This window comes from Pollicipes pollicipes, unplaced genomic scaffold, assembly GCF_011947565.3.
Source record: "Pollicipes pollicipes isolate AB1234 unplaced genomic scaffold, Ppol_2.1 Scaffold_7261;HRSCAF=8764_pilon_pilon_pilon, whole genome shotgun sequence".
Classification (NCBI taxonomy): Eukaryota; Metazoa; Arthropoda; class Thecostraca; order Pollicipedomorpha; family Pollicipedidae; genus Pollicipes; species Pollicipes pollicipes.
This window is the reverse complement of record NW_023597054.1, coordinates 20,309,632-20,381,720: the sequence shown is the minus strand read 5'-3', so window position 1 is coordinate 20,381,720 and position 72,089 is coordinate 20,309,632. Positions and strand designations below refer to the sequence as shown.

Genomic DNA, 72,089 nt, shown 5'->3' with positions numbered 1-72,089 from the left:
AATGGCAAATGGTTTGACATGCTAGCAACTTTACAATTCATAGTAAAAAGAGCGGTGGTGTTGGCTGTAGGGCAGCCAGGTCATCCAATATTTATGCTCTTGATTACGCCGTCGTATTTCGAATGAATCATGCACACGAAGTTTTACCGCACACCGCTGCATGACGTGAACGGTCGAGAGCATACATAACCCGCTTTTTAGTGGTAAGGATAACCGCGATGACGCGCGACAACGCGTGGCGCTATGTGAGCTCAGTCCCAGGTTGAACGCTGCAAACACAGCTGTCTGCATTAGATCACAGCGTACTGCTTAGCAACTTAAGCTTGAATTCGCGACATTTAGCAAACCGGTCAAAAGTTTCAAGCCACGAATTAAACGACAAATATCCAAATGTAAGTGAGTGAACTGGCGACACGTCATAAAGGATAAGAATCAAATCGATGCAAAGGAAAAGGAAAGAATTCAAAAATGGCCAGAACATCTCTCAAAATGTCCAAGGGATAAAACCCAAACACAAGAACAGAATGAGCAAAACATTGAAAGCTTAAGAGACCAAATAGTTGGAACTAAAACAGCGAGAAGTCAAGTGTGCGGAACTTCAAAAGAAATGCATTCCTAAACGATCGGCGTGGAATAATAAAATCCTAACATGCAAAGATTCAATAGAAATAAAATACGGAGCAAAAAATAAAATAAATGCAGAATCTGAAGTGTTACGGAAATGACCGGGTTAGAGATGGCGCATTCCAAATGGGTCAATGTAGCCAACCAGTTTAAGGGTAGGGTTGCATTTGAAAGCAAAATAAAAGTGTTAATGCTGAAATCATGAGTAGGTGTTCCAATGAGCGCTGAAGAAACTTGACAAGCTTGAGAGAGTTTGGGCTTTGTTTTGCTGCGCATGCACCAATGTTAGCAGCAATTGGTCACGGGATCGTGGTAATGGGAAGGGAGTAAAGTCCAATATGTACGGGGATGTGTAAAATGCCGCCGGGCTTCCAGGCCATGCATCTTGCGGGTGTAGCTTAAAATGTTTCGAACTGGGTTCGTGGATCGGGTTAACAGCCTGGTAACAAGCATGCCCTCATAAAATTGGCAGATGAATCAATCAGACAATTTCAAGACTAGTCCAGCCACTGTCACGTTGCCAAAGGCTGGCAACATGCAAGCGAGCTGATGGCATATGAGAATGGAGAGCGGGACAAAAGCCCCGTCTCATCGACCAAACTGTCCGGAAGTCGTGTGCCCTTGGCGTCATCGCAGCCACGCTGTGTTGCACGGGCACGCGTATGGCAACAACACCTGCGACGGGCGCTGTCGCTCCCGACGTAACGACGCATTGTCATCATGCAACGTTTGCTTCGTCACGGCTGCTGCACTAGCGGCTCACGCATTTTGACAAGTGAAAAGTCGGCACTTAGCTCCGTCTCCTTGTGCCGGATAATGGTCGGTGCTTCCGTCCGTTGTTGACGGCACTCCGCCGCAGCGTTAGCTTGCAACAGAGCAAACATAATCGAATTTCGATAGCGAGCACTCTAGTGATGCACGCTTTCAGACCTCTATCCCATTGTAGCTGGGGCTGGCTAGGCTTGCCGCTGTGACCCTGGCAGCCCTCGGCGAAATCTGCAGTTCCCCGTTGTTCGTCCCTTGCGAAGCTGTTCAGTAAGACGGCCGTGCTCGGTAGAGACGCTCCATTCGGTTCGAGCACGCCTGCTGGCTTCGTTGTGACGTGCTCACTTCTGTTCTGCCGGCTGTGTTGTGACGTGCTCACTTCATGAGCATACGTCCACACGTTGGCGCGCAGAATCCCGGGCACTTGTGACGTCATGGAGAGATCACTGCCGTTCCTGCTGGTGCTGTTACTGCTGCTGCTGATCCTGCCGGAGGTCGCCACGGCCGTCGAGTCCGAACAGGAATGCATAGCCGAATACGCCGCGCACCAGCGATGGAGATCAGCGCACCTTATCGGCACGGTACCCACAGCAGGTGATATGCAAACGTGCTGAAGGCATATGAGAAATGCGTTGATCGCATGGTGTAAGATCGTATGCGAAGGACACCGTTCGTATTCGCACGGTGACACACTGCACGGCTAGGGGTGTTGGCAAGTGGACGCAGGTAGGCGCAGAATTATGCCTTGGCGTGTCGAAGCCGAGCTCGGTAATGTGGCCCAGAACTCAGAACAGAAGTTCCATGGTGCCCTCCCAGGGTGGAATGGCTGCGCAACCAAGCTAGAGACAGGTTTAGATATGGACTTTTGTTTTGGGGGAGACAAATCATTCCTGCCGAATGTCATTTTAAAACACCTGGTAGCTTTTACACCCCCACCCAGACATGCTCTTATATATAAATATATATATATATATATATATATATATATATATATATATATATATATATATATATATATATACAAAACGCGACCCCGGGGTGGTCGCGCGTGGTATGGTTGTGTGCAGGGAGCACAACAATCCGTGATCGGTATGCTGGGTATGATGAAGTTAACGGGCCACTGGGTGACCCAGCTAACAGAATAACGAGTCAAGTAGCTTCTTGAAATGTCACTATGGTGACGGGTTAAGCATCCACCGGCAATGAACTACTCACGTTACACACCGTCCGTCGCAAGCCACTGGTATGTGTTGACTGTTGACATACTTGACTATCTAAACAGTAGCAAAACGGAAAACCTGTTTTCCTGTTTGAAAACCTGTTTCCAGTAATTCTTGAAAGTATGGCGTAGCATGCACACAGAAGCGTGCGTTTCGCCGATTTTTGGGGGGGAGGGAGGGGCAAATCATGCTTTCATGTCCTGTGGGTGGCACATGGCCCCTTCAGCCCCTCCCCCCCCCCCCCGGGAACCGCCCTTGGCTGAGATCAGGCAGCTGTACAGAGGCCTGTGTAATGACCAGTGCGTCATATTTTTGTTTTTTGTCTGAGCACGGGAAACAGGGGTATAAAACAGGAGAGAAACCGGATTTTGATGGCATGTTAAATAATTAAATGCTTGGGATCGACTGTGTCAATGGGACCCCCTCCCACCCCACCCACACTCAAAATGTACTAAAAAGTCCTTCCCCTGATTTTTCCGCGGCTTTGTCCGCAACAGTTTGGAACACGTCATTGAAGTTTTTCATAATCTTTGACTTTTTGTCTCATACGCATTGCGCCGAAAATTTTGGTGCATAGTATGTACAGAGGCGGTTTCAGTGCGCAATGTTGGGAGGAATCTCTAACGACTTTCGTGACGACGCTAAGATGGTGATCTCCCTTAGCCAGACACTCTGCCTTGCCAAACACAGACAGCTGCCAAATAAACATGTATCTTGCAATGCAGCGAGAATAGTGTGGCAGAGGCGGTTACAAGTCTCCAAACTGGGAAGTTGCCGAACAGTGCAATGCAATGTATACCTCTCAGTATCCAAAACAAAAGCTTTGCTCTTCAGGATATTTACACAAGCAATGGCTAGTTATAAAGACGTAAAGACAAAGACATCTGGCCAATAGAGAGTCACGAAAGGCCCATCGGGTCTGACCTATCTCAGGTCCCGTACACATCCTTGAAATTATTCTTACCATCTGACCTGCATGAATTTAGCCATGATTGAGATCTTTAGACTGATAGAACTTGCCCAGGCGGTGTTTAAATGTGTCTAGGGAGGGACTTCCTACAACTTTGTTTGTCAGCCCATTTCAATGGTTCACTTCTCTTTGAGTAAATGACATCTGTCTCTTCATAGACCTTCTCCTGCCTCTTGTTAAATGAAACTGGTTTCCTCTAGGTCTCGGCTATGGTGACAAAGAAGTGTTTACCTTCTCGCGAAGGAAGGTATGGAGGAACATGGTCTCGAACTATGCTATGGTATGCGAACCATGGTGCTATGAATGGATGCGTGGGAAAATCTTTGCCATGTCAACCTGGAGGGCGGAAAATATTTGTTTTCACAGATGCGTCTTAGGGGATGAGAGCTAAGGGGCCCATATCAGTAGAACATAAAGACCTAGAATGAAACTGTGCATGCCATCCGTCACTTCTGCGCGGTAAACACCACGTCAAAAGCTATGTAAGAGACGAGTCCAGACACGGCAAAGGGAGTCGGACTGTAGTGCACGGAGACCGTGGTCACCACCAGCGAGCGGTCAGTTGACGGCTGCGGTAGTCACGCTGCAATTATGTGTTTTTACTCCCCTTCTTTGGAAAACCGGTTATATGCGTGGCACCTGTGCTTATATCGCATATGATAAGACCTCTTTAAGGACACAGGTCTGGAAAAGACAGATTAAGAGACAGATTGGACGAGATGGATAAAGCGATTGGAATAAAAGTTTTCATGTGACAAAATGTTGTGAACTAATCGCATTATAGGTAAGAGTCACTGTCATCTCGATCGCAAATTGTACGTCTTCAGGCGTAAAAAGGCTAAGACTACGCCATTATCAATACCCGTTTGTACTTCGACAGTTATTGCGCATTTTATACCCTAATAACTGGGGCTATATTGACAGTTGGGTGAGGTTGGTGCGATAAAAGGCCCACGGCTTCCCCTCCGTTCCATTGATCATTAATATCAATTAAGAGGCACGGCTTGGGAAAAAAATAAGCGCACCTCAGCCTCACAATACCAGCCAAGCAAAGTATCTCTCTATCTTTATCAAAATGAGTCGCCTAATTAATCAATCAAATCATACCAAGTTTTGAACATGGGATTTATCGGTCAAAAGCTGTTCAGTGATAGTTTCACAACGTTGTTCCATTTCTGCAGCCTGCATTCATAACGTGTTATGTCTGCGATTAGTTTTCTGTCACGTGGCTGTTGCTATAAAAATCAAAAGATGATTTTTCATAGGTATGTTGCGTTTGCCACCACACTTAGATTTTTGGAAGGTTTTGAAGCTTAATGAACAGCGACAAACGCATTACTTTCATTATTTTTTTCGTACCCTAGAAAGTTTGCCAAGTCTAGCCTACGAACCGGCCAAAGCCTGTAATTTCTTTCGGGTCAAATCTAAGCGAATTGGTGGGTTGAAAAGTTGCGTCTTTACTCCACATGATATGGTTTACAGCTTTCCTCTCATCGGCCCTCATCTCTTCACTTTGTCAACCGCTCCATCATTAAGTCCTTATTGGCAGAGCCTGCAAAATACCTCGTGTAACGTCAGTTCACGAATCCGGTGATCATTCACATGCAAGCCGTTTTCGATCTATATCGATCCTGCCGGTCTTTCAATCCGCCAACTCGTCAACATCGGACCACAAGAACCCGCGGGTTTTTGGCCAGGCTATGGGCCAGATTTGGTTCGCTTTGGGGGTCCCAAATTCTAAAACGCAAAATAGCCCACTTGTTTGTTACTCATGTTTCTGAGTAGGGCGTGCTAAGCTGAGTGTGCTGCCAAACACAACGCATTTATGAAATATCATATGTCGATGGCTATAGTAAGAGTCCAGTGACAGAAAATCCGTGGCACGTATGACACTAAAAAAAGTCAGTTTATACAACTTGATCAACTTTAGAAACATCTCTCTAAAAAAGTCATCATAAAAATCCAAATTTGGAAGGCTTTGTCCGATTGCATAGAGTAGCTGGATGGATAAGTTATAAAATCACAGCTACATACTGCGCCTGACCTTCATTGCGGGGTTGACGTGTGCTTCAGATTTCTTGTGTTATACACCAGCCATACCTCATGATCCATATCAGCGATCGATGAAAGGTCTATTTTGTTTGAGTAAAAATTTAAAGACCAGGTACTTTGATTACTGCTATCTAAGCAATATGACTGATGTTAGCCGAACAATGCTGTGCATTGGATGGCATTGGCATTACATTTTGTACACCCTTCATGAATAGGTTTGATATTAAGGAGAAACGCCACGACCCCAACTTTCTACTCGCGGTTTAATGTCAGCTCGGCATTGTAGCTCAGCGGACTTTTGCAGGCTGGATCACTGGCTGGCCTGGCCTGGCCGGCTGTAGGTTAACATTTTGGAAAGCAATGCGTCTCTTGGTCGCTCCGTGTCTAAATTCACAATAACCGATGCACTGATGAATCTTAATCAAGGGCTATAACTATGAGACACGAAACACTGTGGCACTTGTGGGTTTCCGCGAAGAGGATGCAGCTGAACACCGTGAACACCCTCTCATTTTGAAGCCGGGTTGCGATGGCGATCCTGCGAGAGACATTCACGACGTTCTCTTTAAAATATTGATCCCGGGCCTTCCTTTTCCGAGCTTTGGCCACACCCGTATCAATTAAAGCCAATGTTAATTGTGAGAGTTACATTTAGGTGACCACTAAATTCCTTGATCGACGTCAGGTTGCGAGTAAATCTGGTGCAAGATATATATTCAGTGTATGTTGCACGCCCAACTCACATACCGAACCTTCCACCCATTCCACATTTCAAGCGCACACTTGCTACTGTCCGTTGTGCCAATAACCCACGACGTGCCACTGTTGGTTTCAGGAGAGGGACTTTCGTGGCTGCAGGCGTTCTCCCGCCGCGGTGCTTTCCTGCAGCTGACGGCAGCGCTGACCGAACCACATGTCACGTGTCCCATCACACACACGGCGGACGTCACGATCATGTCAACCACTGGCGGTGGCGGTGTGCTGTGCCCACGTGAAGTGGTCTTCGGCTGGACTTGAAATGCGCTCGGCGAGCGGACGGCGGCATCACCTTCGCCACAGTCAACTGGAATGCCGCCCAGAGGAAGATGGTTGCCGTTGATGACGTCGACTGCCTCAATGGCCAGATGACTCCGCTGCCAGGCCTCAACGTGGTACCAGTTGACTTCCGCGGTTTTCTGCGCGGGTTGCAAGTGAACGTCAGCATGGTCGGCCGGATGAACGGCAACGCTGCAGTGCGAAGGAACGGAGGTCAGCTAGCGCTGCGCGACGGGCCGCACTCCGACACTGAGCACGGCGCCCTGCTTCGCTACCTCTCCGAGCTCCTCGGCTTCTCGATCTCGGTCCAAATCGTCCACCACAACAGCATCATGGACTCGTTCCATCGTCAGGACAATATGCTTGCCAGCAATGACTCTGACTTGTCGATGAACCTCCTGTCCCACACGGTCAAGCGCTGGTCGATGATGCGGTTGGCCTTTCCCACCGCAATGGCGATAGACCGAGTGACCATCAACAGTCCCAGCGCTCAGAAGACGCCGTTCGAACTGGGGCACCCCTTCAGCCGCCCTTCATGGATCGTTCTGGGCATGCTTCTGACCGTCCTTGCCCTTGCGATGGTGGCATGCAGGACCACAGCTGTCTTCAGGGCCTCTGAGGTAGACTGTTTCTGCGAACAGAAGTCTGTCTTCATCTCCAACTTATACGGCCTATTCGGCATGGTGTGTAACCAGTATGGCTCCGGAGTGTCAGCGCCCAAAGATGCTTCGCGCACCGTGCTCAGCGTGCTCTGCTTCGCCTTCACCTTCCTCGTCACTCGCTTCTACTGCAGCGTCATCCCCAGCTTTATGGCGCTGCAGGAGCCCCAGCTGCCCTGCTCTACCGTGTGCCAGGGACTAGAGGCGGATACGCTGCAGGTGGCCATCCCCATGGGTGGCACTATAAACCGCATCCTCACCAGCAGTCACGACCCAGTGCTGCGCCTTATCGCCGAACGTAATCACGGTAACCGCTACAATGTCGACGTCATGTCTCCGGAGCAGGCGCGCGAGTGGTTGCGCAGCCCCAACCACGGCATCCTCATGCGCAACATCGAACTCGCGGACGTATTCCGCGAGCGTAACGACTCGGTGTGTCTAATGCCGACGGCGGTGCTGCGCCGCCACCACGGGATGGCCTACAGCCGCCGCTTCCGCCACGCCCGCCTGCTGGACCTGTTTCTGTTGCGCATGGCCGAGACTGGCCTGGTGCGCCGCGTGCTGCGCCACAACCGCCCACCGGAGCGGCCGCTCTGTCAGCTGGACACGCGTACGGCCAGCTGGCAGCCGCTGGACCTGACGGACGTGTACACCGTGTTCGCCGTGCTGCCGGCCGGCGCCGCCGCCGCCCTGCTGCTGCTGGCCGTCGAGCGGCTGGTGTTCTCCAGGACCGCCCACGCGTTCCAGGGCCGCTGGCGGTGAGCGCGGCGGCGGGAGATCAGGAGCATCAAACCGGGAGTCGTTAAACTGGGAACTCCTACCCCTTACAAAAACTTTCAGCGATATAGGGAATTGAGTTGTTGAATGGCACACCTGCTTCCGGCTCTACTGCGCGCGGTGTAAGCGGTGAGCCGGGGATGGAAAAAGGGCGATAGAGGGGACGCTGAAAGAGGGATGAATGCAGGGATGGAAACAGACGGGCACCCAGATTAAGTAGAGGCCTCCTCGTAGAGCTTAAGAGGTATGTCCTGCGTTTCCGAGGCTTCCTGCTTTCTAATCGTCCTGAGGTTTTGAAGAAAACTTTTTTTCGGTATTCTGGAGTTTCCGAGTCCAGGCATTCTGGACCCCTTGACGCGTTAGTGTTGCGCCATCAGCAGTGTGAAATTGACGACCTTTCGGATGTTTGCAGGCTCTGTTTGACCCATGCTGACGCGACAAGAAAACGCGGCGCTGAACGCGGTCTGCGGCGCAAGCTGAATGGGTTCGTGAATGCAGCGCCCATCGATCCAGGTGCTGTCACGGTCGATAGGTTTCTGGCAGATTTTCTCTGTGTTTGCGCGGGTTTTAGGTCATTGGTGTCTGTGAAATCACGCTTCTCACAACCTCCGCTTATGTATGTGATTGTTATTACATAGTCATAATTACTAGGAAGCCAAATGGCCTGTATCATGTATCACAAGACGTGGTCCGTGATCAAGACCTGCTCTTGATGCGTTAAACTGGTTTAAAGCCAACTGTGGTGCGTTTTTTTTCGGTGATTCGTGTTGATGTACTCACGACACGAATAAGTAAATGATGAATGGTCCCATTTGTTTCAGCTTAAAACACAGTATGAGCATCGGCCCTGAAATGCACCGCTGTAATGACACTCTTGTGGAGTGCGTTCAGCAGTTATGAGTGACGGGGTAGGGGCTGGGGAGCTGAACCCCGTAATGTGTTTGAAAAAGGAAATGTTTCACATTTGAAGGTGTGCAAGCAAGCATCACGTATGGTAAAATAAACTTACTTGTAACTATGGGTGTGCTGTTAAGTGCAAAGTACTGCCCTTGAACATAATTTCTCTATTTCGTAAATATGCTTCTCAACACGTCGCGTTTAATAACCTCTTGGAACTTTTGTACGACGTTGAGGTACTGCCAAACTAGCCGTACGAAATTGTCACTTGCTTGTAGTTCTTCAAACTCGTCAAGAGATGGCAGCACGGGCCGGAGGTGTTTGCTGAACCAAATATCGCTCGGTGCTCGTGTGATGGGCCTTTCTGGTAGTGTTCTTGCAGATCTTTCCTTGAGTTTCAGATGTTTGTGTGTATTTGCATGCTCGGTTACCGTGTCAGTATGTTTTGCTAATGACATGCCTGATCTTTTTCGATGACGGGCCTTATTTCCGTAAAAACTAGCAGGTGGACAAGCCATGACGAGTTCGTACATTGTGTAGCATCTGAGGCAGGCTGCATGCGTCAGTAATGAGTGGGCCGGTTGGCCCCCTGGAGGGGGAACTCCACTGGGTGCCCAACGTAGAGGGTCCCTGCGTGGGTCCCCCCTGCGTAGAGGGTCCCTGTTAAGGTTCGCCAGTTGGTCCCCCGGTAAACAGAAAACAGTAGAACCCAGCTTCATGACATAAAACCAGGTATTTCACGTTGAATATTAGTAAACCACAGACTGCTTGAAGGAGAAGTGTTGATCCGTCTTCGACTTGGACACACGAAGCTCACTTGCAGCTATTTATATTCGCAACAGCCTCGCCCTCTTCGCCATCCATGTGGTCGCCCCCTCACAGTCAAGTATATTCCTCTTGAATGTGGCGAATACCAGCAACAACGGAACTTTCTACGAACTTATTGCTGTCAACACAACCTGGACCTCTTTTTTAAAAAAAAAAACCTGGTGGGTGATGACTGCCCACATCTGCTTGATATTTTGCTTAGTTATCTAAACCGCACAAACATGTTTCAAATGATAAGACCGCTCGTAGGTGACGTCTTGTTTGGCTTTTTTCTTCAAGGCATACTATGGTTTGGACTGGCCGAAACACCTTAAACCAAACAAGCTGAAAGTGAAACGTGTTTCGTGAATGAAGCTTGCACAACCTGCTCATTACTGTTGTCCACTAAATTTGGAGATCGCGCTCACGGACATCGGATCTGAACAGATTAACGATCATGTTTTCTTCCCAAAGACGGCAACGAAAAAAGATGGACAGTTATAAAAGCATCAAAATATTCTGCGGAGATTAGGCTGAAGGCGAGGCGTGAGCTTTGACCCCAGAAATTCATCCATGTGAAGGGTTCTGATCATATATTTAAAGAAATAACTGCACGCTAAGACAAACTCGTTCGGTGTCAACAAAAATCGGCTTGCGCGTGCTGCCTATGGGGTAGTGCCTAGGCGAGATTATGCTGGCTTACTGGCTTGAAGATTGCTTTCTGGCGTGTTGTGTCTTCGTTGGTTCGACTGGTGCCTCCATTCGTTTCGTGCTCTCACGTGACCCGACGCATAGCAAAAACCGACGTGTGAGTTTCTGTGATCTTAGGAGCGATAAACTGGTCACCCAGTGATATGCAGCATTTCAAAAGTTCCTAACACTAAGTGCATGTTACGCCTGCTCGCGTGGGGCCGCGAACACTGACATGAACGGACAAATCGGACCGCCGCGTGCTGGTGCAGGTGGCGCCATCCGATAACGGCTGTGGCGCCATCTGCTACGAAATCCACAGTCCGGCGCACGTCGGATGCAAGTGTTGGTCCAAGTGTTGGTCGTGCAAGTCGTGCATGCAAGTGTTGGTGGTGTGGAGGTCCAAAGAGAGCCTGTCTACGGGTGCCTGGCCTCATGAAACAAAGTGGTGGGCTATGCAGTTCTAATGTCAAACTTATAGAATATTAAGTTGATATCATATCATGCTTTACACTGCATCGCATTATACCGAGCTTAAACATTACATTCGTAGGTAATTCGCATGCTTGTCATTCGTGAAGGTGTAGGAAGAATTAGTGAATGTGTGAATCATCTCGTGAATCATCTTGTGAATCTCACGGTATCATCTTGAATCATGTGTGAGTCATCATATGCCAGGGAGGCAGTTTGCTAGACTCGTGAAGTGTACCCGATTTTCTGCAAGAAAATGTCTTCTTTTTAAATTTCTGCAAAAAAAGAAGGATGACGCTGCTCTAAATGTAATAAGGGTGCCTAGCCAACAGCAGCAAAACAAATCCATAATAGAAAATGCTTCCGTCGCGCAAAACAGGAGTGGCTCACAAAGTTTTTGCGAAATAAATGTGTTGTTTAAATGAATGACGATGCCAAATGCTTTGGCATGCTAGCAACTTTGCAATCCATGGCAAAGAAGAACGACAGTTTTGTATATAGGGCAGCCAGGTCATTCAATATTCATGTTGCTTGATTACGCTGTCGCGTTTCGAATGGATCGTGCACACGAAGTTCTACCGTGCACCATGCATGAACGTAAACTGTCGAGAGGCTTCGTGCGACGCCATGTGAGCTTAGTCTCAGGCTGAATGTTGCAAAGACAACTACCTGCGCCCGGCCACCGTGCGCTGTTTAGTATCTTAAGCTTGGACTCGTGGCATTTGCCAAAACTGTACAAAAGGTGCGATACACCAAGTCAAGGACAAATATGAAAATGTAAATAAGTGAATGGACCAGACGTCATGAGGGATAAAAATCAACTCGATGCAAAGGAGCGGGCAATAACTCAAAAATGCCCAGAAAAAAACTTCCAAAATGTTCAAAAGATAAAATGCAAACACTAAAACATAATGAGCAAGAAATTGAGTGATTATGAGATCAAATGGTTGCAACTAAAAGAGCAAAATTCGAAAGCGCAATACTTTTAAAGAAATGCAACCCAAAACGATTAAGGTGAAATGAAAAATTCAAAAATGCCACAATTCAGCGTGTATAAAAGCGAAATGAGTACATGTAAAAGTATCATAAGCCAAAGGGAAAGAACAGGACGGTCAAAGGCAAAAAATACAAATGCAAAGGCTAAACAAGCAGAACATCACACTATATCACGTTGAATGTGTTTCAAGGGTCCTGACGACAGGTCGAAATAGCCCTTTGTCGACCATGCGGAGATACCTTCCAAAGCAATAACCTCGCAAGAGCTCAAACTTAGGTGGGTTGCACTCGCGTTATCTCAAAGCAAACGCTTCAAAAAGCACAAGTAAATACAGAAAACACTAGAAAGGATTGTAAATCTACCTGCAAAAACATCTAAGGTTTTGGTGGATGGACACACCTGCCACAAGCAACTTAATTTACCGGAGATATGTGGTTCGATCCCCCGCGGTGCTCACCCCTCCTGCCAGGGTGCGAGGCAGGCGACGCCATGAGGCCTCAGCAGCTGTAAAGCAGCAATGGCGACGACCACAAAGCAACTTAATTTTACCTTTTCGTCATATTCATTTATGGATGATTCGCAATTTGAATGCGGAAGTGAACTGATCAGATCATAGTTTGATCAGATCATAGCCTTGTCCATAGTTTGGCACAACACCATTTATTCGCATGCATGTTTTTGGTTTAGCTCTGTAAGACCAGGTAAGCAATTATCTATTAAAGTTAGACCCATAGCAAGAACCTACAGGTTGTGAGCAAAAGCACGGATAGAAAAAATATGCATGAAAATTGCTAGTAGAATAAGGAGCGTGGCCAAATGTTTGTCAGGATTAAGCGCGTAGGGTGCAAGGTTTGTATAGGCATAAAGTCGCAATGGCAAAAGTAAGCATGGATAAAGGTCGTAACCCACTGTTTATCCTCAGAATCCGGTGGCGAATATTCGTCAAGAATAACGCTTGTCTCACAAAAGAATGTGAGCGAAGGTTCGAATTTCGCTATCTGATGCAAGTACGCAAAGTTTGTACCAGAATGTTCGCCAGGAAGTAAGTTTGTTTGACGATGCAACGCATGTAAAACCTGGCGTGCACAGTTGCACTGAATGTTGGAATGCAGATATTCATTCTTAGTCCACTCTACATTCATCATGGGATGAATGGATGGATGGATGGGCGCCGGATGAATGGCCACTGCGGGGATCACCACATCCCGTCGACTGGGAGGAGAGAAGAGGAAGTGATTGGGTGGACGGTGACAATGGCATAGGTCAGGTCAAGTATCATTACAAACCTAATTCTTCATCGCATGTGCCTCACGCTCTGAGGCGATGACCAAATGAGCTCGAATCAGTTGGGGTTGTGAAAGATGACCCTGGGCTGAAGGGATTGGAGGTTTAAAAAAGCATGTCCACTGCAGGACACCCACCGCGTTTGTTGAGGTTTCCATTGTCCCTCACTCGGACAACTTATCTGTCGACAACTTCGCCTAACGCCCTTGAGTGCGCCATTGACGCTAGCTGACGGACACGAGTCAGCTGGCTTGTGAAATGCGGCGGGCAGTCGTGCCAGTGACACCCTGTATACATTGCTTATATGCAGTAGATTAGTGTTCAGAAAGAATCATGTACCACGTGGGTCGGTTTTGATATATCTTCTTTGATTAGACCTTGTCTGCAGCAGACCTAAGATTTCCATCGAGCATCATTTTTACACCGTGCGCCGAATAGGGCCAAAAATGAATCAAATTTACACTCTAAATAGCCCTTTGACAACCTCAATTTCAGCGAAATACAATAGCTGCTGGTGCGTAAATTGGTACATTGTTGGTCAATAATTTTTGGAACACTGCTTATGCAAGCATCATCCATTATGGTGATGTTAGTTTTCTCCATGCATCCCCACATGCTTAATATACATCATTCTCATAAAGTGGAGTGCACCTCTGCTGTCCAAAGGTTAACCCCATATATTCATTTCTAGTAACTTCGAGTTTTGTGATGTCTTCTAATTTGTCTTTTTCTGCCGAACTCGGATATTTAAATCAACGGTTAAAATTTTTGCAAACTTTTTGCTTAAAGGAAAGGCTAAATGTTTGTGACAATTTCAACTCACTATTAAATAACCAAATTCAGCATAAGTAGACGAATGAAATGACATGAAAACACAAAATAACCATATATTAGGATATGGGGTTTTACCTTTGCACGGCATATATGCGACCACTCGCTGCCCCTGTGCTGCTTACGAGACATTGCGGACGCATTTTGTATCAAGCCAACCTTATTCAACTTTAAACATTTGCGTACGCTCAATCATGCTTGCGCCCTACGCCGCATAACAACTCGGAGAAAACCAGGAAAATGGAGATATAGATGCAGGTGATATTTCAGTAGCGTGCCATTACTGAAACAGATAGCAGAAGAAAATTCAAAATTACCTGCCGGTGATCCAACTCCATTTCTCAGATTTTTTAAACAGCGAGCCACAGTTTTTACAGGGCACCATCATTCAGGGGATTGAACAAGAAGCAATTGCCAGCCATCGCCGCGATACAGTGCATATCTAATCAAGAATTAGAATGCAAGAAAAATACGTGTACATGAAAACGAGTAAACGGGCATCAAACATCGCGCTTCATTCAAATATGCAAGCGAGTTGAAGTAAGCAAGTATCACACATCACGCATCAATTATACATGCAAGCGATTAAAAATAACCAGGCATCGCACATCACGCGCCAGGCATCACTTACATATGTCACTGATTTTAGGCTAGCACACATCACGCATCAAGGCACATATCACGTTAGCATAATCGGCAAAGATGAGGCGATTGCGTGAACATGAGGAGTGTGATGAATAGGATCATCGGCAGGTATTTTTTAAGATCCCTTCTGCTATTCGTTTTGATAAATACATGTTGCCGGAGTTTGACTGCATCAATCTCCATTGTTCTGGTTTTTCTCCGAGGAATAAGGCTTTTACTATTGTCTTCCCGACGAATCTTTGGTGAATGCGGACATTTGCCCTAACATTTTCAAGCAAACTTATCCGTATGCACTCTTGCGTACGTTCTTCTGCCATGCAAGCTTTTTTCTTCAAGTGCATTTGCTTGCGAACAATTTCTTACGTCCTTTACGCATACGCGCGCTCTATTTTTGTCTTAAAACAGCAGCCCCTAATTTGGAGGTGCACATTGATAAACGTCATTTCATAACAGATGGCGCCACATCCGCATCAGATGGCGCCACATGCTCCATCACGCTGTCTCAGACCCGCTTGCTGCTCGTGGTCCTCAATTCGCTGAATTAAAAACACACATAATGAAGACACACAAACCACAAAAGAAGCCGGTGGGTGACGCGCTGACTCCTTGAGTTAAGCAGAGTAGTCCCCATATTGTTCGGGAGCTACTGCTTTGGAGTTGCATATCACAGGGTGCCTATTTGGGACCTTCATCTCAGAAACCTGCAGCAGACGTTTGCTCGAAATAGCCGAAACCAAATCGCGGGTTTGACGCTCATATCATCAGTTTACCTATCACAGCTAAATATACGTTGCTATGAGGCGCAACCACCTTATTCCCCATAGGTCGCTTTATAGCAACTTACCTGAAAAAGCGACTCCATGGACTCCGTATGACTCCACAAGACTTGGTGGGGTCCAAGCGAGTGCGACCGCCGTAATACGTTGGTTTTGCAGAGCAAATAAGTGGTTCTCAAGTTGCAACTCCTAGGAGAGACTCCAATGGAACGTACTAAGACCAGAACAAGGAAAACTATATTACAGCAAACGGCATAATGGGAGACAGCGTCTGGAATACAATTCGGAAGCAGCTAATGCAACTCTGGACGCCAAGGCTTCAGTTCAAGCTGGAGTGCAAAGTTTGAGGAAACAGCAGACCTCAAGCCAAAAATGAAATTGCCAGTCATATTACGAAAAAGTTACTTCGACACTACCTGGAAAAGCCCGTCTTTGGCTGCGATGCTTCTGCTAAGCACTCTCGTTGCGTGGTCGGACGGTGCTCCACTGCTCACCGGCATTTTTTAACACACCTCGGCGGAAAAGAAACCAAAAGGAAAGGGATGGGGAATTTGTGCGTGTTGGGATGAAAGCGTAGGGATAAAAGTGGCGCGCTCCAGCGCGAAGGAATGAAATGGCTGCACTCCGGCGGGAAAGGGATGCAAGGTGTTCATTCGGCGCGAAGGAATGGAAGTGCTGCATTCTGGCACGAAGGGATGAAACGAGTGCGCTCTGGCGGTCGTGAGGATGAGCGGTATTAATCGCAACGAGGTTGACAGTCGAGAAATACTTCTGGGACTCTACTTCATCTGTGTGCCAAACAGCAGCGGGCTGGCTGTAGCCGTCCCTTTGATTACTGGTGACGTGCACACATATAAAAAGGCGCGAACAATTGAATGATTGAAATGGGTCCCTCACCTCGAACATAAAGATTCTCGCAGCCCCAGCCCTCGTCTCCCACAACCTTCCTCATACAGTCCTTCGTTCCCTTGCGCTACTGAAACGGCACATCCCGGCGGCGAACAGCAGCGAGTCGTCCCGCAGCTTGGAACACTGACTGACTGTGGGAGCGGCGCCCACCAGCGCTCCGGATCCAGGGTGACGAAGCGACGGCACTCGCATGACAGTGCCCACAACGGCAGAAATCAGACGGCAAGCAGTCAGTCAGAGTCGGGCAGCAGCGGGGGCAGCTCAACCGGCGCCGGACTGCACAACAACCGATGCCGACGCCTTCGGCCTCTCGTTTTGTCACTCCCTCTTTTCACATCACACCCTTGTTCAGCTCTTTTCACAGCACTCTACATTACACCGTAAGTGCTTTTATGGTTGACCAGCCCTGTGAGCAGGAGCGTCACTTGCGCCCTGATCAAGCACAAGGTGTCAAGTGGTGTCCCGCCAGGTATTCCCGAACTTAACATGCCCATCACAGTTTAATAGAAAAACAAAGGTTCATGCTTTAAATTGCCCTTAGCGACGGGTTCTGTAAGGGAGCACAAAACTCATCTAGTGAGCTCATTTTTCTTGAGGTCAGTCAGCCCATTGTCCCCAACAGTTGAAATAATTGAAATGTTTACAAAAACCTCCGCTAAAATTACTTAAGCTCCGATCTTTTTTGCATAAGAAATGCACATGGACGAACAGGATACCGTTGGCAATAACGCAAATCCCTTTTTCGAGAGCATCAGCGGGCAGGGGCGCATCTAGACTTTAGTTTGAGGGAGACAAACCGTTCTTATAAAGTGACATTTGAAATATTTAGTGTCTCACACCCACACCCAGACGTGGTTATATGTATATATGTATATATATTATATATCGCATATTAGATATATATACATATATATATATATATATATATATATATATATATATATATATACACAATTCAGGGGTGGTCACTCAGGTAAAGGTCACTGTGTCGCGTGTGGAACGGCTATGTGCGGGGAGCAGGAACAGTCTGGCCGGTAGGCTGGGCGTGATGAAGTTAATGGGTCACTGGGAAACCCAGTCAACAGAGCAGCGGAGTCACTTCTTGAAATGTCAATGTGGTGACGGGTTAGCCATCCACCAGCAATGAACTACCCATGCTAGACCCGCATCCGTCGCCCGTCGCAGCTGCGGGTAAGTGAGCATTGACTGTTGACACAGTTCACTGCCCTTACAGAAGCAGAACGAGAAGCCCGGGCAATTGATTGTTGGAAACATGACATAGCATAGCATGCATATAACAGGATACATCCGACCTTATCTTAAGGGGGGAGCATACCGTAGTTTCACGACCTTTAGGGGGGCATGACCCCCTTTGCGCTTCACCCTCCCCCCCCCCTCCTCCTGGATCCGCCCTTGCAGCGGGCTGAAATAATGTTAGCAGCAGTTCTAAAAGATAACAAGAGATGGCGACACCAGGATCCCGGCGCTCCACGGCGCCGACCACACGCATGGCCCACAGCTCTCACAGAGGAAGGAGGAGGCGGCGCAAATTTTGGCATGGCCAAGAGGGAGATGTTTAAACGTTTCCTATCATAAGGTGGTTCCAAAATTTTGCACCCAATCTGCGGATTTACCCATTGATAAGGGTCATACTGCAAGCCTTCATGGACGGCTTTGTTCCGGCAATGAAAACATCTAGCGTATGGTTGCAGGTGCAGACCATTGGCGGGTAATCACCATAGGTCAGAGTACTGGTACTTAAAAATCGGAGTCATTCCCTTGCTGCCAAAACAACTGTATCATGCATGTTGCATCAATTTGTCATTGTACTGACACTTAAACAGCGCGTGCTCGATATCAGCCACTTTTCGGACGATCGCAGCTCCACTTCCTTTTCAGGCCGGACCGGACTGCTCGTCTGAGCATCTCGACGCTAATCCCATAGGTGATCAAGAGCTCCTGCTGATCAGGAGCCGCATAGCACGGGGATGGGGCTAGAAGTGACAATAATGTGCTTTCGCCCCCCCCCCCCCCAGCAATTTTTGGGAGGCCTCTTTTTCTCAGACTTAAAGCATTGTAGCTACCCGTAGCGTACCAAAATTGAGATCAAGGAAGCTCACATAACTGAGTTAGAGAGTAATCAGTCGGGCTCAGAGAAACATTTGAAGCATAAGGAGACCCGGTTTTCTGGATAATTAGGTCATGTTTATGAATAAGGCAGCCAATGCTCTGGATCAGGAGACCCAAGCGTTGTGCGTTAAAAGATCCCTTTGCTGACACGAAAGAGACTCGTTACAAACCAGGAGATCACATTTCTGGAACAGGATGCCCCTTTCATGCATCAGATTGGCGCAGCTCGGGGTTGGGATGTCTTGTTTGGGGACAGCGAGGCCCCTGACTAGATTCGGAGGCCCACTGCGTGAATCTGAAGCATCCTGTTGTGGCTTAGGGGCTCCCTCTATGCATCGGGAGCCCTTTTTCTAGAGCAGGAGGTCCTGTTTTTGGTTAGTGAGATCTTTCGCTGAATGATAAGAAAGTCCCCATTCCAGATTGCTCAACCGTCGACATTCATTTACTTGGACATGATGCATGTTCCAGTTTAATAAAATGGCATATACCGTCGGTGCCCTCCCACCTGAATACAGCACTGCGCAGGAAGTCACCATGTCAAGAGGCCACATTTTGTGCAGGAAGCCCCTGGAAAATCCTGCCACTCCCCCCTCCCTTCCCCGCTCAAAATCCGTTGACTCGCCCCTGATGGTGATTGATCATTTCAGCTGCATAATGTCTTCGGGATCATTGCGATATACCAGCTCCTTCAGCACAGGAGTCTACCCCCGCGTACTTAGGTCAGGGGAGTGAGCCAGCCACCCGGACTTAGGTCAGGGGAGTGAGCCAGCCACCCGTCAGCGATCATACGACAGATGGTTCCCCAGACGTAGCAGAGTCACGGGGCCGTGTGTGTGGCGAGGCGGCGTCATCTGCTGGAATCACTGATTGTAGAAGCCGGCGACGCGGTGCCGCCGAGGCGGGATAAAAGAATTGCGGGGAATGTCTCGGCAGTTCACGGAGTTGATGGTGATGGGATTTTCCTCTGCGTTCTCAAACTGCAGTGTTTCGATAATTCGAAACCGCTGGTGCCGCGCTAAGCCGTAACTCTTGCGCCATGCAGCAGCCTCTCCTCCACCATGTCGAGGCTCAGTGGCCCAGAATCGGCTGGTTTGGACTGTTGGTATGACCGGCCAGGTTAAAGAGGCTTCGTTCCATTGCCAGATTACCTCCAAAAGACCATCCAAGTTTGGCATTGGCCAATCACCAAAGAAAAGAATTTACTCCGGCTGCCCGTGTGCGCTGTTGCCAGACCCTGTCGGGCTTACATTTTGTTTGGATGCGCTCTGACATATTTTTCACATTTGCATTGGTGGTGATGACACTACAACCGGTCACTTGCAAGAGGCGGCGAAGTGAGTTCCGGGGTCCCGCCTGATCAGTTGAGCAGCGCTCCGAGTCATTTCAAGGTTTCCATGGTTCGTTTTCGGCTTGCATTCCTCCTGAGGTTGTTGGATCCCTCGTGGCCAAGCACTTCAGTTCTCTCCAACACCGTGCTCCTTGATAGGGTCGTCGGTGTTTTAAAATGGCGTTTGAAATGGCGTTGGCTTAGAATGACGGACTTCGTTACGAACTGCATTTAAAAAATGCTACTTTTTTGGCTGCCCTCGGACAGCATCAAGATAACAAGTGAATGATTTCGGATGATACGGAAATGCAAGCGCAAGAGTAGCAGAGTTACAAAAGGATAAATCGTATCCATTTACCAAGAGTTCATCTCGATGAAACAGGCCACAGCGCAGGTCTGTGATGCTCCATCATTATTCTAGGGTGGTGCGGGAAAAAATCCTGAACGAATGCATTGAGGAAAGGAAATTGACATGTCGCGTTTGGTTCGAATGATAGGTACTTTCCGCGTAATTTTGTTCAGATTCACATACACGAGAGTTTTGTCCAGAAGCTTGCACAGATCATTTGAAGTGTATGTTGGGGTGGATAGATCAAAACAAGACGATGAATTTTGCATCCATCCATGACAATCAGAACTTGCCCTGATATGTATGGGGGGGGGGACAATTTCATCAAATGGAGATATTTGCCGCGGTCCGCTGACAACTCAGCGAATCATCATCGTACGAGTAGAAGCGCAGCTGACTTTGCACGATATTACTCTTTCTATAATTCGATCATGACGGAAAGGCTTGAGATAATATATCTGCTATCTTCCTACCTTATTTCCATTGAAATGGACGTCGAATCACCAGAACCGCAGTTTTACGAGCAAATGGAGCGTTGCAAGTTCAGCTAACATTCACTGAAGCAGAGCGAAATTTAGTGGCATTTGCGTGAGTCTGTCCATAATTTGCATGCAACGGCCGGCATCAACACACGTTTCATAACACCTGAATTTTACTGCGGCCATCTACCTGGAAGCGCAGCTTCGAGTTAAAAAGTGGGCTGCGCCAGCGCGCAAGAGACGATCGCCACCATCTTATTTGCAACGGTAGATTGCCGAGTCATGCAGGCATGCATCTGCGCTAATAATAATTCTGTCTTGCGTTCTTCATTGTCAATGCCAGCCGGTCATCGCCCACCATCATCCATGGACCCATAAGCACCTTGAGAAGTTCAGTCCAGTGGCCCACTTTTGGGCAAAACAGATGCAACATAGCTTTTTGGAAGATTTCCTATCCGCCTCCCTTCCGACATTTTGCCTCAGCGTGCCGGATGTGGAAACTGCAAGGGCGTTCTTCCGCGCGCGCGCGCACACGCACATACACACACACACACACACACACACACACACACACACACACACACACACACACACACACACACACACACACACACACACACACACACACACACACGCACGCACGCACCCACACACACATGCACGCACGCACCCACACGCACGCGCCCCCCCCCCCCCCTCCCCCACACACACATGCAGATACACGTACACACAGTACAGAATATGACTGGACCATCATAACTGGTGAGGGACTGGCGAAACTGGCGAAAGCCGCATGGACGCGTCCCACTCGAAGAGCTGTCGGGTGCTTCAGCACTAACCACCCGTTATTCATTGGCACATGCTGTACGACTGGCGCAGTGCAATCAATTATGATGCTGCACCACCCGCAGGAGAGGCGTTCCCTGGTGCGTGGAGCTAGCGTCCCACGCCGTCGACGGAACGCCCTCGACACGGTCGCGAAGACACCCTCGCCGCGCGCCGGCACCCAGCGCCCCACTCCGCCTGAGGCGCATCCATCACGATTATCAGCTGCAAAAACCGAGCCAATAAGAACCAAACATCGTTACGAGTCTGCCAATAATCGTCTCTACAGGCCCGCCTCCCAAGGGTCGAGCGCGCGCGCCGTGCGGCTGCGGCGCTGGCGCTGGCTGGGAGCCTGCCACGCATGATGCAGTGCGGAATTATGCACGCATCGGGCGTGCAGCAGCAGCGATCGCCGCCGGCATGGCGGCGCGGCGTCTGGCCATTATCGCCCGCGGCCCGGGAAGGGTTGCGTCGGCACACGCGGCGCGGCTGCGCCAAAAATGACGGATCGCTGCGCTCCCCCTCCGGCCGTATTTTCCCCGAATACACGAAAATTGAAAGCGGCCGCGCTCGCTCGCACGCGGCCGTGCACTGTGGATTCAAATAATCGCGCATCGATCAACCGTCATGTCAGCCAATTTGCGGGGCCTCGGCGGCGTCGATGGACGCGCGACGAACTGAGCACGGCCGCCGCATGGCCGCCTGCGCCCGGCCTCGCCCGCAGCTCCCTCCCCCTCGCTCGGGTCGGGTGCGGCGCTCAGGGGCGCACTTCACTTGTCGCTTTTCATGCACCGCGGCAGGCCTATAGGTGAATTTTTCAACGTTGCGAGGAGGTAAGGCCGTGAGCACTACTACGGGTGCCGGGTGACGTCAATGGCGTCGCACGTCTGGCAGACCGCTTGCACCGCTGATCCTACACAACGTGGGCAGTCTGGCGCGGGTCTGTGAGTGGCCTAACCATCGCTTTGGCAGCGGCGCTGAGACGATAGTTCAGTGCTAGATGGAGACAAATGTGTGACATGGGTGTGTGAGCGCTTCAAAAAGTGGCATAGCCAAAGCGCGTTTCGAAATAAATTTATGCATTATATCCATTTCACAGGTCAAGCTGCCATAAAGCTTACATAAATTGAGAGAGCTTAATGACCGTTCTGTCCTGCCCCTCCCCTTTCCCTCACTTTGCTATTTACACCTTGGTCCATGCTGTGCCAAGATTTATATATCTCCAGGGTTTTAAATATTTGCACTATCAATTTGGCGTTTCAGTGATGCCCTTCTTGAAAGCGCGGTGAGCAATCTAAAACCTAACTGAAAGAAGATGCTGGATAGTGTATGATAACCAGTTCAATACTTAGCCCATAACATCGCCAACAGTCTCAAGCAGCGAAAGGTGCTTTTTTATTACTGACTTCTGCATGGGCTGCTTCCATATCGTCGAACGCTCCGCGGGTCTGCGCGAGGGTGTGTCACGATATTTCCGCAATCGATCGGCCAGCGATTCATCATGGTCCTGACGGGAGCCGAGTCGCGCACATTTCGTCACGTGACACGTCAAAATAGAGGATTTTTATCGCCGCTCTGAATCGGTCTCGACGACTTGGACGCGACTTGTTTGGGTTCCGCTTAGTGTCCCGTCAGAAAACAGACAAATATGGGTGATGTCAATGCGCTGAAAGTAATCGAGTGTTGGACTGGATAGCAGTTTGTGGGCAGCTGTTTGTTGGTCAAGCAGCATTTTGTCAGAATGCAATTCATGGTGTGCTTTGTATGAAAGTGGAAAGAAAGAAAGAAGGAAAGGGGAAGAATGAGAATAGTTGCAGCATGGGTTGAGAACGCTTACATAGTGGGCTAAAGTACTGATCCACCCCGGCTAGGAGCAGCACCGGACGGGGCGGCCAGAGAGTGAAGAGGAACTTCTGCTGCAGTTATGGGCAGCGATAGAGAGAGGAAGAGGGAGGGAGAGGGAGAGGGGAGGGAGAGACAAAGAGGGAGGGATAGAGAGAGAGGGAGAGGGAGAGAGAGAGAGGGAGAGCGAGAAAGAGAGAGGGAGAGAGAGGGGGAGAGAGAAAAAGAGAAAGAGCGAGAGAGAGAGAGAGAGAGAGAGAGAGAGAGAGAGAGAGAGAGAGAGAGAGAGAGAGAGAGAGAGAGAGAGAGAGAGAGAGAGAGAGGGAGAGCGCGCGGATGCGAGGCCGGGAGAGGCGCGCCGGTATCGGGCGGCGTTGTTTTGGCCGAGCGGCCACCGGGACCAGGAATCCCCCGACCGCCTGTCAGGCCGCATGATGGAGCACGGCCGCCATTAACCTAGGTCTGCCGCGTCGGGCGCGCCGCAGCTGCGTCCCGGGCGCGCCCGACGCCCGGCTGACCCGCGCCGCCGGCCCGGCCGCGCAGCGCCGGTCCGCGCGGCTGCTGAGCTGGTGCTGGCTGGGCTCATGTGCTGAGCGCTGGGGTCCACGGGGCTGGTGTCGCCTGCGGTGGTGTGCTGAGCTGCTGAGCTAGGTTGGAGAGGGCGGGAAGGGCGGGCCTTGGCGCTGGCTGTGAGGGTGTGATGATCAGGGGGTAGCCGTGCCGATGGGACCGAAATCGGCTGGCATGATGCGCCGAACTGGAGAGGGTCCGTGACGGTGTGTCTGACGTCAGCTACAATGATGTGAGAAGCTGGTGTACTGAGATTTAGAGGCCACGGGGTCAGCTGGGGTGATGTTCTGAGCCGCAGTCGCAAAGAGGATTAGCACAGGTATCATTCCAACATCGGTCGGGGTGGGATGATGTACGCAAGCTTGCTGTTGAACAGGTGCTTTCTGTTTTCAAAGGAACTGCCCTACATCTCCGATGCCTACGACCTGACCTTGCACTTTGCTATGTTGATGAAGTATAAAAGTGGAAGGTCGATACGGATGCGACATAAACTTGAAACTTGGAAAGAAACGTGGCAACAAGGCTAACTTAAGCCGAATTTTTGGCTAGGTTAACAACAGAAAAATACCACTGCGTCAAGGGGTATGTCGCAAGAGTGCGTTTGAAGTCAAAAGATACTAAACGTCACATTTCATATAACTTACAAAATAACTTCACCCGAAATAGCATTTCGTGAAGTGTCATATTAGATAGCGGGGGTGAAATCATGTGTGAATAACAATATGAAAATATGGGAAGGTTCTGTAGAGTTTGAGTGACACGTAGCATGGTATATTACTGGGTGCGTCCAGCGACCGTCTAAAGGGCTGCCGAACCTTCTCAAAGAGGCTAGCAGGGCCTCTTACTTACGACTAGTTTGTAATCTAGTCACATGGAAGGGCCCACACGACTTCTCCACGAACAACCAGGCAACCAGATGACCATTTAGTGACATAAATGACCTACAAAAGGCGGCATGCAATGAGATAACAAATCCACATGAACAAAATGTGACCAGACGGCAGACAGACAGCTTGGAGTGGTCCCAGATTCCCACGAAGAGTAAGAAATGGAACTGTGTTTATGGCATGCACCTGTACTTATAATAATGAAGACCTTGGCAGCGAACGTAGGTCTGACGCCGCATTCCCTTTGGTTTTCACAAAACGTTTTACTTTCTATGTGAATTATTCGCCTGCTTTGCAAACCCGCGTTATCTGATTTTGCCTCATGTTGTAATGAATGCCATCTCGATTTACTTTTGCAAATATTGGCTTTTCCGCCAGTTGAATATTATCTCTTTTGACGTAAATTCCATGACGTTTGTTTTTCATTTGGACTTTTATGCCCGTAGACATATTTAAACTGTGCCGTTTTCCTTTGAACTTCCGTATTTTGTTATAAGTCAATTCACGTTTCCTTCTGTAATCGTTTAAGGCACTAATAGATAAATGAAGGCAACAGGGGTATTTGTGTCACGTGTGTAAGCATTCTTAATCGACGATGACCACATCAAATGACCGGGAGATGTGAAGACCAAGAATAAAACAACGAACGTAAATGAGATACATCATCAAGTATGAATAAGAAGAGAAGCAATCGCACCTGCTCTGGTTTCCATGGGTTGGGCTTCTGAACTTCGTTTTTCGGCGTGCATGACATTGCAGCATGCCCTTCTCTACGTTCGCTATCTATTGCGAGAAATTTTCCCCTTACGCCTTCATGATGTTGTCATGTTTTGTCTTTGTCCTGGCCGAAATAGGGTGTACCTATGCGTCTGCGTTGTTTGCATTTTCATTATGACACTTTTCCGTGATCTGTGCGGTTGAACATAGAAATCATGAGGCCCATATCGTTGCGACTGGCAACAGCGTGTGACGACAGTAATGTTTTTGTTGTTTGGTATTTGCTTGGTTTGAAAAGCTCCTCTCTTGAAAAATTCTTACGCTCCTTTGAGGAAGAATGACGTAAGAGAGCTTGTTGGTGGGCGAGCTGTCCAATGGTATTTCAAACGGCACGTGCCACAATCTGTCTGCTGCCATTGGTTCTATATATTTGAAATGTAAGTTATCGTGTATGTTCTTTTCGTACCCAATGCTAGCGTAAAGGCCGTTAAACACTGAAGTTAATTGTTGCTCGCAGTTTCCCATGGGTTTTTGGTCTCCAAACATCTCTGAGCCGAGAGTATCAACCGACGGAAATCAAAGCCTCACAGTAAAAGAAATATACACCCAGTGATATTCCTGAGGCACTGTAAACAGCCTGTGCATGCATTCACTGTCTATACCCTTACTGGCTTTGGCGTGATATTTCCGTCTTTCGTCCCATGCTACGCTGGGTCTTTTTGTCTTCCGTTAATCCTAATCCCTACCCAACATCTTGACAATTTTCGCCACCAATTTGTCACAGATAAATGATGTATATTTCAAGGGGATATTGCTTGATCGCGAAGAATTCGATGCTGTATTGTACAGGATGACGAAGCAACTCAGCGGACTAACAATAGGGTTTCTTTGTCGCTCGAACAGCTGGACTTATCAAACAAATATATCAGTCATAATGCGCATGCCAATATCACGTACACATACACTTGTTCGATGCATATGTGTCACATGTGGTAGCGTACAGCGACAAGAAAGACAGCAAATCAATGCAAATGCCTGCCCGAGAAACACCATATGCCTGTTGGCAATGTCAAAATTATCACGAATCACGTATGAGCCAGTCGGACGTTACGAACCAGAATACAAGACAAAAATGCACTTAGCTCCTGCTTTCGGTAATTATGAATTCAAATTGTTCATGTTGAGCTCACAACGCTCAATCTAGCAGAAGGTGCTGTTTTAACGAAGTTGTAGTGCAAAGTAGCAAATATGTTGACGATACTTCATATTTCGAAATGTGCTCACTCGCAACAGTGACTTCGAGGACGCTCTTGATGTTGACCACAACTCGGTATATTGAGCATTGGTCATATCGTTGTTATTTAGCACCTCAACGTCATTCAAACAGTACCTCCTGGTGTGTTTCAGGCCGTAACTCAACATAAGAGCTCTATACTCATGGCTACAAACCGTCATTGCATTCTTTCCACGGCTGCCGCGGTTGAGGCGTAGGCGCAAATACACGGGTGGGTGGAAAGGGGAGGGAGACGAGCCGGCAGCTGTGGCTCCACACTTCCCTTGATGGTTTAAGATATATATGCGTGAAACGATTGATTTAAAGTTGGATTTCCCACGCCCTTGCTTTGAGGTACGACAAAACAACATCCAAAACATGCCCGTCGTCACACCGCTTGCTCCTTCCCCACGCTGGAAAGCTATCCGAGGCCGGCCATCGACTCCGACCCGGACATCAGGATTTCATCAGATGCAGCGGGCAGGCGGGGGGCAAGAAGCGTTTGGAAAACGCGTCGACGCTGGCGAGCGGGGGGGGGGGGACGCCCGCGGGGGCCACCGCGGGCGACGAGGGCCGGCCGGCCACGCGGCGGGGGGCCTCGTCGCACTTTCACCGGTCTTCGAGACGTGTTCTCACCTCCCAGCGAGGGGCGTGACCTGAATTAAGGCTGGCTGGAGACGCCGCCCCCGCTATCGGTGGGGCGTCTGGTCTAGGGTGTGTGGTCACCGCCTGAACACGGGAGCCTCCCGGGAGCTGGCCGCTGGAGAAAACATGAAGTGCCGGCGTTTCGGTGTCGAAGGCGACGGTCGGGGATACTTCATATAGTGGAGCGTTTCGAAGTTAGCCAACAGAGAGGGATGGATGGAACGTGAAGACACACGTAAATCAGCGCCTATGGATGACCTGGATAGCTCGCAGCGTCCAGTCAGCGGTTAAATAAGTGGGATGGTATTGGTTTGATGATAAATGCTTATCCACCACCTGGTTGTCTTGATTTAGGACGAAAGTAATGCCGCAAGCCTGCTGCAAGCATTGCATTGAGGATTGCTGCGAGCTTCGTCGAAAAACTGCAGCCAGGTTTGTTGTCAGGAAGCATTACGACGATGGTTTTCCAAGGGATCCTGAAGTGATGAAACTCGGCGATTTTCTGGACCAAAACGGAGGCACAAATACCCTCGAGCACAGGAGCGTGCATGAGAGGACCCGGGAGCACGTGCGCCCCCTCTCCCCTTACCAAATTGATGTCCTGAATTGATATGCACGTGACTAATTGCTAAAAGTGAAAAATTTCAGGTTAGCACGTGGAAACAAAAATCGAGGGGACGCAATATTGTTTTACGGCGCGCAAGAAAATGTGTATGCATCGCACTAAGCTTGATTTTTAGAGACTTTCAGTTTGAGCCCTGTCCTTCCTACCCATTCACCGCCCCCCCCCCCCCCCCCCCCCCCCCCAATGTACATATTCAGCACGTCCTTGCACAAGGACGTAACTCGCAGGACCGCGCGAAACTGATCTTGGTACTAATATGTCATGTTTTCTGTTCAGGAGCGGCGCCACCAGAAACCCAAGAGGGAACCGCTTCCTCACATTTGTCAGGAGGGGGAAGCAAACATATATTTTTGGCCGGTTGAAGTTTCAGGAGAACCCATTATGTTCATCAAAACAAAAGAAGGGACCTTAAAGCACACAGCTGACTACATCGACACCGTAGCAGGCTCTACATGGCCATCATGTGGGCCTTTTGGTGGACAGGAGTCATCAGATTATCCGAAGAAGTCACCATAAGGTACACAGGAGGTCGCACGAGCAGCACAGAAAGCCCCGCCAGCCCAAGAAGAGACCCCGACTAGATAGACTGGAGGTCCCAACAGGAGGATGTCGTATGCAGTGATATATGCTTTAGTTAGAGGCCCCTTATATAAAGCGGGCGAAATTCGCGAGAAAAACATTATCCTGTAGTTGAGATAGGACGTCTACAAGATTCGCTTATCTGCTTAGGAGTCCCCCCCCCCCCTCCCTCCTCACCACACACCCTCCTTGTTCCTTCCCCTCGGAAAAACTTGGCTGGTAAAACTTTCACTGTCCCTGGTTGCGTGACTTGACGTTTTCGTCGCTGTTGTGTGTGTTTGGAAGCACGGTATGTGCATGTCTTCCGCCTGGTAGGCACTTGACGTTCGATGACCGGCGAAGACATGGCTATCCGAACCACACCGGAGCGGGTCACCGAGCCCACGACGCGGCTGAGTTGTGGACTGCCAGCACCTTGAGGACCCCCAGAGCCTGCAGTACCGTATCAGCATGAGATGATAGCGCAGCGCGGCTGCTGGGTACAGCAATCCTTTTATTGCGCACTTGGAGGTTGACAAGCAGCAGGGTTCAGTTTCTCAGCATTCATAAATAGTAACAGAAATTGGTTTTTCTTGTCACGAATGATAGATCACCGTAATGTGCATGAGAGCTGGATCATGCAAAATGTTTAAACTGTTCGATACTAAGGCTGGTGCATCATGCAAAATGCATGCCGATCAGACCCCTGAGCTGCTGATCCGCATGTTCCTGTGCAAAGGCCTGTGTTCTGACCACGCAGACGTATTACCAAGGCCACATTTCCCTTCATTTGTAATTCTACACATCATTCTCAGGTTAATGTATTGATCAAGATATTCAGCTCAACCCGAACTGCCTTTGAGCAAGCATTGCCTCCAGCGTCTCCGTCCACATCTCCACATCAAACAAAGTCAAGGTACATCTTCGGACGTATCCTATTCTCAAGCTGCTCGGTGCGCCTCTGACGGCGACCCTCGACCTCTCGGGCGTCGGCTCGCCGCGCGTCGAGCACCCCTTGACGCGGCGTCAGCTGACGCGGCGGCCGTGCGCAGCGATCGTCAAAAATAATGCGTCAGCCGGCGACAAAGGCGGTCAGATGGGATAAAGAGTGGTAAGTTCGGCCGGTGTCACCGCCGTAATGGATGGGGCCGCCGCTGCTGCCCCGCATTGTGGCGACGCTCGCGGGAGCGCCGGCCGGCCCCGCCATCGATTGTAGACAACGCCGCCGTGCCGGAGACGAACTGCGGCGCGGACGACTCAATCCGCCGCGCTGCCATCTCGCCAGCCTGGATGTGAATGGAGGTGTTTCTGGTTGTTGAGGGACGCTTCTCGCGGAGGTGGATGTTTATTTTGTAGTATTTATCAGCGCGTCGCAGTCAAATTAATCGCTTCGGTCGCGTGGTGCACTGGTTTCAGTCTGACCTTAGAGGTAAAAAGCCGATCAAACGCTTTTAACGGCACAGAACAAGGCCTCATGCACGACCCAATAAAGGCAAGCAGCGTTTTTATGCTCAGTCCGAACCTTTTGAATGGCTGGATTCTGGGATCAGAGCCCACGCTAAGCAGTGCTTGTTGATGAGTCCTGGTCCATACCGTCCGATCGTGAAATTCCAGCTAAACTGCAGCACTGAGTGGCCGAAGCTCGCCGCGCCACAATTCTCGGCACGGTCCGTCCCGGCCTCTGACATCATCAGACCCTCAGCGCGACCCTGCCACCGGTCTGCGGCCGCAGGCAGCCTGCGACCGGTACCCGTAAGGCTTTGGTTAACCACTAGGAAGCATTATTGTAATTCAGAAGACACATTCCCGCTGCCGGACCATTCTTGGTTTAGGCTGTGTGCGCAGAAAATGGCTGCTATCCGACGTTGGTATAGAATGGACTTATTTCAGAGAAATTGCTCTCATCTGAGTTGTTTTTATCTCCAAGACATTGATGGCATGGAGACTCCTCGATTGGCAAGAGAGGAGGAGAAAACTAATGATGTGATTTGCGCCTCGCAACGCGTCCTTCGTCCTGCTTATGGTTCTTTTACGCTGTCTTCTGTGTGTTATCTTCATCGTGGTTGTGCGATAGTTTCACCAGATTTCTCATTTGTTGACATGTGAACTGAAGTGAATGGTGTGGTTTGTAACTTAAACGTTTGGAACGATCATAGTCACAAAAGGCTATCCTGTGCGATCTGCTCCGATTGTAAATAACCGCGATCGACCACATAAATGAACTAGTTATCGCATCCAGTACGTCAATATGCCAGTACAAATATAACACGCCAAGACACCCAAGCTTGGGCCTAGCGTTTATAAAACAAAATGTAAAAATGACGAAATGTCTTATCGACGCTTCTCTCGAGCGCGAACACCCGTTTGCGCCAGCCGGACATATGTAATGTTCTGCAAAACAAAGGGAGTGATTTTCCGGTCACTTCGTCTGCATCTGATCCTGGAATGTGACCAGCTGGCCCGTGTGGACAATGGCAAATGGTCATCTTCGAACACGACTTGCCAATACATCCTGTACATCCCCCACGCTATTGTTAGCTTGTCACTGGCATCACATAGCCCTGCACTTGAAGCGTGCTTGACAACGTCCAACATACGCTTTCCATGGGCGGACCCAGCACGAGTCCTGATGCTCCACCAACATCAACCGCCGCTTCACACCTGCACCTCCAGACGCCCGACCCCGTCCTCCGCCCCGCCTTCCCCTGGACGCGCGCCTGCCGCCCGGGGCAGATGAAAGGCCCGCCGAGCCGTGCCCAGCCCGAACAGCCGCTTTGCATACGGCCGCCGCGCCCGGCTGTCGCGCTGGCGCGGGCGCGGCGGTCTGCCGCGCGACATGCCGACGCGGCGCGCGCGCTCGGTTTTGCAGCGCGGCGCGGCCTTTGTTGCGCTTCCGCCGTCCGCCGGCGCCGCAAAAAAAACGCATTCTTGCAGGATTTCCATCGTATTGTGACCATGAGGAATATTGACATTGCAACAGACACAGTCGTATTTACAAACACAACAGAAGAGCACGTCAGGGATAAGTGGGGTCGGGCGCACCGGAGACGGGCTGCGGCGCTCAATGGGCATTCGTGAGACGACATAGTGTTCGCTGTCGACTCAACCTCGCTGGCGTTTCCGGCGGCCACGGCGCTCGTCCAATGACGCAATTTGTGGCGCGAGCCGGTTGAGCGAAGTCGGCGTAAAAGCTATCCCAGCTCGTGCGGCGCTAGCGCTCCAGCGCGCCAGCGGCTGTTCCGCCAGCGTCCCACCCAGAGAGTGGTTGGTCACTGAAGTCACGGTTCAAAAACAACAACGGGACTAGCCTACCATGGGAACCCAGTCGTCACCATTTTGCTGAGCAGGATGAGTATCTTACACGATCACGATAGACAGAGTTACCAAAATGGAGTTGACTTAGCGCTATTGCATCAGATGGTCATGGCCGGAGGCGCCGGAGGAAATCGGGAAAATTTCACGGAAACATCGCCATAAATACATAAGTTATCAATTTAGTGCTAAGACTATCGAAGGCGAATAAGAAGATTTGAAAACACCATGGGTGAGAAGCGCGGTAAATAATTAAAATTCCTATACGTAAAACAAAATAGGTATTCTTGCCTACACACATACATTCATTTACAATAGGTGTCTGCATCGCTCCTCGCGCACACGTATCACTGCACCATCCGAGACGAAATAAATACCAGGCTTGATATCCGTCGTTTGCGAAAATCCCTGAGTTTCATGTACCCGGAGCTGGCGGGCCTCCCATGCCCCCGCCAACCATCGGCGCCACGGCACCATACGGCCGTTCAGCGCGCGAGCTTAAAGCTGCCTGGATCCGCCTCTGGCACGTCCGCTCACGCTCGCGCGCACTCACGCGCAACGCACTTTTGATATCGCCACGGGCCCGCGCGCGGCCCGCGAGTCTCGCCGTCCCTGGGCGCTGGCGCGCGGCCGCGAGTTCCCAGCGGCCCCAGTGGCGCGCGGTCGCGAGCCCCACCGGCCCCAGGCCCGCGCGCGGCCCGTGAATCCGCCCGCCCTAGGCGCCCGTACGTCACTGCGGCGACAGCGGCGGCGTCGACGACTCGGTCTTGGTCTGCAGCGGCGACGTCTTGTCGTCGCCGCCGTCGCCCTTGGAGCCGGCGGCCGCCGTCGGCGTCTGGGTCAGCGGCTCGGAAGGCACCAGGCCCTCCTTCATGCGCTTCTTCTGCTTCATGCGCCGGTTCTGGAACCAGATCTTGACCTGGGTCTCGTTGAGGGTGAGCGCGGTGGCGATCTCGATGCGCCGCGCGCGCGTCAGATACTTGTTGAAGTGGAACTCCTTCTCCAGCTCCGTCAGCTGTTTAGTGCTGAAGTTCGTCCGGCCCGTGTTGTTGGCGCCCCCGGCATAGCTGAACTCCGACTTTGCTGCTGGAACGGAGAGAACGGACGGTTAGCACCATATCCCCATATCTGAAAGGACGGTGAATCAGGGTGACGTTTAGTGGATACACAGATATCAGCCCCTGCACATGATGGAATGATTTTTCTTCAACTACACACAGGACATGATAACTGCCGACCACATTCCTAGACGCCAGTTCCACAGCCCACCCCCAGATTCCATTTCCAAACTCCACCACCCCATCCTCTGCACCCGTTCCCGCCATTCGGAAAGCCACGAATACCAGCGGGGGACAGCAGCGCGTTCACGTCTAATTTGACCAGGACGCGCACACCCCGCACCACACAACCTCTTAATTGAAACCGCCGACCATTCAAATGTCACGTGACCGATCGTCGGCGATAGGCTGACAGTTTCAATACGCGGCGACGCGCGCCGTCCCCGCCGCCGCCGCTGCCGCCCGTGTCAGCGATACGGCGGCGGCGCGGCCCCTTCAGAGGGCGCCGCCGTGACCCCCCGACCCCCGACCGGTCGCCTGAGTGACAGGCCGGCCGGCCACGTGGGCCGCCGGCCGCACGTGAAATGGGCTAATTTTTAGCGGCGCTTTGTGATAGGAGTAGCGCCCAGACGTCGTCGGTTGACATGACAAATTCATTACGGCGCATGCGGCGGCGACCGGGGGAGGGGGCGCGGGGAATCAGTGTGGCCCGTGCGAGGAGATGGATGGGCGGCGCGTTATGCCTGGAATATAATTGGGCAGGGATGGATAGCAGGTGGTTAGAGGGACAGTCAGGATTTAATGCCGTCTGGGCGCCGTGGCATCAGAGGATCTGGTGTCAGTGCGCCTCGTGCAGGGGATGGGGCCCTCATGTCAGGGGCTGTCAGTAAGTCTTGGTGGCGGTGCATCTCAAACGGGCGTATGGTTCATCCTTCAGAGAGAAGCTGCTCGATTTCGCAACTGTGGGGCCACCGTAGAAGCACTGCTGCTTTAGAAACGCTTTTCGGGACCGGATCATAACTGTCTGTGTTCTTCCGAATAAAGACTCCACTTGCTAACACGACGTTTTACTTGCCATCTTCCAGGGCGTGCATCCACAGGAAGCATGCATATCTCTGTGGATGCACAAATGCATCAAATGATCCCCGGATTGGAACACAGACCACATTTCACCGCGGAGTCCAACTCATTCGCATGTGAAGCACATGAAACTATCCACCGTCCCGGTGCTGGAAGAGCGCATGCGCCTTGTTATTCGGAACCGCCCCACATACAGCATCCCCCCGCGATATCAGTCCGTCGCCGGGCAGCCCAGCGCGTACCGCACCCTGCGCGGCCGCACCCGCGCGGGCCCGGCCGCAGCGCGCGGGCGCGGTCGCAGCGCGCGGGCCCGGCCGCAGCGCGCGGGCCCGGCCGGCCGCCGAGCGCCAGCCAGCCTCGCCGGTGCATTAGGGCGTAGCGCGCGCCGAGTGGTGTGGGTAATGCCGTCAGCGGCGCGCTGCCGTGGCCGCCAGCCTGTGACCGAACCGAAACGGACAGCAAAAACCCCGCTGATGGATGGATGGCCGGCCGCGCCGACGTCTCCATGGCAACGGCGGACGTGTGCATCTGCGAGTGTGTCCTGGCCGACTGCACGCGGTGGCGAGCGCAAACAGGGAGATCTGGTCGTAATATCGATCGTCGGTGGTAATTAAAAACGGAATTCAGACAGCTTGCCATATCCTGGCAAGCAAGCACATCAGCACGAACTTGTTAATGCCTCAGTGCGTGGTAAGAACATAAATTAGTATGCATAACTACATGGTAGATAAATGGTTTTATATTCGTAATCTCGATGGCTTGTATTTCATGTTTTCCAGGAAACTGGCTAAGCCAGTATCATTTATGTTCCCACGTCAGGTTCCTTGACACAATGGTCGCGCTGTCCTCCATGTTTCACCTCAGTCGCCGCCAACGAACGAGTTCGTCCCGAAGCAAAGCAGGTCATACTCACGACCCCCCCTCCCCTGCCCCCCTCGCTGCCGCCACATTCCTGCGGGGCACAGCGGCAGGTCGAGGCCGCTAAAAACCGCTGACGTCACCGCCGCCGATGGACAACGTGGGCATAACGTGCGGCCCGGCCGGCCGGGCGCCGTAAATGATTATTGATTGGGTAAATACAGTGCCGCCTGGCACCGGGCCACGACACGCCGACGCCCTCGGTCGCCGGCGCCGACGAGGCTGCCAGATCCGGCTGCCAAATGAGCGTGTTAAACCAGCCCCGGGGCGACGGCTGGCGGCGTATGGCGCGGGGAGGCGTCGGCGTCACACGTCGGCTGTCGCACCTCCGCCATGGCGATTCGAAGGATAGATGGTGGGATCAGAGGCAGACGATCTGGTAGTGGTAGTGGCGCGTCACGCAGACATGGGGAAAGGCAGGATTTCGAGGATTGGGAAACGCTAGGTAGGTATGGGCTTCACGCAGACACGCCATCTAATTATGCTTTGCTCTCCAGTCTGTCTTCTGCGACACTCCGCACTGATGTTCCGCACACCGATAGTTTTTGGTTAAGCTGCCGACTACTACTTGCGTGTAAAGAGGGGGGCGTCTCTTGAGGAACGTTGGCATGGTGGCATGGCCTCTCAATAATCATTCATCTTAGCAGCCATGTGTGCGCGGACCTGATATTAGGCTGTCTCTAAAATACCTTTCCTACGCAGAAGCAGTATCCGGACATTGTCATACAATCGTATTGTTCATTGTCTGTGTCTTTGTGCACCTTGCTATCTTAATCTTCGGCAATGAGCACTACCAGCAGAATGGCTGCATTTTTATCGCAATTAAGCGGGCATCTGGTGCTAAGGACTTCCTTTCATGCCAAATCTGGATACTTTCACTTTCACCAAATTTGGGACCCAAACCACGTTGAACAACAAAAAATTCGTGTAAGACGGCGTCACTCCTAAACCGCAGCATGAATCTGTTTGACGACACGTATTTTTATAAAGCACACGGACTGAATTTCTTGCGCACGACGCTGCACAACACATTTCAACAGCGTCCATCAACAACCCTCTCACAAAACGTCCGCACCGTGATATCTGATGGCCCCGCCTGAATGCCCATGATTAGGCTACAATGAAAGCCGTAATGAACTTCATTAAACGCGCCAGAACACTTCCAGCCTTGGCAGTGCGATGTGACAGACGAAAGTTCGACACGGGCAGTCTGGTGCCGTTTCCTTGCAACATTAGGTGCTCATCAAGCGATTATTTGGATTGGCTTTGGATGGATTGGATACCCGGATTAAATGATACGTAAGGATTGAACTGAACATTTGGATTGAGCTGTTACTTTGGATAACTCGCAGACGCAAGCAGTCCCAGTGAATCCATAATTATCTAAACGGCGCACACTATAACCCCCAAGCCATAGTTACTGATTTTGTAAAGAATACGGTCACGCCGGTTTTGCTGCGTCATCTGTATCCGATGGTCAGCACGATGTGTTATCAGTAAGCTTTATTACTGCGCTCCAGCTCCCAGAGGAGCCGCGCCTCCAGACGCTACTGACAGGCGTCAATATCAATCGTTGAATGCAACCAACTGGGCTTACTGCCATGGCCCATCGACTGGGGTGAGGTGTGTCATGAGTCACGTGTCACATGTCATGACCGACCGTGACATCACTCATGGATAGCGAAGTCAAAGACAAATGCAATACAACAAAAAAAAACCTTAAGAAAGCGGTCATGAGTTGAACTAACAGAGGAATTTATAAAAAAAAACGCAATAGAAACATCTGTGCATCACAAAACCGGTTTCCTTTGCACCTTTATGTTCTCGACTTTCAGGTGCCTGCCCAAAGCGTCGCTGATACCGGCAGGTCAGTGGCCTGCCCAGGCGAAGGTCCGCACTCATGTCAAGGATAGTGAGGAAGGGGTAGGCATGACACGAATTTCTTCCAATTTCAAAATACCCCGAATATGTTCACAGAAACTTATTCGAGAAAAGGAGGCAGACGGTCTAACTTTGCCCCAAGTTAGCATACCAATGCACAGAAGCTATGAAACCATAACGGAACTGACAAGCCGCCATCAGCGCATCGAAACGCGTCCGTCCCTTCCCATCCGAACCAAATCGTGACTGACCCGCCAACTTCTCCTCAGCCGCGCACCGACGCCACGGCAGAGAGCCAGCCATCGGCCGGGGAGCCGATGGTGGAGGCTGCCGGTCACCGGTCACCAGCCGGCGACCGGTCGCCCCCGGTCACCAACCCGGATGGCGACCTTATCACAACCATCACAGCAGTCGTGAGGTCGCCACCACTGGTCCTTCGGTCGCAGTCACGACGCGCCGCAAGGTCGCATGCATCGGGTGAAGGCCAGCGGAGCCAATCGCGCCCGCGCCCCCGGGGCATGGCGTGTGGCACGCGCGCGCCGGCCGCCGGCTGATTGCGTTCCACAGGCCATTGGTAAGGGTTAACGACGCCGGTCCACCCACCGCTAATGGCCATCGCATTGCTGGTGCGGTCACAGTCGTTAGCGTTGTCGTTCAGCGGAGAGTTTCGGGGCGAGTGTCGTGGTACTGGTTGTCGCTCCTTTACCGCGATGTGAAACTCGCGAGTGTCGTGGTACTGGCTGTCGCTCCTTTACCGCGATGTGGGACTGGCGAGTGTCGTGGTACTGGTTGTCGCTCCTTTACCGCGATGTACGACTGGCGAGTGTCGTGGTACTGCTTGTCGCTCCTTTACCGCGATTGTGGGACTGGCGAGTGTCGTGGTACTGGCTGTCGCTCCTTTACCGCGATGTGGGACTCGCGAGTGTCGTGGTACTGGCTGTCGCTCCTTTACCGCGATGTGGGACTGGCGAGTGTCGTGGTACTGGTTGTCGCTCCTTTACCGCGATGTGGGACTGGCGAGTGTCGTGGTACTGGTTGCCGCTCCTTTACCGCGATGTGGGACTGCCGAGTGTCGTGGTACTGCTTGTCGCTCCTTTACCGCGATGTGGGACTGGCGAGTGTCGTGCTCCTGCTTGTCGCTCCTTTACCGCGATGTGGGACTGGTGAGTGTCCTGGTACTGCTTGTCGTTCCTTTAGCGCGATGTGGGACTGGTGAGTGGTGCGTATTTGCTGGTGCCCAGAGCGCGTGTTAATGGCACCGGGCGTGCTCATTTTTTGAGCGCAGACAACCGATACATGCGTCGCCCGCGGCAAGCTGGAATGTACCCTAGCTTGAGTGACGAATCCGCGGCGAAAACACGATGTCCCTGGCTCATGCTACAGTCGCCGAACGTGACCGTGACCACCATGGTCGTGACCACTGCTGGCGCTGCGTGGGAGGGATGCGCGACGACGTGCTCTGAGCACCCCTCAAGAACGGACACGTCATCAGACCGACGGTAGTCAGCCACGCGCTTCAGTCAGTCAACCTAAGTCGACCTGAGCCCAGACACATCCACAGACACAGGTCACTGCGGTTAGGAGCAGAGCCGTTGGCGGCAGACCCACGCGCGGTTGTGCTAACGCAGGGCGCCTTGAAACGTCGGCGCGGTGATTCGATAACAATGCCGGCGCCGCATACTTTCCGCTCCTGGCGCAGGACCTCCGGTCATCCCGTCCCAGAAGGCCGGCCGCGCCAGAGCGAAAATATTCCGACCGCTGCACACTCCAGAACCCGGACGCACGACGCGCCGCACCGCAGGAAATAGCGGCTGCCAGGCGCTGCTCGGCGAGTGGCCGACCACCCCTCTGGAGGCTCGGACCGACGCGGTCCGGCCGCGAACAATGCCCTGCACCATTCCACGCGTCAGACGGGCCGTGCGGCCGGCCAGCCGGCGCCGGCGCCGCCGCTGCTCGGCAGTCGGCGCACGTGCCGGCTGCGGCTTTGGGCAGCGCGGGTCGCGCGCCTCCGCGGCCGACGGCTCAATCGAGCCGCCAAGTGACGCCGGCCGCCAATATTGTGACGGCCGGCCGCGGCCGAGCGGACCTGTTGCAGCGATCCGCCGCCGCTGCCGCCACCGCCGCCGCGGACGGCGGGTTTTTGCGGCGCCGGCGAGCGGAGAGGCGGACAGGGTGCGGCCTTGCTGGGATTGTGTGAGGGGAGTGCGGTGGCGCGGTGACATTTGACCTGGTGATCGAAGGTTATGCGTTGGAGAGGGAGCTGTGTTTGATTGTGTGGTACGGGCAAGCGAAATGATGCATCGTCGCGTTTTCTGTACCGTGCTTTAAGGTCCTTTGCGATAATCAACGTAAGTCGAAATCCGACGGCTCCGAAGCCTTTAAGAAGTGTTTGGAGTGTACTATAAGCATGTTTCGGCCACCACGCGAAGCTAAAGGCAGAGCCTCGACCGATTAAGCCACCTTTTCTGGGCAACCATTTCCGATAGTTCCTCCGCAGCCACGGACTCGTTCCTGACGAACGAGTCATGATCAGGGCACGACTTCGCCTCTCCGCTCCAGTTCCGCCATCCACTCTCACTCCGCGTCAACGCACTCCTCCATACTCCCAGCACGCATCCCTTCCGACCCAGCCCGCCGGCGGCGGTCGGCCATGGCCGCTCTGGCGGCTGAGGCCCCGCCCCTCACCTGGCGCGGACGGCGCTGACCCCCTCCCCCTGACCTGGCGGGCCGCGCCGGGCCCGTCGGCCGGCGATAATGATGGGAGCCGCGCCCGTCCGCCCGTGATGGATCGACGCCGGCCCACCATTGCTCGGGAATTTCGACCCGAGATAATGACGGGGTGTGCGGTCCACGATTCTATTTTGGCAGCCTTTATTTCTACAGATTTTGTGATGGCAGCGGGTAATGACTGGTCCGGCAAGCTCAATTTCGGGCTTGAGTACTTCGCCTTTCCTTCTGTGTATCGTTCTCTAATATCATATCCATCCTTGACTCTATTTCTTTTGTTCCTGTTCACATTTTGTTCCGTCCTCTGCCCCTTCCACACCTCTTTCCTTCGCTCCGCCGTCTCCACCGGTCCCGTCGCCCGTCCCGTAGTATATTGCGTTCCTCCTTCCCATGCCCCACTGCCATCTCCTTTTTTCCTTCCGTGCACTCAATTTACAGTGTTATCTTTTGGACTGATATGTGTAAGATGTATAGCAAACTTGTTTTTCCATACTTCGATCTTTCGCTTTATGCGTTCAAAATGCAAATGTTCTCGTTCCAGAGCCCTTAGAGTTCAGCAGGAACATGCATAGACGCACAAATAGGTGTATACGAACCCACGCACATCCTTTCAAAAATGCGAAGCCCCAGGGATCGGAAAATAATGAAATACCTATATGGCGCCTAGTTTCTCACCGCTCACTAAAACAAGCCAAAACGTTACGCTTGGAGACATCTAGAGAAGAGAACATAGTCCTCATTACAGCTCACCAACACGTAACATCAAGAGGCTCCAGGAAAGCACAGGAGATATGTGATGAGTTATTTAACTGCTGCTTACCAGCGAGGGCCTTGCCAGCCTCGTGTTTGAGTTCCGTAACTGAATGTGTGCGGCTGGAGACATAACATGTGTGTTACTGAAAGCATCAAACGCTTGGTCTTCAATTTTTCGTCACACACCACCCATCTTAATGACAAATCATAGCGAAACTAGCTCAAGTCCCCCCCCCTCTATTCACCCCTGTTGCTGCAGTTATTCTCTCCTCAAAGCAGGGGATCCAGAGTCAGTCAGATCTGATATCTGGCATGCATCCGGGACGCCATGGCAGTCCGTCACGCCGTGGCAGTCCGAGACGCCGTGACAGCCCGAGACGCCATGGCAGTCCGTCACGCCGTGGCAGTCCGAGACGCCGTGACAGCCCGAGACGCCGTGGCAGTCCGTCACGCCGTGGCAGTCCGTCACGCTGTGGCAGTCCGAGACGCCGTGACAGTCTGTCACGCCGAGTCGCTCCGTGCCCTCTGCTCTGGGCCTGTTCCGTCCAGACGCATAAGCGACCATCGCCCGCCCGGGACAGGCCCTGCGGCTGAGACGCGTGGTGTCCGTATCCGAATCTGAGAGCCGTTCTCCCGGCCGTGGGAGATCAGCACTGCTGGCGAAGACACGCTGGATCCGGTCACGTTGTGGGAGGGGGGGGGGGGTGTTGGGCTGGGTCACCCCCACGCCTGGCCCCGTGTCAGGAGCGCTTACCACACACTGAAGCCCACAGTCTGGGGCCGAAATGCAAGCAGCCATTGCAATCAGATGAAAGCAAAATGCATCCGTGTGCGAGGCGGCGGCCTGCAGAGGCAAATCTGTCGTCAGTGCCTAGGCGAGTGCGACAACAAGCCCACAGCGTCAACAACTTCTCCTTTCATCCACCAGACCGTGAGAGGCAAGCCTCCCAGAGGATACGACAGCTACCCATGCTCGACAAACGCTGAGCCAGGGCTCGGCATCCAGCCGCTGTCCCATGCGGAAGCCGCCTGCCTGGCTCCGCCGCCGCAGGGTCGGTCGCACGCCCTGTCGGATGACGCGGCGGCCGGCCTGCGTCCCATCCCTGCTGACCCAGAGCAGCGGCGCGGTCCAGTCACGCGCGCACACACCACGCGGCCCGGCTCTCAACAGCGGCCGGCCTGCCGCTGTTGACACGTGTTTTACCCACCATTTGGCCTGCCGGCGACAAATATTGACCGGCCGCGGCCGGCAGGCGGGCCGCCGCCCTCTTGGTCGAGGATCTGAGGGGACCGGGCGGCCGGCCGGCGCTCGGGGCACGAGGCCGCCGCCGCCGCAGGACCGGGCGGCGAGATGGGTCGGACCGGCGAAGCGGCAGTGGTCCTGGTCCGCGGAGACCCACCCAAGCGGTCGGTCGGCGCCCGAGGCATGAAGCGCCGTCGCCGCAGGACGGAACGGTGGGATGAGTCGGACAGGCGGACCGGCAGTGGTCCTGGTTTGCGAGAGAACCTCTGGGCCGTACCAAAGCTCAGGAAGGGTGGATCTAGCCTCGGCAGAACCGGACCCTGCTGATCATGGATGGGTACGTCAGACAAACGCCCGTTAGGAAACCAAGCGAGGAGCCCGGTGGAAGATTAGCAGCCAACAAGCACGCGGACTTCCTTATCGGCAGGTAAGGAAAACATTGTCAAAGTCCGGCGGAACGCAAAGTTTATCGGCGTTCTTCCAGAACTAAGTTGAACGGCGTTCTTAATAGGTTTTCTCGTGTTAAGCTTGTTTTATGTGTAGTTCCTGCGCTAAAAAGAGAGGCAGGCAGCGACGGCTGACACCAACATTTCTCGGTCCGTGTTAGCCTTATTGACACAGCTATGTATTATATCCCATAAATTCATAACACACCGATGAACGTCATAAAACTATTCAAGCTGTGTCGAAAACAAATGCGCGGACAGTAGCAGAAACGGCACAATTCATACTTTTTATGTTTTTCTATCCCTCACATAGTCAGTTCCTCCCGACGTTCATTTTGTCTTGTTATTATGACATCAAGCAGCACAAATCAACGTAAATTTCCATAAATGCGCTTGTTTTAACTTATTAAACTATCTTATAGTGAAGACAAATAAAAGCAACAAAACACAAGGTATATTCTTTAGTTCACCTGACTGGCTAATGGGGATGCCTCTCTGCACTGCACTTTTCTTATTATATCACACTTCCCCTATATCCAACGCAGCATTCTTTGTTGCAGCTCATCTGCTTAATGCACTTTTTCATCGCGAAGCTAGCATGCGCTCATTGCTTCACCCTGTTTTTGGGTCCAGTTCTTTTGATGCTCACTGGCACCAACAACGTATGGCCTACGGTACCGATCGCAGTCGCACGGGCCACCTGATTTCCATCGACTGATGACTAACATTTGTAAGGTATGTTTATTGTTTACCTTTTTTCGTTCTTGCCCGGCAAATCCCACTTGTGAGGTTCATCATGTGCTCGTGTTTGTAACGACCCGGCCGTCGTGAAGGCTGATGATCTTCCAGGCCTCATATTTCCAAATGCTAAGCAATTAAAGAACAACGCACCCCAAATAGACCCAGCTTGTCTTCCTTGCGCGATCTGCCGGGTCCCGCTAGCCGGGGTCCATATCTCACAGTTCCACACCATTTATCACGCGGCGCGCGTGAGACGGCGGTTTGAGGCAGCAGACCACCGGGGCCGCGTAATGGATGAACCGGCTCCACCTGACGCGCTCTCCAAACACGCGGCGGCCGGAGCGGGGCGCGCGGCGCCACTACCTGGCGGCCTCCTCTTATGTTTCGCTTACCGACGGCGCTATTTATTATTCCCCAGGGGTGTCATATCTCCCATTTGTCCGACTAAGTGGTTTAAATATTTGTACGATGTGTGCGACAATGGGACGTCCCGGAGATTAATGAATCCCACCGCCGCCTGGTGATAAATGATGCTGTCGCGGGCTCGACGAGACCGCAAGCCCGGCCGTGCGCGAGCCACTCGAAACGGTGGCGCGTGCTCGTGACACCCCGCCTTGCAACGCTCGGCGGCCTCCCAGCGCTGCCGAGCTCTGCAGCGGTGCAACGGGGCGCGGCCGGCAATCCGCGGCCAGCTGGCTGCCGGCCGTGACGTCACGCCGTGACGTCAGTGGAGTCGCGACGCGCAGAGTCGGCGCCCGGCCCGGCGCTATGATTAATGATGCGACAACTGGTACGATTTGTTCGGATACAGTAAGCGGCGGCGGCGGGGGCGGCGGCCGTGGGTGGGCCGGCCGGCCGCCGCGACGGGTCGGCAGGCTCGACACGGCGGCACCCGCCGACGGCGCGAGACCGGCTATTTTCGCGGTGGCGGTGCCGACTGAACTCGGAGACGAGCCCGGCGCGGTGACCACCTCGGCCGCGCGGACTGGGATGGCATAGGCGCGGGCCGAGGGAGTGCAGCTCTGCTCTGCCACGGCCGGGGGATCCGGCGCCGGCACAAACGTGCGTAAGGAGCTCGAGTTCAGGTTATTGAGACGTCTCTATATCGTGGATGATTGCATGCAAGTTACTAAGTGTATGGTTGCTGCAAGTGGCCATGACGGCGCTCCGGAGTTCAAGATTGCACAGATGTGTTACAATCGGAATGGTGCCGACAGCTTTCTTCGCAAAATGAACTGCGTATTTGTCCAGACCTGCTCTAGAGGACGGCACACAGCATGGATGACACAGGATGACACCACAGGGTGACACCACAGGATAGCACTACAAATATCTCATCCGGCGCACTGGATTAAATGTCTGCTGCTTCGAAGGTGAGCTTAGGGGTATTGCTTGGCTTCAGGCTAGAGCCCCTCCCTTCATAAATCGTAAGCCTTCCACACGAAGCGTGAGAAAATCTCAAAACAGGTCGCCAGGGGCTTTGAAAGCATCTGAAATCATGGCATGTGTCTAGGGATGCGAGGCACCTTTCGAGATTGCTGTTTTGGACGTCTGGAACCTCCCGTGACTCTGGGCAATGAAGGCTGCGTTTTTACAGGCAGGTACACCCACTTGGCTGAAAATGCCTCTAGAGATCGAACGAAATCTCTGGGGATATACGATGACGCTTAAATAAAGTTCCTTGGTTTTCTAATATCGCTGAATTTATGATATTCTCATGATGTATTTTCATATCTCGCCATCGATTTTGGGGTTGTTGAATTGACAGCCATAGAGGGTTTAGCTATAATGTGCAATGTTCGGTGCATGTGCCTCAGAGCATAGAAAATGATTACTGACTTCCTCTCTGCCAACATGTTTTGTCAGATGCGCATGCTGTTTTGGCCTTGTATACGTTTGTGACGATGATGATAAGCTCAAAGCGTCACAAAGCAAGGGTAAACAACTTCCGCATGAGGACGGAAAATACTACCATGACTTGGAGCGCATTATACTGCATGGGTACAGCCAATCTCGATAGATTAGCGGTAACAGTCACCTGTGAACGCATCTTGAATTGGAATTTTCGCGGGGAATTCTTAAAAAGTGCCAGTGATCATCCATTTCAGAGGAGGCAAAACAATTATCCGGAAACTTGTAGAGGATAAGTCCACCTAGAGCCCCCACCGTCCCTCGTAGTCATCTTCACGTTATACTACAAGATGTGAGGCGGAGATTTGGTCAAATGGCGAGCGAGAGTTGTGTTGCTCTACTGGCTTTTAAAATTAGCTACGTTTTGTAATTCGTAACGGAATGCATCAGCGTACTGTGTCCACAGAATGGATCCTGTCCCCGTCCTAGATAAGTGGAGGCAATGCCGATCAAATAGCTTTATCAGGTCAACATGTGTTCCAGAGTTCACTACATGCTGCAAAATTGCATTTCATCCGCATACAAGCAATCCAAAAAGTATTTTCCATAAACGACCACAATGCACAAAGGCCCCCAGACAATAAAGCATGCAAGGATCTTGCAGTGGTCAAAGGAAGAAGGCCAGTGTACAGAACAATGCGAATATGCAAATCACCTTATTCGAAGGAGGGATTTTTTAACTGGCACTATGCCAGTCAAACTGAATTTGCATCGGTATGACTGCGAACGTAACAAAGGCGCGTGCATGGAGGCTGCCACGGAAATACGCTGAGAATGGCACCAAAGCTTTGAAGGCTTTGATATCCCTCTCAGCGTGTTTCTAAAAAAGGAACGTTCATAAATGCAGTGCTGGACACCACGGGGTTGGGAGAGTTGTACCCCCATCCCCCATTCTTTGTGGTGGAGCCCTTGGCTAGCGCTGATTGCGAGCGAAATCGGCGACGTAGCGCAGCCTACAGAAGCTAATATTTTTCCAATACCTCATCACAGGTCGATGTAACTCCCACCAACACAAAGCGCGGTTCTTAAAGATGCTTTGCTGTGTAAATTAGTGCGGAGGCAGTTTTGGAGAGCGCAGTCTGGAGAAATGTTTTCTTTGACTTAGTAATTGATAATCGCACCTTAACGGATACTTATCCTGTTACAACAGGCTTTCTCGTCCTCAAAGTGGCACCAGGCATTGCTTCCCCACCTCTTGATCTGATTTGCCACGGAACCGGTCTCATCGACAAACGATGAAAAAAGTTTGTCAAGAACGATGTAACGGCGGCAGTGTCGTTGTCACAGCATGGCCACCGTCACGTCTCAACATGTCGTGTCGCTATCATCACCCCCCCAACAGGCCATCGTGTCGTGTTGTTCCATATAGCGGTATAGGGGCTTTGTCCTCTGAACCAAACCCAGAAAGGCTGGTCGACACGCCAAGTGCTACATCTCTGACGTATATGCAATTACCAGCCCTCATGACATAGATTCCAATTCGATCTCATTGGCCTGATGTAACCAACCAAGGGTCACTTGCGCCAATGCTCAAAGACAGCAGTCCGCGATGAGCAAAAAGGTGTCGTTCGGTGAGGCTTAAAGTAACACAGAGCGCACTGTTTTCTTAAATAGATTGTACGATGTTTATGGTAATGTTTTGCTTTTAATTTTCCTTTCAGGACAGAATTTTCATTTGAAATCACTGTTTTAAGCCCTGACAAAGCCCAGACAACGAAATACTGTCACTTTTGTTGTCCTGTAATCAGAAAGCTGCACGTGACCATGAATGACATTGTCAGTGGCAAACGGCCTGGCTGTCATCAGCCCTTGCGGACCAGTGATTTGTTGAGTGTGACGTCATGCAAGGCGTGACACAACAGGATCGAAAAAAACGAGAAAAAACTGATGCTCCCAGCGCTGCTCAGCAAATGGCTAATCACCTGAACATGTCCAGTTTAAGCTGTTAATCAGTACTTTTCTTTCCATGGTCGCAACGGTTAACGTTTCATTTTACAGTATCATGACCGTGAACGACACGCGAAGATGCCAATCCTTCAGTTCGTGGGGATTCTGAGATTGGGACACTGTTTGTGGAAATCTCGCTTGCTTTTCCTTAGACAAATTACGTTATAATTCATTTTCTTGGGTCTTATTTCTAGAGGAAAATAACAGCCAACACTGTGTACCATGCATCACTACGTGACTGCAAGCTAGCTAACGTAAAATGATGTGAAAGTAAAATAAGGACAGCCGTCGACTATACAGCTTGTGAGAGCGCGTGGTAATTCACGACTCATCAATTACCATAATATCCCTGAGGTATTAAATATCTTGCATTTGGTCAACTCGCGGTGATGAAGTTCATGGCGATACATACGTGGATCATCATACATCATACATACGTGCGATCATACACACGTGGCATCAAGAATCACCGTGGGTCTCTTCGCTTCCTCGGGATGCTAATAATGACAACGATCGGCAGGCACGACAGGACCGGTGTAATACTTAATTCACGGGATTCAAAAACCTCTGAGTGTCATGATCAAAAATCCAATAGGCTGACTAGAACGCCACTAACGTTCGGACATTACCGTCAGTTGGTGCATTAGTGTCATGGAGCTTTCATGGATTGGTCAAATGGTTCGCTGTAGGCCTAATGAAATTTACAGCTCACGTAAATTAGGTTAAGTACAAGCCCTATAATGAGGTTTACTGCGGGATCTGTTCCTTGTTTTGTGTACTAGATGTGCTTGCAGCGACCATTCCGGTGGGTTTTTGCCTAAAGGAAAGGAAAGGTAAGGTATCTAGGTATCAGGTAAGGATGTATGCTGCCCCAGTACTTTAGCTTCTCCATTTTGGGAGACACAAGCCAAGTTCAATAAAGAATTGTGGTTTTCAGGTATATCTGGAGCGTATTCGCCCATCTGTAGAGTTGCTCTGTAGCTCTCGGCACATGTAGGATTAACCGGAATGTTTGACACTAAAGATATTGAACAGAATATCAGATATGATGAAATAAGCTCACTTTTACTTAGTGGTATACTTTTAAGTGGAAAAGACTTTTCTAGACAACGCAAGTTTTTTATTAACACTCAGTTCCCTTCTGTTTAGTAAATACGCTCCACAATACGTCATTGTTTGATTCGTATCTAGTACAACAGAGGTTGACAGCCAATTGACGGCCGTTATATTTGAAAATTGTGCTTACAAACGTCAGATATGAACGGCTCAACAGTTATACTGTTATTGGCATTGATTTACGCATGGTCATTGGCATGGAGGATTTAAATGACGTTATTATGGCGTCATGGACGCCTGGATGACTTCGAAATTGTCTGCACGAGGTAGGTTGCACATGGGGGCTGCGAACTGCACCGAATGGTCTTTAAGATGGCCATTTCAATTCAAAATCCCATGCAAACGTGGAACACTCCCTTTAAAAGGGGCAAACGTTGTCATCTGGCATATCTAGGTTACCTGTATGTTTGTGATGATTTTCCGGAAGCTTCCTATGAACACTGTACTGTAGACAGGTAATTTGGCGCTGCCACGTGAAGTCTGAAAAGCATGCCGCTTCATGAATGTGTCCCCTACCCCACCCCACCCAATGGAGCATCACTTCTCCTGAAGCTGATCACCATGAGGCATGAAGAATTGATGGCGCATTGCCAGGTCCAAGCCGAGTTGCAGCGGATCGATTGCATCGAAGCGTTTTGACAGATCTGGAAGACATGCTGCAAAGCTAGCTTCTGATGATCGATGACGGTGAGGGTGTGCTCAGGGACGGCGTCAACTTTCGTACGTGACTTTTTGTGCGAATTCGGGAATGGTAGGAAGGGCATTCGTGTTGGAAACGCATGTGTGGTCTTCCTTTTGATCTTACATTGCTACGGCTTCTGGGCTTACGTAGCACCAACAGTTTTTGAACATTAAACTTCTAAAAGTATAGTTGCAAAGTGAGCTACCAGAATCCTCCTGAAAAGCAGGGATATTTTACAAAGGCGAAGCTGGTGACAGCAGATAGTTGGTCTTTCTGTGAAAACGACGGATATTTTTCCTAGGACGTCCGCACGTGTAAGAGCCTATCTGACGAACATGTGCCGATAATATGACTGACGTCTTCTAACACATTAATGCTGAGGCGCGCGTGCTGTGTTGCACACACACACACACACAGTACCCCGTTTGCTCAAAGGAATGTAGTGTAGATCTTTAAATTGAAGGGCTTAGTTTGAAAGCTCAGATACAATACGCATTGAGGCTGTGTCCATGGTAAGACCACATTAAAAGTTTCGCATATTTTTCACTTGGCCAATCCTCGCCGTAGCCGTATTTCCCATGAGGAGTACGCGCAATTGGCGAGGCGCTCGAGGCAGGCACAGTTGCCTCCAACCCGGCTATGTCGTGTAGATGATCGATGTCTGACAAGACAAGTCGACCGCAGGCGCCAATTTCAAGCCCATCTGACGGTCAGCAGCCTGGTGGAATCCAACTCACACGGTACGCTGGTATTGAAAGCGTCAGTGAGAGAGCCAGCAGTCTGTCTTTCAGCCGTTTTTTGCGTGGCTGGTATTGCCGCAAAGGAAAGGATTTTCCCACGGCCGAAAGGGTGAGCGATATTGGTGGTAACACCGTGCTCACGCTCATGGGCGGAGCTCTGTGCCTCTTTGTGGAGACTCATCTCCCTGCGTTTGTCTCGCTCCCGACGTGGCGCTCAAATCTACCAGCACGTTACCAAGAACACTATGACACGAAAACTTATGTTTTTTAGGAGTCACCAAAAGAAAAAGTTCAGAAAGGTCATCGGACCTAGTAAATGGCTGCAAGCTTTAACCCTGCTGGCGCATCATGTTCATCGCGTTTTGTGCTTCTTTGTGTGACACAGTTTCATGCCCGGGTAAGCAGTAGTGCTGCAGCAGTTCATGTTCTGATTTTTCACAACTCACGTCAAAATAGCATAACCGCTGCAATGAATCAAAGTTCAGAAATGACGATGGAATGCATGTGCAGCACATAACAAGTCTAATGTACAAACATAAACGCATTTCCCATGACGTTAACGATCACTGACACCTATTCGATCTTTAACGTAGGTGGCTTAGAGAAACCGCTACTTGACACGAAACCTTGCCATCGTTTGAGATGGAAACAAAGGATGCCAGGAGTCAAAACATGCTGTTCGCACCAACGTCACTCATAAACGTACCTCATAGTGGTGGCGCGTTACCCTTCCATAGCCAAACATTGATTGGAAATCAACTTAATTTCATCGATGGTGATGTCCACCAGGCCTCTGCGACTCTTGCGCTCTGAGTTTATATTGGTTTCGGACTATCACAACTCGTGTGATTACAATTTCAGCGTAATCGTACATCAATAGCCAGAAAGGTTGAAAAACAAAGCTACAATCATATCTATAAACAGGCGATATAGAATGGGTTACATCTTTCAATATACACTGCGGGAGATGATTCCATGCTTTTGTTGGGTCCTGTCCATGGCTTGGTATACACCACCATGAAAGCTCCCACCGGCACATACGTGGCCCAAAAGGTTGCTGATGCTGATGTCAAAAAGTGTTGGCGGTCATCGGCGCTGAACGAGGAATGCAGTCTTAGCACTAACCGCTTCTGATTTTGTGCCACTGGAGATGAAGTGGACGAGCAAAAGTGCACAGTTCTGTGCTATCATTCTTAAGCGTGTTGTACCAGGGTATGCACCACGTGCTTGGGCCCTGTGGTTGTGAAGCGAGCCATCTGCAGGCTGGCCTTACATAGAGCTTTGGGGGTCCTTACCACTGATGTGCCAGTGCCAGCAGGTAGTATGGTACTCAGATGCGTGATCCGTTCATCATGACTTCGTATCCGTCGTCTAAGCGATCTGTGCAGCGCACGACAGGATCCAATAAGGTTTCACGGATGCTGGCCTATCATGTCCATGGTGAGTGACCACACCGTGCAAAATGCCACATCATCTACCACACGCATTCCTTATCTTTAAATCACAAATATTCAGCCATCATTCGGTGCGGTAGCGCCCTGGACAGAAGAGACAAATGCCGGAAACCAGAAAGCAGGCATGGTTGCCCCTGGCGCAGTTTCTTCTCTCAGTACCTTCCCAGCTCCTCACATAGCATTTAGATGCCATGCGAAGGCTGACCGCTTGCCCGTGCACATTCAGCACATCACCATCGCCCTGCTTCCCAGGCTCCGCCGCCCTGGCTCGCTGGCCATGGCCGGGCGTGCCTCGCGACAGTGGTGAGCTCTCATTAAATGCAAATGAGAAAATCGTAAATAATTGTCGCCGGTCGGGTTTGATGCGGTTTGGAAACGACAGATGTCAAATTATTCAATTTATCTGTGATCTAGCCGGGGGGCGCTCGTATTCAAATCACGTCCACTCAATTAAAATGTCGCACTCATCCGCCCTGCGTTAACGTCAGCGCGACACGTAAAGTGTCGTTTTCCTGGTTACGTGAGCAGCCGTTTTTATACACAGATAACTTGATGCAGTCAGTTGTATAGCAATTAGCGGGATCAAGCCTTTGAAGGCTCGCGTGGCGCCGATCCTATCTCCGCGGATACGCCTGTTAGAGATGGCATGCAGCAGTTTGCGCTGCGCTATCGGAAAAGTTCACACCCGAGTCCTTTGTGCGCATGAAGATTTTGTTTGCACTGGTTATCAAGCGCGGCCGTTTAAACGGCCAGGAAGATCAACAGTGGCGTGAGAAAGTTGATACAACTGCGATAAGGCAGCTCTGACCGCCGTGATAACTCCGCTGGGAACCTCTCGCTTCGCCGACCTCGGTTACGTGGCGGTCTTCATGACGCATGTGGGCGCTGAAAAGCATCAGATTTCATTTCACGAAACTATGGCATCAGATGACTGAATCTGAATCATTCGCATGGAGACTAGCACTTCTCCTCCGCTGGTTTGGTTGTGGGCGCGTGGAGGACTTGCCAATTGTTTTCACAAATGTTATAACAATTGTTTCAAAAATGAGAGCGCATGAATTGAGATGCAGTATTCATTCCTCTATCAAACGACATGTTGCAGCTGGGAGCAAGATAGCAGCTTTGTATCAAAATTGAGCAATAATGCAGTCTCAGGGTCTTGGTTTTGAGAGCGCCATTATTGTCAAATCCATCAAACAAAGCTATATTTTATTTTCGTCCTTCATGGGATTAAAACCGGTCTCATGCATACATGTAAGGAATGTTGGGAGCCATGAACTGCTCGACACTACGGTAAAAGGTTCACATAATTGTATGTTGAATTCGCTCCTATCTGACAAAAGATCAAGTGGCATCCCAAGTGTATGTCGTACTGCCGTCAAAGCCAGGACTGACTGCATGCATGCGGTCTTGAGACGGCCACGGCACCCCTTTGATGAGGCCTTTGGATCTCAGTATTTATATAACTTCATCATGTCATAAGCCCAGTCGTCGGCGGTCAACCACATTTTGGTAATTTCAGAACATGCTTTCATTTTTAGATTTACAAGTGGATGGTTTCACAAATTTATTGGGAAACAATCCTCTCAGACGATTTCTTCAACACGTGTGCGTCAAATCGAAACATGGAATGCGTGAATTTTAGATGATATCGACTCAGGCAATACTGCAATTATTTCCCAGACATAAGCGCTTAAAATTTGAAGAACCACAAGCAAGAATACAAGATAGTGGGCATATTCAAGACGAAAAGCTTTTGGCTCGGTTAAGCGCTGCCATTCACAGCTCTGGGCCAGAGCGTTCAATATTTGGCATTTGGATTGATAGCCGTTTGTACACATACCCTTTCCTTGGATCACTGGGGTTCAGAAGCGGACCGATTGTGCACGATTCCCTTCCGCCCTCCAACGCTCCGCACCCGTACATCGGATGCCAGTGCACCGATTTCAACGAGGCAAAATGTGAGGACGGAATGTGCAAAATCAAATCCCACTTGATCAGCGATGCATCAGCGCCATACAACCGAGACACTGGCAGTGGACACCGAGGCAAAGCAAACGGCAATTATGGCTTATCCCAGGTGCGCAAAGGTCGTTGCACGACGTGTTCAGCAATCTGGATAGGCCGTGGAGCCCGGCACGCCCAACGGTCTCCCCGGATGTCAAATGAAGCAAACTGCCCTGACCCCCGGCCCAAATCACCAAATATCGACATCAAAATTCGGGTGAAATTATAACTCTGCACTTAATTTTTTGGCTTGCTCTACGAGAACCTAGTTCTTAAATCCTGGACAGTGCGTCAATCCTTGTGTTTGCGTCTCCCAACCATTGTTTCAATATCAAACATGACCATACCTCGCTACGGTAGCCGCACCAAAGTCTTATCGTCTTCCACCACGACAGAAACTTGAATTCATCCAACTGCATAGAACGTAACAAGACCCGCCAATATACTAGACGGAGAACCATGGGAACTCAGTCCCCTGAGACATCACAAGCCGCCTGCCACGCCGCCTGCATAGCACATACCCTGCACCCTCGCACCCGCCCGCACAGCCGCTCACCTGGCTTAGGGTGGTTCCGTTTCACCTGCATCCACTTGTAGGTGGGCGCGGCGGGCGGCTGCGGGCCGCGGGCCGCGGCGCCATGCAACACACTGTTCACCTGGCACTGTTCCCGTAGTTGCTCCATGTATCCATGCACGCCCATGTGAGTCCGCGCGCCATAAGCGGCCGGGTCGATGTACGGGTACGCCTGCGGGTGCAGCGCGGCCGCATCGTGGCCGTGGTACTCGTCGTGCTTGAAGTCGGAGCGGTACGCCGGCTGCAGGTGCACGGCCATGGCCGGGTGGTAGGCGCCCGGCTGACCGGGGTACTCGTCCAGGTTGGTGTAGGTGGCCGCGTCGCCGGGGTGGTGGCCGGCCGCGCCGCCGACCGGGTCGTGGTGCGAGACGGCCGGCGCACGGCCGTCGCCCACCGGCCCCATCAGGTAGGGGTTGGCGGCCGCCTCCTGCGCCACGGACGGGTAGTAGACCATCTCGCCGGCGCCATACCCCTGCGGGTGCTGGTAGCCGGCCGAAGACTCCACGTTGCACATGCTGTAGACGCCCGAGTTCATGACGCCTGTGTGCGGTCGGCGGCTCCGAGGCGCGCGCTGCACTGCTCACTGGCGGCGGCCGGGAAAGCCGAGGCGTGCGCCGGGCGCGGCCGGCCGGCGGCGCCGTCAGCAGGTGGCGGTGAGTGGCACTGGTCGGCCGCCGTGCAACAGTCACGCGCGCAGCTGAAGCGGAGCCATCACTCGTGCCACCGGGCGCCCGCAATAATCATGCAATTATGCACCTCCACCACAGCGCGATATATCACCTTCATAAATGCACGCGCGGCCGCCGCCACCCGCTCGGCGCCGGCACCGCCGGGCCGACTGTCACGTGACAGGAGGCGGACCAATGGGAGCGCGGTGCGGCGCGGCCGTCCATCAGTGGGCGGAGTCAGTCGCGCCTGGCCGCCGCGCGCGCCATGTAAATTCGGCCGGGCGCGTACTGGGCGGGCATGAATTTCCAGGCGGCTAATAACCTGGGCCGGGGCGCTGTTCTGAGGGAGCGCCGCTCCGCCGGCGGCCGGCCAGGAACAACTGCGACCTGCAACGGCCAGAGAGCACGTGAGCGACGAGGGGAGCCGGCCGCGGCCGTCAGGGGCACGAGGCGAGGTGCAAGTCAACACGCGACGTGTGCCACAAGCGTGTGGGATGACTGAGCCGGTGCCAAAGCGGTCTGACAAAGAGACGACACCAGCGAGTGAATGATCGGAGATAGAGCCATCTGTCATCGTGGTAGACCGCGGGGATAGCTGACGCGCGTGAAATTCGCTCTGTGGCATAGTGTGGAGATAAATCGGCGATAAGGGTTGAAACGGAGGCAAAAAAGTGTAGTACGAGGTGTTTTACAGCATGATGGAAAGCTGAACACACCGCACGCGCATGAACGTGCGTGGAGATATGGCCGTTATCCATTCCTATAGTAATGCACTGACGCGTGCCACACGTCGTGCTCAATCTTGAGAACGCCGAAGGAACGTCGTGAATGGAATGGGCAATTTACGGCATCGTAAATGGATTCAATGAGGGACGCACTGAAGGGTTATATGTCGTGAGATGGCATACAGCAGATGGCGAAACCAACCATATGCATACTAACGTTGAATAATTTGCCCCTGCGCAGGGTTGCAGTTGCCTACTCAGTTAAAGAGGCTCCAGCCCCCTTCCCAGTTTGGGCCCCCCAAACTTTGAGATAAAAAGTGAGGCAAATCTAGGAAAAACCGGTTTGTTTTCGCTGTTCAGCCCGCAACTCATTTTGAACACCTACGCTTCTACTTGCGTGGTATGGAGGTCTCACTTGGCGTTTGTATCGTACTTGGTATTGTACGGCTTAGCTCTATATCTAGCTAAGCATTTCAATAGCCATGACAGGTTTCAAATCTATTTCCTCTTCTCGCTCTCGAAGAGTGCTTGAGTGTTTGACTACGAAGGTATTTTCCTCCGGCAACGTTTTGCAAACAGTTTTTGAAAATCATTTGGTGAGCGTGTTCTCACGTCACGTCAGCGAACGCGGAAATGTCTGAATCGATCGTGACGCTTCAACCTCACCCACTCGCCTCGAACCAGGCGCCTTTCATCCGCCGCCCAATCACACCCCACTATCTCCCCAAACAATGCAAGCCATCGACAATGCAACTGCAACCTCACTGCCCGCGGTCCGCCCGCATTGAACAGACGGGCCGATTTGTAAGGCGAGCGCCTTTGTGCCATGCTGTTGCGCCGCGCCGAACGCACAGCTCACAGAGGCGGCCCCTCCATCGCGCCCATCTTGGTCATTTATAACGGGCCTAACTAGCGACCAATGATGTGCCAACGAAAAACGTGATTAATGATGGCGCGCCAGCGGTGGCCAAAGAGTTGAGCTCGACATGATGCTAATTGTCGGACCACACAGGAATGCTCGCGCCGGCACAAGATGGCCGATAATGGACGAGCTTTCGGGACCCTTGCGCCAGAAAGGGAGACGAAAGCTGTCTTTGTGCGTGTCGCGGGGGGGGGGACAGACGACTGGCATTCGGCGCTGCGTCCGGCCGGGGGGATGGAGCCAGAGAGGGAGGGGGAGGGGGAGGCGCGAGCGATAAACAGCCGGGCTCGACCAAGGATTGTTGTTTACTGCGGCGCAGAGGCAGGCTGTCATGGTAACGGCGCGACTCAGGTACGGACTTGGCCTGAAAGTATTCTGAACTCAAGTTGTTTTTCTGCGTGTCGGTTATTCGGGACAGTCGGCTCAATTGTGGGATGCCTAAGTGGTATCGATTGTAGTTGCACAACTGGGATATTGCATGCCAGTGCATAAATGAATCAACATAGAGGAATCGGAACGCGTGAGTTCGTAATCAAAATGGTATTAATCGGCACGCGTTGAGTTTGTGATCAAAATGACATTCATTATGAAACCAGAGTGACTCGTTTGTTGCTTACCGATTCAGTGCAATGCGATCAGCATGGAGCGCTTTAAGGCAAAACTTGCATGATTTAGACGCGTCAAGTTCACGTCGCCTTTTAGAATGAAACTAAAACCTCAACGGTCTCCGCGTTAATCGCCATTGCCACGTGAATAAACGCTTCTAGCGTCGTTTGAAGCTTTAGGGCAGCGACTGCTAGCGCCTCTTAGATTTACATCTGAATCCATAACAGCCAATCACTCACTGGTTCATAAACCCCAGACATTTAATTCAGGGGTCGCTTCAAAGCGCACAGCTGCTCCGCTGCCGGTACAATTTTAAACCTCGGGTGTTTTCCGCCGGATACAAACGCGTGATCCCTCATCGGCCGATTCCACGTCAGCGGAGAAACGCCATCCAGGCGCCGACGTGCTGGGTATAATGTTTGCGTTCTTCGGGAGCAGATCCGCCGAAACCGCCGACAAACGCCGCCGAACGAGCGAGCCGCACCGACAAACGCTTTCATGCGGGACGGCCTTTCTATGTGGCGCCGGCGAAGGGGGCTCGTCTGGTAGGAGGGGGTGACCTGCGCGCGCTGCCCGGCCGCGGCGGTATTCTCTAATGAGACTGGTCATGATGGTCCCTAAGTAGGGTCAGAGACATTGATCGATCATGATCGAGCACCCATTGATTTCATCGGCGGCAGCGCAGGACGGTATGCGCCGGGCGGCCGCCGGCCGCCGTCCCCGAGGCGCCCGTCCCCGCCCGGCGGCGCCTTTGGCGCTGCGTGCGGGGTCGGGGGTCAGCCGCCGCTTTGAGCCGCCGCCGCGGGGCGGGGCGCGCGCGCGCACTGTCAGCTTGCCGCCGGCGTCGTCGGCCGGCCCTCGGCCCCTGGCCCCGGCCGCCGGCCGCCGGCCAGCGCCGCCGCCGCCGTCGCCCTCTCCGGCCGGCTGCCGGGATCAAATTATGTGAGAATGGATGGGCGCCGGTGCGTCGGCGCTAGGAAGACGTCGGGAGCGACGAGGCCGGATCTGCGGCCGACGCCGACCGATCGGTCAGCGGCGGCTGACAGCGCGGTGGCGGAGGCTCAGGTGCCGCGCGCCCCACTTACCGCCCCGATAGGCCCGCCGGCGGCGTCGCGCGCTGCAATCGGAACCGCCTGAAACGGGAGCCGACGCGACCACACCATCGCTGACAGCGACACGACGCCGGCGACAGCTCAATCGTCCCTTGTTGTGACGCGACCCGAGCCGTGTCAGCCCGCCGGCCGGCCCACGTCGCCCTCCGCCGGCCGGGTGTCCAGCAGGCGCGCGCCGGCCAAAGGCTGACGCGCAGCTGTCGAATTCGACGCGGTTCAGTAGGATAGAGCGAAATTCGCGTCCCGCGCGAACCGCTGCCAGTTGATGCAACACTGCGAGCATGACGTCAGTGCTCGACAGACATTTTAATGTTTCCGATGGGTACAGCGCTGCAGCGTGTTGCTGTGTGCGTTGGCCGGCCTCAGGCTGGCACACTTAAGCCAAGTGGAAGCCAGCCTTCAAGTCAAGCCTCCCCAAGAGAACGCGTCGTCCGCACATTTGAGCTCCCAAAGACGCCACACGCAACGTAGCCACGATTATCGAAACAGGTGAAATACCCGATGAGCCGCGCCTAACATAGAAGCGGTTTCTTTCTTGCCTAAGCTTGAGCGGACATGGAAGCCGAAGCGGGCTGTTAATACCGTATGGACCAACATACAAAGCCCTCAATTTGCAGAGTTTGTACAGAGGGGCTCAGCGCTCACCGCCACCGCGGGGCCACCCTTACCCGCGTCATTATCTTCGGATTAGCGGTGCCTTCAATCGGCCGCCTTTACCTGAGCCCTTTGAAGCGTCCGCTCGCCGGTGCCACTTGAAGCACACCGCCGGTGACCCCACGCGACCACAAAGGGTCCCGGAGCGGCGGCGACTTCCGTCTGGCAGGTCACCAGCACGAGGCGCCCACTAACACAGGGTTTGGTGAGGTACGCCTTTGTCTTCCCGACGTAAGCTCTCTCTTTGAGCACGTGGACCGCGACTGTCCGCTTTCTTTTTTTCGAACAGGAGCATTGAGTGAAACCGAGTTTTGGAATGGGACTTCCTGCAATCTGCGAAGTACTGCCTGCCTCACATGTGTTGTCCTAGGAGAATTGCTGCTAGTTGTTTTCAGTACAGGGTATACCTCTACGCAAAGACATTGGAAGCAACAATAAAGTGCAACATAGCATCATTAAGGCGTCTCGTGCGGTCAGGACTTTTAGGTCCCAATGCATATATTCGTGCCTTGTACACTGTTTCGGTGAGCCCGTGATTGTGTCGCACCTCGAACCGTTTCAGCAGCTTTTAGAACGCTCTGGAGCCGGAAGAGTAGAAACTCCGGTGCTCTTAGATTCATTTGAGGGATTCGGTTCGTCAAAGGACGCTTGATTGATGTTTTTGCCTATAACGAGCACAAAATTGTCATGAGTCAAAAATATTGCCATTTTCCGCATTGCCCAGACCATAGCAAAGGGAACTAAGCAACACGCCCTGTTGACAGTGCCGGTAACGCGTGTACTCCCTCTGCTCCAAAAGCACCACGATAAGATCAAAATTTGCACTGTAACGATAAAAAATAAGTTTGCTAGTTTTTGATAGTCGGAATCTCTTTTAATTGGAAGCATCCTCACCTTAAGCACGTCCTGTGGTCATTGAAAGCCCATGCAGTTCACTTGTACCCATGCAATAATGGTTTAGTTTCATGTGACATATAACGGGCTGGCCTTTCTGGCAACATCACACTTGAAGTGATCACTGGATCTTCTTTCAAAACGACCCATTTCTGGACCTGACGGCTGTCAAGAGCTGCAGCTGTTCACTGGAGCTTGTTTGAAAGCGCTCACACTTTGCGATGGCCTCCAGCCCTAAATGGTAGACCTGAGGATGTCTCCTAACTTTTCAGCGATTCTAGAGCCACATCTGTTAAGCTGAGCGCTCACTTACTTTTGCATTAATCGGAGCTTTTCAGGCATGGAAGCGCCGGCGGGACGAACACGTGGGACATGCCCCGAAGTAATACTGCAAATCGGGCAGACGGTACGATGTTCCATAGAAATAACTGGTGTAGAATGTACTGACCTTAGTTATCAGCCCGTGGCGGTGTTCCTGTTTTAAAACCTATCATCTTACCGGTGACGGCCACCAAAGAGCGTCGCAAAGCAGAGTACACTGAAATGGGAATGACAGGGATTGGCAGGCTTTCCGAGGTTTTACTTGCCATTGGCGACATGACTTGTCGGTAGTCGATGGATCAGGGTTAGACACATCGGGAAGAGGTCGTCGTTTCCCTCTCTCCATCATCACGCTCACGTTCCTGGCTATGGCTCGAATCGCGGGTACCAGCTAGAGTGAATAGGGAGGTCTGAAGGCATTTGGCGATCATTGGATAACCATTGACTCCGACGTTATATCAAACAGCAAAATATCCCACAGCCATCGAAAGCAAACACAATGTTGTTCTGCCTTGTGCAACATCTCCTCAAAGCCCACGGTATGATCTCTGACATTCAGTTCTTTTATTTCCTGCACAAAATCACTTTCAGCAAGATAAGAGTAATTACGATTCGTCCCCTCCCCCCCCCCCTTCAACCTATAGAAAATTCATGAGATCTCAATAGCTATCTGACGATCACAGGCAATTTGGAAACGCACGTGGTACCCATACAAAATCGTAGATCGGTGCGATGTCAGCTGAGACTAAAAACAGTTGCAGAGTCTGACGATCTGTTTATGGTACGTTGACTTCGATTCGTGGATACGGTGTTGTCCTTCCAAGCTGGTGTAAATTAATCTTGCTGTTGATTAATGCAGTTACCAGTTATCCATCCAATCGGCGCATTTACTCTCTCCTGTCCGTCGAGATATAGAGCTCCACGTCGATATTCTGTTTCCCGCAAATGGAGTCAGATCCAGATCGGTTCGTTTCCCTGCAGGCTTCGTGCATGCCCGTATCTCCCTTGACCCGAGGCTGTACTGTCTGCTGGCGTGTCAGTCAATCCCGGGGCTTTTTAAAAGTACCCCATCGGTTCGCAGGTACAGAACATCAGATACAATCAGCCAAGTTCAGAAGCTCGGACCAAGTGGTCAGAAGGGCGAGCGAATTTAATTTTCATGTAGAGTCTGGCATTATCTCGTCGAATTCTGCGACTTTCTTTCTCCATTTCTTTTTTCCTGTTGCTAGAGATACCCGGAACGGCTAGAGTCAAGGTGCGCTTGCTGTTTTTCTCAACCCGCAGCAACTTATTCAACAGGATCTGATTCTCACGATCGATCTGCCTGGTCTGCTCCTTGGTAAACGTGGCGTTCCTCCTTGCCTTCCTCTTTGCTGTTTCCTCTGCTCGTTCCTTCCGCTCGAGTTCAGACATTACACAGCGGAGGAACCCACATGCTTCTTTTTTATCAGTGCCATTTTCCCTATCGCTCAACATTTTCGTGGCATTGTGAGTGTTTATGTTAAACTTTGGATACGATTGGCCCACAATGCGCTTGGAAACGCCTTGTGAATTGTCCGATTCACTGTTGGTCTCCGCTGAATAATTCGATTCGTTTGAAGGGGTCTCTAAGATGTTACTAAGTGAGCTACTGGATGCAATGCTTCCGAATTCGTCTCCAACATTGAATGCACCACCACTCTTTGAGCTGTTTCCGCGCGATTTTGTTGATGACAGAGTTGGTGTGGAAGAAACAGGCCGTTTCGAAATCTTGATACCATTTGTTGAAAGACTCAAGTTGCTCATTTGGTGTTGCAGAGCCAAAGTAACTGCGTCCACAGATTTCGGTCTGTTGTATCCTTTCCCCACGATACTGGGAACTCGTTTCTCCACGCCCGACTCTTTTTTACTCTTTCTTACCATGCGCATTGTGCCTAGCTGTCCCGTGACCCCTCTGAAATTCGGCCATTGTATTTGCTGCATTTTGGTTTCCCGAAAGAAGTTGCGAGACTTGGAAAATCCTGCAGGACACGACGTAACAACCATTCAATGAGTGATTGTTTGAGTAGAAAAACACACTGCTGTACTCATCATTACGCTCGGTCGAATATAATGACCATAAACAAGAGGTCGGAAATACTTTCCAGGGTATTCAACGCGTTCTTCTTTGTTATGACATTGAGAACATTTCACCAGCTATTGACCTGGAACTTCAATAGACGTTACAAAAATTGAGAATATCTGATTCTCAGAATTATTCTACACTGCGCCTTCTGGTATGACAGTGGATCATTGATTTCGGACATTATCACGTGACACAATTCTGCATATACTTCTTGAAATATGGTCAGCAGGCCTAAGCATTAATTGGGTGCAGAATAAAAACATTATCACTTGATAAGATGACAATAATATGACAGGCATAGCTAAAACAAAATGATAGAGCAATAAATCATCGTCGGAGAATAATCCATTCTTATATTTTGTCTTCGCCTCCCTCCACCAAATAACCTAACGTCGTTTCCAAGTCCGTCTCTGGAAAGTCATACGCACCATACATACCTATGCATAATCAATCTTGATACAATTAACTGTGTTATAAATGCCTTTAATCCAACATCGGTCCGGTACAATGAAAGGACTGCGGAAGGCACCTTAAACAGTTCACGATTCGTCCTGACGTGTCTCTCAAAAACCCTGATGGGTTCGCGACTGAATAATGCAGACTGCTTAAATTTTAAATGAACATGTCGGATCCAATTTGCTAGCCAGGTCACAAGTTTTTTTAAAGTCTCAGATAGCTGTCAAAATACAAACAACCGCCAAAAAACGAGAAAGATTATATGTTACCGGCATAATTATAATATAAAGCCGCCAGGTCTATCATCGCTTCCAGTTCAAGTGCTAGTGAAAGCCTTAATTAAAACCAGCAAAAATTTACGCAATCACGCTAGCCAATACAAACTCGGTGCCAATCACTCACAGGTCTGGCTCACCAGTCATTAAAGCACTGTCCTAGAAGTTTTGAACCCTTGAACCGAAGTCATAACTACCCCTCCGAGTTCGGTTTTGCACGCTGCCATCGACCTCCCGGTGCAAAGCACTGGCTTCCGACGTGATCATCGGCCGGTTGGAACCGCGGCCGCCAACGTCCAAACGGTCCGTTTCCAGTAACTGCGGGCCTCCGACGCGTCACGCAGGTCTTTCAACGCCACCACCGCCCACTCTCTGACCCGGCGTCCAGCAGCGTCCACCGGCCACCTTCGTCGTCGGCCTTCGACGCCGACACTGACTCCTCTTGGAACCAGACGTCTGACGCTGCCGTCCTGCGACCTAACCTTCGCGCGTCGTCGGTCCCACTGGGCCCAAACCCACGCCACTGGTCCCCACCGGGGTCCCCCGATCGATGGTCCAAGCCGGGGTCTGCGGTCGATGGTCGCGACGCGGTCGTCAGGTCTTTTGGTCTCTGGCACAGCGTTCGTCTGTCTTGTAACTACACTGATAACCATATCTTTTATTCCCGTTCCAGGGTGTAAAGTAGATATGCAGACGCTTCGGCGTCAAGCAAATCCACAACTGCAGCAGCATGTTTGTGCAACTGCCTTCCACAGCGCGCAGGTTGGAGCCAACAGGTTGCTGAGTTACGATGGTGTAAAGCACGAACGCTTGGCAAAAAAAAGAAAACGAAACCATGGGGTGAAGGCACGTCATAACAGTTAACTTACGTCTTCTGCTATATTGGTTCAGTGCCAACGTCTTCAGTCCAGGACGAATAATTTGACACCTGAATGAGGCAATCGTGACCAAGTTTTGACGCAGTATTTTACTATACGGGGAAAGAGGGCAAATAGTCACGCAGAGAACAATAACCAAAGTCTCAATAAAAAAAGCCAAAAGATGTAATAAGGCAGGATGAAGCAAGACACCGCTAGGAGTTTGGTAATTTTTATTTACATAACTAGCTTAGCCTTGTGCTAAATCGAGTTTAACACAGGGCCGATGTTAGCTTTTCTCAAAGTTGGGCGATCCGCTGACTCCACTACCGAGTTCCATTAACTAATGCTGCCTGTTACTACGCCGATGTTAAGCTGAGGGACCGTAGGGAGAGACGTATCAGCTTTTACTATGGGCACTCTCCTGCTATAACTACTGAGGAAAGGACTACAATGTTGATGTCTGCTGACACCTAGAGCCTTCGGAGCCACCCGCGGTGGTAAAGCTTGAAGAGGACGTCCTCGCTTTTTGATAAATGACTTCTGAATGAACCCCTTTAAACTGAGGACAACCTGTCCCACCCCGAAGTCAAGTATACTATATGGTGGGGGAGGTGGCGCTTGTGTTTCTCCCATAGTTTTAGTTGTATCGCAAGCGAGCTGAATGCGTTACGACTTGTACGCCAAAGGTGTTTGTCAGTGCTATTTCGCATTACGTTGTAATTGCGAACTTAAAATTTATAACCTTTCGATCAGTCAGTGAACGCTTTGCGACTACTGCCACTTTTGTTTCCGCTGTCCATGTGGAAATCTGGATTTGCATAGGTCATATAAATATCGACATGTTGTCTAGGTGTCAATTAGTCATGGCGATCATGTCAGCAAATCACTGGCAGTGAGTAAGTCATCAACATATTGTTGGTACATTGTATCAATGACACAACATGCCCCATGCACAGCTGATACAATACGTGCCATCCGACATCTTGGAAGAAAACTGGCGTCACCCTGAAATCCTTGGCTAGCAGATGTCAAATGCGTTACAGTGTGTACGACGCATGTACTTCCCTATCAGCAAAACATTCACATTGGTCTAGTCATTCCGCAAGCCTCTTAAGCACAAATTTGCACCGATCAATATAGTTTTCAAGGATATGAGAAAGAAGATTTGTTGCGCTCCCACCAAGACACACGGACGTTTATGGCCGAAAGTACACTGAAATATGTAAATGGCTCCCGTGTGTCGGCTGAGGGACCCAAGACTGCCCTCCGTCTCATAAATTCGGAAAAATCCCCCTGATACTACCTGGGCATGATGCGATTCACCCCAATCTCACCTACATCCAACTGAAGGCATGATACTGGATGGTAGCCTTCCCTCTCTACTACTTTCCATTACAGGGAACATGATGCACGTCGTCGCGAATACATTTATGGAGCGGCCACGAGTGTCATGACCAAATTAGCAAACAACCGGGATTTGAACCTTCATTCCCTCCCCCTCACATGTAAACGCCGAAGGTGTTAACCACTCGGTTATTGCCTCCCTGCTCCTTCGCCTCCACCTTCGCACAAACGCCTTGCAGCGCATGGGACTAGGCTGTGGTCTCCTTCGGTAGGTGGCTCTACCACACGATGTATATTTAAGCATGCGGACACACACGGAGGCTCCGAACGTGTCATTGGGCAAACAGCCGGTTTCAGCACGGAAAGAATATGCGCCCATAACCATATGGATGCCAAAGGCTCAAATGCAACTCTCAAAGCGGGACTTTGCAGACATAATGCAGTGCAAGGGTCAGACACATCAAAAAGGCACAATGCGACCCGCTTGATGACGCAACTGGCTGCGTTTATAGGCTCAAGGTATTTGTCGGTGCACCCATTCTCAATAGAAGCCGCCACTTAAATGGAAATAAAATAAAACCGCGTCTTATATTACGAAGTATTGGTTAAAGGGAGTGCCATACCTTTTGGGAGTTTTCACTTATCGTTGCATCAGACGCGCACGATTTGATCAAAATGCCAGCTTTCTCGAGATATTTCTGGAAAGCTCAGAATGTCGATTTGAAGTAGCCGACCCTGCGGAAGAAATCTAACCTGACTCCCTTCTTTTCTAATTTGACCGTAACTGTGAACGTAATGCACTTTATTTGCCTTGCTTTTTCCGAAGTGGTTGCAACACACTAATCTGTCAAAATGTATGTGTAATAAATGTAACGAAACCTTGAAACTCTCTGTTTAGACTAAAAGATATGCGAACATGAAGCTATTATCCCACGAATTCAACGAAGCATCCTAGTTTGGCTTTGGTTGTTTCTCCCTCTACTACGCCTACCACGATGGCTCTTTCCGAGGCGCACGTTGACTTTTGAAATGAGAGCATCACATGATCCATGTGACTCACTGGTTCAAACTTCTGGCCTACCCCTCCCCGCCTTCTCCTCAACTTGGGCTTGAGTCCTGATTTTGGAAAAAGTGGATCAAAACCGGCGACATAAACACAAAAAAACACATACCAGAGTGATCTGTCATGTCATGGGAGGGTCACCAACATTGTTCTCAAGTAGTCGCAGGCACCCGGAGGCCGCTAATGCACCAGCGGTCTCTCGCTACATGCGTCTGTAGCCCCGGCGACACAGGGTCCTGCTAACACCCCGGAGGACGTCTCGCGCCACGGCGGTCCTCCGAGTCCCGGCACCTCGACAGTCGGCGCGGGCCCTCGGCGCCGCCGTGTTTGCTCTCCAGCCGCCTCCAGAGCGTGTCGACTTCAAATGAGCCGTGGATGCTGAGCAAACGGCACGATTTTCGGCGGCTGTTTTGAACCGGGATAAAACAACCGAAGCGGCCGTTTGCGGAGGCCGATCGGATGACTGACGCGTGTTTGCCAGCGGGGCAAACAGTGGCGAACAGCCGGCATATTAACCCTCCTGCGGCGACGGCTGAATGCGTGGATGCTGGACGTGCAGCTGGTTGAGGAGAGGAAAGGTATTGGGATATTGGAGACTATCTACACCGGAGTGAAGGAATGGCACAGCTTCTAAACGAGCTAAATTTGACAAGGGACGTTAATGGCTGGGCATGACATAACCGTGACATTACATGGCACCCATGAGCCGTGAGCCCTATGACAACACATACGGCCCTCGTCAGCCCCCACGTCTTTGATATTGGAGGGGACGGATCACGATAGAATGGGGCAAACTGAAATCTGGAGCGGCGAACTGAACTAAAGATGACACTTTAAATAAGTGAATGCGAAAACGTGCATTAGGCCAGCAAACTTTGCGGGGACGAAATCTCTAATAAAGTGAAACTTGAGGGGACATGTTCCCCGAGCAGGAAAGACCCTCCCCTAGGACCCTATGACGGGACGTGATTCTACCCTTGGCACACAAAAGTGGCGTTTTATGCGGACGAATCGCAAGCAACTAGTAAGATCACTCTGCAGCGTGAACATCAACCTGGACAAAGCTAACATTAAGTAATTAAATTATCGTAACCGTTTAACACCGACAGACTTGGCAGGGAGGCAAGATTTGGACAGTTCACCACTTCTGAGATGGATTATTGCCTGGGGTTGTGTACCGTAACTGGCGACATCACCGCTAATCAACTGGTTGTTCCACACCGAAGCGCGGTCCGGCTGATCCTGCGCTTCGAACACGCTGGCGGTTTTGCCAGCAGCCAGCCCGGCGACCGACAATTCACGTCGCCCTCTCCAGACCACGCTTCCTGGCACTGACCTGACCCCTGGCGACCTGCAGACCTCGCCAAGGTGACCCGCGCGCGCCGGTGGCCGCGGGCAGCCTCCCTCGCCGTCACCCCACAACAAAAGCAGCCCAGGACCGCGGTCTAACGTGCCTCGCCCCGTCCCCTGTCGCGGTCATGACGAGCCGTACAGCCTCTGCGTGCTACCACCGCGCGCGCCGCGGCGGCCACCCGCCGGCCGCGCAGCGCGCACCGCTGCCAGAGGCCGTACCCGGTCGGTGTGGGTGCCAGGCGGTGGCACCGGAGCACGTGGTAATCAGTCGGACTGGTGACACGTCACACAATTAGATGTGCCCAGATTACTGGCACCAGTTGTACGCCCGATTACGCGCCGTACATGGAGAGGTGTCGGCGACCGTCGGCAGGCCGGCGCGGCGATGGGGGGTCCGCGAGCGACCGCAGGGTGCGTTACGACGGACACGTGTGGACACGAGTGGTTGTTAATTTTAAAGTGGTGTGTATTTATAGGGGCTGGGTGTTGGCAAGCAAGCTCCATTGTAGCGTTAGCAAGCTGGAAGCATGCATAGCGTGTAATCTGCCTCCGGAATTATACATCAATAAACCGTGAATCAGCAGCCGTCAGCCGATACAGACATTAATGTGTCACACTCTATACCGTAAAAAGAACGGTCCACATCAAACAATGCTATTTCCTTCTTCGCATAACCTAAGTGAAACGCTATATTGCCACTCTAGTGAATTCGAATGACGCGAATCGATAAGAAGTCCACTGGGGCACGCCAAACGGACGGCAAAAAGTTCTGCTGAATAGGATGTCATTTGCACCGCAGGGGGCCAAGGAGAGTTTTTGTTGCTCGAGGTCGCAGTTGGATTTTGTACGACACAACGCCCATATACTGAGATTTAAGCCAACATAAAAGAGAAGTAGATGCGCACTCGAATGAACTATATCGTGACGTCACAAACATCAGGCGTCTTTCCGTCTTGGCCTGGCTTAGGCAGCACTAGTTCACGTGGAACAATGAAAAGTCGAGGCTTCGGAACCAATTTATCGCCATCCACAAGACAGGATATGCCATGCTGGCCAGTGGCTCTCAAACCATGGGAACTACCTTGATTTGAAGACATCTCCAGCTTTCCTGATGGACCAAATCCCGTTTTAAACGGACAACGTGCACGATTTAAACTGAAACCCGGAATACTCGACAATTATAGCCTCGAAGCTGTCGCATGAGCCTAATTGTATTTTTCAATTAAAATGCCATCAATAACGGGCCGGCAAGTCGGACGCGGATTGTGCTGTCGACATCCATGGCGCACATGTTACGGCGATGGCGCACCGGAATTCAATCAGGCGCACCGGTGCCTCACAAACTCCTGCTCACTGAAATGTATCGTATTATACCTGGCAATTATTGCTGCTAAGAGAGACGCATGGCACTAGATTACTGAGACGCACCGGGCAAATAACACACGCCGCTCACGGAGATTGTTTGATACCAAACGCCAGGTCCTGGACGCTGTAGAACGACATGTATCTATAATCCATCACCGTAATAATTTAATGAGTGCGCTAATTATCACCTTCATCGGGCGCCGACCACCGGGTGACGACCGTCCGACAGCCATAATTCAGCCAGCTGACCGCCGGCCAGTGGCCAATGGCCGTGGCCGTAGCGTTCCGGTCCGGGCTTGAGACAGTCGTGGGCAAATGTTCCTGTTATCTGGGGCCACCGGAACGAAGGGGCTCCTCCAGCAAACAAACACCAGGGATGGGTAGCGAAGACGCATCGGCTTTGTCTCAGGTGTAAACGGGAGGGGTCGTTTGAAAAGCCTCCCACTTTTTCGTTAAGTTCGGCTTGTGTTTTGGTTCTGACGCCCTCAGCATTTTGCACGAATTATAAGCTTTTGCATGGGCTGTGGTTGATCTCATTGCCAAGTTTGTTTTTCGCGAAATGACCATGACTAGACGGAGTGCTTGGATAGCGTTGGAACAGTTTGGATGGCTGGCTCTGGTTAAGCTGGCTCAGACGACGTTCTCTGTATGTGGTGCTACACATAATATTCAACATTTCACAGTAAACGTTAAGTCAGTGGTTACGTTGAGGAGATTCCCGGACAAATACACAATTGGTGTGTCAGCTCGCTTGGGTTATTCTTCTTGATCTGACTAGGACCAGTTAGACTGGCAAGGACATTCAATTTGAAAAAGTTGCTTTACTGGCTTCCACCTTTCTTTTCTTTTTAGAAGCTAGTAGGAACAACTAGCCGCAAGTCTAGAGCCCTTCAGACACAATTTTTAAAATAAAGAAGCTCTTGCGTTTACATACAACAATTCGGTGCGCATTTACAGTGCAGCAGTATGATACTGGTACGGATAACAATTATGGCGGCTTCAAAAAAACTAAACAGTTCCAACGACAAGGGAGCTGTGGGCAATTTCAGCACAGGCGAGTCGCGTTACATCATCAATACATATGTATTGGCTCATTTCCTCATCACGATATCGAATCTGGTCACGGATGCCCCCTGTGTGCGTCGTGTGGGTACGTGACATTTGGCGAAAGCCTGCGATAAGTCATAGGCAGGACAACTGAAATATTTTTCGCATGTGGCTTTTGTTTCGTATAAGGTTTTGGCGCAACTCCGGTTTTTTAAAACTCAGCACTCGAGCTAAGAGGCAATGGGAGTGTCGAAATCCAACCGAACTAGCGAAGTAGACGCAGCGATGCACGCTCAGTGACTTCTGGCCACGATTCGCCCCTATGGGGCAACTCGGCCTGTGTTTCACAGGATAGATCATCATCCACTTACCGAAGTATGCCCCCACTTGTGAAGCTGCGGCACCTCCACAGACACCGGCGGCCTCGCGTCGAACCGCGACGCGCCGCGCCACGCGCGTCACGACCGCCGCGAGTCGGCCGGCGTGAGTCACGCTCGCCACACGCGCGCCACTCGCGGGGACGCGGCGACACCTCCGGGTCGCGCCACGGCCGCCGCGACAGTGCGACAAACACGACAAACGCGGCCGTCCCGGCGGCGGTAACCGTATGGTGCGCATGCATTATAGACGAGCGGTGGGAATTGGCGACGCAGGGCCATTGGCGCGCGTGCCGTCTGGCCTCCGCACAGAGTTGCAGCATTGGCGGCGGTTGACGCATGGCCGCGGTAACGCCGTCTGGCAGCGGCCGTGAGTGCGCGCCCCGGCGCATAATTAAGCCGGCGCCTCACCGTGACCGCGCGCTCGAACTCGGGCGAGACCGGCCTGGGAGCGGAGGCGCGCCGGCGCGGCGGCGGCCGAGCTCCGTCGATCCCGCGACGCGGCTGCGCGGGGTTACGCGGATAAACACGCGTAATTGGCGCGGTCCGCAGCGCCGGGAGCGGGACGCCGACGCAGTTGTCGAGCGCCGCTCCGCAGCTATGCAAATTAACAAAATGTGGAAATGTTCGGTCGAAGCGGCCCGGCTAAAAATGTAATTACGGTGGGAGATTTAAATAATCAGTCGCGGATGATGGATGAGCACCGCGGCTGTGTTTTTGGGAACGGCGTCTTGCCTTCCTGTGGCGAACGAAACAGCATACATGTGGGGACCGATATGCATATCGCCATGTTATGTGTGTCGTTGGAGTACAGGAGAAAGGAAAGCAGCCATGCGGTGCGTATGCTCATTTTGTTCATCTGCGCTGATGACTGGACATGACAAAAGCATGTTTCGCTTTGAAGCTAAGGCTATCTAAGCGCCGGTCCACGTTCGAAGTCTCTCCTCAGTTCGCATGCTCTTGAAATAGCAAAGAATGTATGTCCGCCATGCCGCACCAAGCAAGAGAGAAGAGACCAAAGATTGCATATTTGGACAATAGCCACGCTTCGAACGCGGATCCGTACTGGATCCATCGTTGGACCTGCCTGACCCAGCCATATCCTGCAGCGTGGTCCAGCGTCCAGCGTGGCTATGTGGTCACACACTGTTCCCACCACACTCCTGCACTGGTCCGCACAAGTAGTGTGCATCGGTCCCTCTGTGGGCCAGCATTTTCTCTTGGTGGTCCAGCATTTGCCTCCTCTATGCTCCCTTCGCAAACCGGACTCGGCGGAAGGTACACTTTGAGGTTTCATGGACGAAGAAGAGTTATTGCGACAGAACCAGAAAAAAGCTTCCTGAACGACGACATAAGGTTCCCGTGTGCTCCTTATGTGCTCCTTCCGAGGTCGGCCACCTTTTCGGCCGGCCAGCGGCAGTCCGAGTCCAGACGGGACCATCGCCGCAGCGGGGTCCAGCCGAGTTCACCGTTGCGGCGGAGTCCAGCCGGGTCTACTGTTGCGGCGGAGTCCAGGCGGGTCCACTGCTGTGGCGGAGTCCAGCTGGGTCTACTGCTGTGACGGAACCCAGGCGGGTCCACTGCTGTGGCAGAATCCAGCCGAGTCCACCGCTGCGGCGGAGTCCGGCCGAGCCCACTGCTGCGACGTCGGCTGTCGTAGCTAGGCCGTCAGATCAGCCGTCATACCGACCAGCATCAGCAGCGCGCTCCGCTCCGGCACACGGGTGGGCAGCTGCCTAGCTGCATGGTTCAAGCAGCAGAAACCGGCGTCGGGCCCGCCTCCAGCATGGCTGCGGCGAGGGAAACGGGCTTCAGCCGTGCTTTATCACTCTCACACTGCGTGAGCGCTTCACTCGGCGGGGGGACGGGGCTTCCTTGAAAGCATCAGAGTGGGGGCTGGCTCAAATTAGGAATTGATGAAAGTTATTGCTGTACAATACCCATAGTTCTTGCTCAAAGTTTAGGGGCGCTCAGGCTCGATTTTTGGTTAGAGCGAACACACCAATTCTAACCAATTCCTACCTGTGATGTTGCAAGTCTTGACGGCGGGTATCCCCTCCCGCTGGACGACCTCGGACTCGAACATCGTGACGAACGCGACGACGAACGCGATCGGCGCTGAACGAACGCTGCAGAACGCGAGAGACTTCCTTTTGTCCCCCAATCGTGTTCCGATGCCCAGGGCTTTTTCGCCAGATCACTAAAGCGGTCAGTCTGGAATAAATGCATCTGGCCCTGTTCGGTTAGCCTTTCCCCAGTATGGGATTGGGTATTTTCCGCAGCATGGTATTGGGACAACAACAGTGCCAGCTGCATTGTAAGCAGAAAAAAGGATGTCTCTTTAATCGATAAGCCCCTTGTTCACCTGTGATCGCAACTGCGCAGAGTCGCGCAAAGGCACACAAAGTCCTCTTTAAAACTCTTCTCAGCTCGCCTTATGTGCAATCCTTTGGGGAACCCATGAGCATCATCTCTGATTATGACTGCAGGTCGAATACGCAAAATCCATAGTCCGGTAAATCGTACGCGGAAGGGTTGAATAAAAAAGATTCGTTGACGGATGTTCACTCATTCAGAAAAAAGTCGGCTTTCCATTTTAGCCCCGTGTTGTGGCCGACCGTGCCGAAACGTGTGCAGCTAATGTTGTGTAGTGATCTGCTGATGTTAACAAGACGCACGAAGAGATCCTCACCAGACGAGTGTCTGCGCCAGGCGGT

General features: G+C 51.5%; 2 protein-coding genes across 4 annotated transcripts; both read right to left on the bottom strand.

The window, feature by feature from the left end:
• Positions 1-31,570: 31,570 nt before the first annotated feature.
• lab (labial) lies at positions 31,571-69,452 on the bottom strand. Of its 3 annotated transcripts, none has more exons than XM_037237027.1 (3): positions 69,367-69,452; positions 53,209-54,281; positions 31,571-33,034 (listed from the first exon to the last, which is right to left on the bottom strand). In XM_037237027.1, exons 2-3 carry the CDS (start codon positions 53,759-53,761, stop codon positions 32,679-32,681), a joined length of 909 nt encoding a protein of 302 aa, XP_037092922.1. In that variant the 5' UTR covers positions 53,762-54,281; positions 69,367-69,452; the 3' UTR covers positions 31,571-32,678. The 3 variants fall into 3 exon arrangements, with proteins under 3 accessions (XP_037092922.1, XP_037092921.1, XP_037092924.1); XM_037237026.1 differs by lacking the exon at positions 69,367-69,452 and adding an exon at positions 66,567-66,648; XM_037237029.1 differs by lacking the exon at positions 69,367-69,452 and adding an exon at positions 66,567-66,648 and having other exon boundaries at positions 31,571-33,031.
• On the bottom strand, positions 59,758-61,360 carry LOC119112749 (uncharacterized). The gene has a single exon (XM_037237025.1). The coding sequence runs from the start codon at positions 61,151-61,153 to the stop codon at positions 60,230-60,232; it is 924 nt and encodes a 307-aa protein (XP_037092920.1). The 5' UTR covers positions 61,154-61,360; the 3' UTR covers positions 59,758-60,229.
• Positions 69,453-72,089: the final 2,637 nt, after the last annotated feature.

Coding starts and splice junctions, on each gene's coding strand:
- lab (XM_037237027.1), bottom strand. CDS start 53,761: ATGAACTCGGGCGTCTACAGCATGTGCAACGTGGAGTCTTCGGCCGGC. Junction 33,035..53,208: donor ACGGAACCACCCTAAGCCAG/GTGAGCGGCTGT, acceptor TCTCCGTTCCAG/CAGCAAAGTCGGAGTTCAGC.
- LOC119112749 (XM_037237025.1), bottom strand. CDS start 61,153: ATGGTTGTTACGTCGTGTCCTGCAGGATTTTCCAAGTCTCGCAACTTC.